This window comes from Silene latifolia, chromosome 5, assembly GCF_048544455.1.
Source record: "Silene latifolia isolate original U9 population chromosome 5, ASM4854445v1, whole genome shotgun sequence".
Classification (NCBI taxonomy): domain Eukaryota; kingdom Viridiplantae; phylum Streptophyta; class Magnoliopsida; order Caryophyllales; family Caryophyllaceae; genus Silene; species Silene latifolia.
Window position 1 is genome coordinate 75,335,154 of NC_133530.1, and position 72,089 is coordinate 75,407,242.

Genomic DNA, 72,089 nt, shown 5'->3' on the forward strand with positions numbered 1-72,089 from the left:
GAAGGGTCAAAACTAGTATCCACGTCCATGGGAGCTCTCCCTGACGTAGAAGCCTCATCACCTGCAAAATTAAAGTGAATTAGGCCGCGTCAAGTGACGGCGGGCCTTAGTTAAGGGATTTTTAAGCTTTCAAAAGCTCCGAAATCGCTCTTTTCTCGCCATTTTTGGCTATTTCTCCCGAAACCCGGCCGCTCATGTGGTAATGTGGGTCAAGTCTAAGTTCAAGCCTAGTCTTGGGTTTGAGTCGAAATTTCGGCAGCATTTCGTTATAACGTCGATTATGCCCTAGAAGAGTGTCCTGAAAAAGCCGTCACAAATCAAAAATTCGAGATGATAGGAATTTTATCCATCACACAAGGATTCCAAATATCAAGTTTCGTCGCAAATGGGCAATCCTAAGGGTATTTTCGAAGCTGTTTACGACTCAGCTGTGAAACCGTCACAATTTCACTCAAATGCTCAATACTCGATGAAAATTCGAAATGAACACATGGTTATGATCCTTATACTACCGATTATCCATTTCTAAAGTCAATTTTACAAGGCAAGATAATTTGGGGAAAAAGCCCCAAATTTTCGACAATTTGGGTCAAAAACCCTAAATTTGTCGGCTCAAATTAAGGCAAATACGGAAATTTAATGCAAAAATAAGACACACTAGTTTTTGAACCCGTGCACTGCATGGGTGGCAATATAGAGTGTTAATCAAGGTATATTTTCAATATTTACTCTTTCCGTTTCGATTATTTGTTTACCTTTTATATTAAGAATATAAATATTTAAGTCAAAGGTAAAAAAATGATTGGGACGGAGGGAGTATCTTTTATATCTTCTAATTTTATTATCGTAGTTTGTGATTTTTTTTTCCTTTTGTTAAATTATGCGATTTTTAAGGAGATTTACTGTTCTAAGGGAGATCAGACTTAGTGTTATTATATTTGTCTTCTCAAATGAATATCTTATTTTATAAATGAGTTTGGCTAAATGTTACACTGATTGCCTCACACCTATATGAACCAATTGTAATTAATGTTTTAGACGATCTCATGTTGTAAGACAATCACATTATATAAAAATCACGCATTTATTAATACCCGGCCCTTCCCCCGACCCTATATGTTATGTTTTCGACGGTCCTTGGGATGCGCATAACCCATCTTTTTCGAGCCTTGGTGGTTTATGTAGTGTTGTTCTTTGACCCGATATGGTGTTCCCCTTCCTCCACCTATTAGGTCCTTGGGATGGGCATATTCCATCTTATTCGAGGAGTTGTGTTTTATATATTGGTTTTGTTATTTGGATCGATTTGGTGTTCCGCTCCCCCTCGCCCCTCCCTCCACTTATCAATGTTAATGGAATTATTGAAGTTTAATGCTTGAGTTCAATATTATACAGATACGATATAATACCCATTCTTGAGCTACCATTCATTACGGAGGTACAATGTTTTAAAGTTTAAAACCCTTCTCCCATTACTCTCGAAAAATCTTTCTTAACTGTATTTAATAACCTATATATTGTTTTCCAATACATCAAAATTCATCTGGCTGCTTGACTAATTAGCTTGTATTTGTCTCAAATCATAAAGACCCGTCTTTATCTCGGCATGTCAAACCCATGTTACAGGATAGAATGATCATCTTTGGGTCAAATGGGTTCATGCTGTTTATATAAAACAGTCTAGATGGCAGGATTATGAACCAGGCGTTGGGAGCAGCTGGGCTTGGAGGAAAATTTGCCAAGTCAAGAATATTTATAGAGATAATTTATTTGGTGCTAATCAGGTAGAGCAATACACTCTTAGGCAGGGCTATCAATGGCTTAAACCAGATGGTGATAAGGTCAGTTGGTATCCTTGGATGCTAAATAGCTGGATCATTCCTAGGCATACATTTTTGTGTTGGCTGGTGGCTCAACATAGACTGCTTACCCAGGATAGACTGATTAGAATGAGTATCATTCAGGAAAATTGTTGCTTCTTATGTGGACTTGAGGAGGAGACCCATGAGCATCTTTTCTTTGGATGCATTTACAGCAAGATGTGTCTGCAGATAGTGACAGATTGGTGCCTGTGCCCGTTGCCTGATACTGACTGTATCTAGTGGTGGACTGAATGGAGACACCCATCTGCTTGCAGGAAGAAAATCGTGGCAGTTATTCTAGCAAGCTTGATGGCTCAGATTTGGTACTGTCGTAACACAAGCAGACTGGATGGACTGATTTGGAGACCTAGTGTTTTATGTAGTAAAGTCAAGCATGATGTAGTAATGAGAATTGGACAATGTGATATTAAAGCTAGAAATAGTAGAGTTCTTGATTGGGTCAGCTACTTAGCTACTTCTTAGAGATGTAGTTAGGTATTTTAGCTGATTAATGATGTATGGTTGTATGGGACATTTTATTAAGTTCTAATGATAAGCTTACATTTTCCCAAAAAAAAAAGAAAAAAAAAACCATGTTACAGATTTGGTATTTTTTTATTAACAATATACATGCTTTATAATTTTATTCATCTGCCAATTTCATGTTATCGCATTAGTTGTATTCCCAATATTTTTTTTATAGTGTGTTAAAATAATAATAACAAATTTTATAAAATGTGAAGAGTTAGACAACTTAGAAAGAAGATTTCTTAAATAGTTGAATGAATTAGACACTTGTATTAATAGTATTGTTTATGCTAGGCCAACTGAATTGTTAGACTACCATATATGTTACACTCAACGTCTCTTTTGTTATAAAAACAATAATCGGGAAGTTGGCATCAATGGCGAAAATGGGTTAATTTATGGTTAAAAATCTTCGAGCAGGTTACTCGTGAAAATGGGTTAATTTGAGGTCGTACGTTTTAGGTTTGGTTGGGATACGTAATTTTCAATCTACAGTTAGGTCGTGTCATGCAATATTTAACATTCATATTACCCCATGTATGTCATAACCCATTACAACAGTATTAAAAATACCTCCATTTGTTCATTGAATAAATAAGACGCGAAGACTAGGTATTAAAATACTTTTTCTATTTCAGTTTTGTTAAACTGATTTCAAATCTTGTAAAAGAAATAAAATAATAATTATCAAGACCTTACAAAATAATAATAATAATAATAATAATAATAATAATAATAATAATAATAATAATAATAATAATAATAATAATAATAATAATAATAATAATAATAATAATAATAATAATAATAATCTTATTTCAAATGAAATAAAATAATAATTTTCTATTTCAGTTTTGTTAAGCTTATTTCAAATCTCATCATCTGAAAGGATGATATAAATTAATTTACGATCAATCTAATTTTTTTACCTTATTAGAAAAAAATAATCTTGAGAAGTAAATGTACAGTGTATACTGTGTGTCGCCAAGATCACATTACCCCGTATTTATCCAGTATAATCATGTCTATTGCAAATAATGCGAATTTCGTGCTGTATAAATCTGGTCGTTCCCATTTGCGGATCACCTTAGCCCGAACATTGACGTACTTGTCCTCGACCTTGATTTCGTTGAACCTCGTGATTAGCATGCTTTGTGCCATGGTGTGGTTGAGAAATAAATTGTTGTAACGTTTAGTTCTAGTTTGGAAAAGGATGAATGAATGGTGGAAAAATGGAATGAATATTGGCATATTTATATAAGTTATACAATTATAAGTTTATTAAAATTTTGTAACAATATTATGTTTTTTTAAATGATATGAGCGAGATTTATGATTAGATTGAGATCATGGTTGTATAATATTTTTGCTTTATTTTAAGCGAAATTCCGTAGGATGATATGAGCGAAATTCTTTAAAATATTTTTGCATGATTTTGTAACAATTTTATTGGTATGATATTTTGGACAGTATTTTTCGGTATATATACATTATGAACATTATTTTGTATTATATTTTTGCTTTGGAATATTTTTGTACAATCAGTTCAACTGTTATGCTAAGAAAGTATAAAATTGATTGAAGGAATATTTCAATAATAATTCGTATAATAGATTTGATTTGGGTGAGATTTTTGGCGAACTGAAATTGGCAAAATTTGTGATAACTTCCTATAATCTTTATAACTAATTAAGGTTACAATCCATAATTAAAAATTCGGTAACAAATAAAATCTTTTTCCTATAATCTTTCTATCAAAGTGATTTACGGTGTATTAGAGTAGAGCGATATTTTTGGAGTTAAATTCGGCATTTTTTTGTGATTATACGGAATCATATATTATCGTTCAATTAGTTTTATACTTTCTAACTAATTAGGGTTACAATACATAATTAAATATTCCCTAAAAGATCTTCTAAGTAGGGCCTCATGTAACAAAAAACACTGAATCATTCATTTAGATATCTGTTATACTTTTTTGCACATTTTTTATTGTCAAATATTATGCGAAAATATCTCCTTAAAAATTGCACAAATATCTCCTAGAAAAATTATACCGAAAATATGTTAGAAAAATGATACTGAAAATATCTCCTAAATATTTTTTAAGTTGACTTGTTGAAATATTCTGCCGAAAATGACTCCTAAAACATGAGAAAAATGATACAGTAAAATTATCTCCTAAATTGTTCAAACATCTCCCAACGTGATTGCAAATCTTTATAATTTTTTAAAAAATAGAAAATGACACGTGGCATTTGAAGGAGTTGTGACACGTGGCGATCAACGGGGCTTGTGGTTGTTGCTTTAATATAATATATGATATGATACCTCGATTAGTCATGGCAAATGCAAGTTTTTGATCAAATTTTGACGGAAAATGGTTGGAATTTGAGAGAGTTTTGAAGAAATTGTGTTTTGTTGTTATGAAATAAAACACGATTCTGTCGAGTTTTTACTCGGACAAAGACAAACCCAGGAAAAGACGCAGCAGGTACTGCGCCTCTTCCAAGGGTCGCAGCTCTTGCTGCGCCTCTTCCTCAGCTTCCCTCCAATTCAATTTTCGGAAATTCGTTACAATTTCGTTATTTGTGGGCCCATCTTTGGTGCGCCTCTTCCTCAACACCATATATCGTATATTTGGTCCATTTGATGTTTGTTCTTCATCCGGACCCGTATTTTCGAGTAGATTGTGAATTGTCGCAGTACTTCGTCAAACTTCGCTTGCCACAACAAGCGAATATTCTATGACAGGTGTTTTGACACACCTCAATAATCCCCCAGCGAGAGTTCATTGTTCTTCTCGACACATGGAGATTCAACCTCAATTATCCCCCAGCGAGAGTTCATGACAGCCGATTGTTCTTCGCGAGACATGGAGATTCAACCTCAAGTTTTGCTGGAGTTCGATTGAGACCGACGCAAGCAGATTTCCCCCAACAGTTTCTACCGACGTCCTGCTGCCCTTCAATATTACGTTTTGTTTCCCCTTGGAGTCCGACAGAATAAGGAGTCTCAAGTATGGCCTCTTCTTATGGCTGGTGAGCTTCCTTACGTAGTCTAATGGACTTTAAACGACCCTCTCCGATAGTCGACAGACTCTAAAATGTTCCCGACGATAGGTCCTTGGCTCAGACCCCTTGAGCCGCCTCGCATCGCCATAGTCGTCAAGTTGTAATCTTCGATTGACCTGATAGCTATACTTTGACTTTCGCCTTGTCCAAGCCTCAGTCAAAGTGGGGGCTCTGTAGATACCTCATTTCTGCACCTCCCGCAAACCACCCGGTGATGATTGGGCCGCGTGTTTGATACACGGAACGATTTATGACAATTTGTAAGTTTATCGTCAAGTGATAACTCAAATACTTGTGTCTACCCCTTGGTTGTCATCTACGCGCCGTTACGGTCGTTTTGAGAGTAATTAGAGTACATTTGGAGTCCGGGTCAAAAACCGTCTTCATTTTCTAATAACCGTTTAAAATGCCGAGTCAGAATATTCTGGAATGTTTCGGATATTTCTATTCCATATTTCAATCTTTTTATGTTTTGGCAAAGTATTTCCCGAAATTATATTTTAAATAATAAGAAAATTAAGATCAACCGCAATTCCATAATAGAAACGCGGAAAATGTTTCTTCCGCAGGAGGAAACCTCTGGGGAAGGGATGCAGCACCTGCTGCGCCTCTTCCAAGAGCCGCAGTGCTTGTGATGGGACAAGAGTTGGTCGTCACACATCCAATCAAACACATTTATAATAGTCAACAAACAACTAGTTAGTGGTAAGTCGAGGTCGATCCATGGGACGGTGTGCTTTGGGTTCTAAGTCTATCTATCTCAATTTATGCTAGGTCACAATTTGTTTGGGTTTGTAGTTGTGTCCTAGACTAATGCAAGCAATAAAGTAAAGCAAAAAATAAATTAAGAAATGTAAACAAATGACTAAAAGCACTAGGATATCATGGGTTCATAGGGGATTCATGGGAGTTGATCATACAAACATGTTTACAAAGTTGCAAGCAATTAATGTTGTAAAGGAACCGAGTTGGTTTATGTCTTACGGTTCATAGGAAGAGTTGGGTCTCGGAGCCGAATCGATTAGATTGTAAAACACCTACAAGTCGACTTAATTTCCTCCTATTCAACTTCTATGCATGGTCTAACAAGACTCGAGTTGGTTTATATCTTACAAGTCCTGTTGAGTAGATAAGACATGGGTAAAAATGCAAGGATTCATAGGCTTAGCATTTCATCAAACATAACATGTGCATAGGTTGACATCACAACAAGCAAGCAATTTAATTATGAAAACATATTAAATTAAGCATGATTAATCCCATGTTGGTTTCCCCTAATTACCCACTAATCCTAGTTAAGAGACTACTCACTTATTATCATGGTAAACATGTCATTAATGGTGTCAATTATCACAATAAGTGTAAACATGATAAGAGAATGAGGAAATAAACAATAAAGAGTAAAGGGTAAAAGAATTATACCAACTTAAGATGATCCAAATAATAAAGAAAAGAATGATAGAAGAAACTTGATTGATTGATGAAGAGTTGTCAATTCTCTAATAATAACCCAATAATCTTCTAATTACCCAATAATAAACTTGAATAATAAACTTGAACAATAATTAAGGAAAGATTAATGTGTAATTTGTGGAAAGATTAAAGAGTAATCTATTCTAATCTACTCCTAAGAGCAATTTATAATGTGGAAACTTGGTGGTTTGATTATTACAAATGGGGTATATATAGTGGTGCATCATTAGGTTAAGCAAGGGTATTTTAGTAAATAGTATTGCTAAGTTTGAGTAGGAAAATGCTCCTCTCGAAAAAAAATGCGAGTCTCCTTTTTGCTAGTCTTTCAAGAAATATGCGCGGATCATGGTTCACGTAGCAAGGAAAAACTTCCTGTCCAGCAATACGCTCGTCCCGAGCTGAAAACGAGCATCCTGAGCTTCAACCCGAGCGGGTTGAATTTGTCCGGAGCGGGTTGAGCTGTATCATGCCTTACTTGAACTCGGATTGTAAAACGGACGTCATTTCCTCATCCGGACTCCTATTGGAGTGATTCAAAAGCCTAGATCACTTGATTTTTCGATGCCGTTTCATATAGCATACTTTCAGAGCCAAAGGAGCAACCCTTAGGTTTGGTTTTCGAGTAATTTCTTCTTGCAATGTCTTCCTTCTCGCCATCCTTGCTTTTTAGCCTAAGATGCCTCTATATACTCTTTATTTCTACTTCCTTGGTCATCATTCTTGCCTCCTCTTCATACTTAGTCCATCAAATATCGTCAACAAGCTTCCAAATATGCACGAAAGACGGGAATTTCCGCCTTATTATCTCCTTTTCTATAAAACATATAAAATGCATTAGGAAAGCAAAATAGAAAGCATTTGATGGATAAAATGGTCATGAAATGTTATAAAAGTATGCAAAATAGGTTCAATTGGGGACTAAATGTGTGCAAATAATGTTCACATCAGCTTGTTGCGCCTCTTCCCCAGCTCCTTTCTGCGTATTTTAAGATCTTTTCGAGATTTACTTCCAAAGTTTTACCGAAACCCTAATTCCTCCGTGTGATTAGTATAAATAGGAACCTTCGTTCCTCATATTTCTCACGCGAGTGTTCTCCCTTCTCTTCTCCATTTGCATTCTAAGACCGTGCTCTTTTCTGATTGGCGTCTACGTGTTTGAACTTTCGACCACGTAAGCTCGGATCCTTCTGAGTACCAGCCTCGTTTTGCATGACCAACCAATTTGACCAACTCCACTCAATCAACTTAATCAATTTAGTTTAAATTCCTCTTACGAGGGCACTTTCGTCGTACATTCGAGTCGAGCAATCACTAATCGTTAACTTAGTTAATCTCGTTGATACGTGCATTTTGTATGATCTTTTTAGCCTATTTTAGCACGTATTTCTATGTACTTTCGTACTGTTTATATTGCATTTTGCCCCCGAATTGGCTACTTTGGTTCGTTTTGTCCTTTTTGTAGAAATGAACATGAAAGTAGTGGAATCGTACCATTTTCGTCCTTTTTGCATGCATTTTGAGGAGATGGGATTTTTCAGAGCGAGATATTGTATTGGGATGCGTGAAGGAACGGTCTACGAGGCAGTCGGTCACGAGTTTGAGCTGATTTGAAGGAAGGTTACTCGATCGAGCTGTTTTATCACTCGATCGAGTGGTTTCTATAGCTGGAGTTGGTCGATCGAGTAGTTTTATATTCGATCAAGAAGTGCTGGAAATTGAGGTTACTCGATCGAGTAACAATTCTACTCGATCGAGTAGATATTTTGGAGGAATGCTCGATCGAGTGGTTTCAAATTACTCGATTGAGTGGTTTTGGCTGGCGTGGGCTTTAATTAGCCCGTGAACTTGTTTTAGTTGTTGGACTTAGTAGTTTTTCTATTTAAACGTACATTAGCTAGGTCACTAGGATATCTTTTATCTATCATACTCTATTATATCTAAGTTTTATCTATCATTCATCTACACAATAAAGACTGCGTTACTTTTCTTCTTCACTGTAACTTTTGCTTTCGGGGTTACTTAGCTCAGATTTGTTTGTTCTTTACGCCGGATTCTTGCGATTGTAATCTCTTTCTCTTTTCTTAATATTAATCTCTCTTTCATTTATTTTAATTGTTTGTTTTGTTCCTTTTAATTTCTGCCCTAATTACTTTTATGCAATTTAATTATCGTTTCATCATGTTTATTGTTAGTTTGTTCATCGTTATTAGTTTTGACAACATTAATAGCATGAGTAGCTAATCTATTTCATGTTAGGATTAGGGGATCTACGGTAGAAATGTGACGATGTAGTAAATAAGTTAGACAAATTAATTGTGAGATTCTGTCACCATAGCAATATAACTGTATTTACCGACTTATTTGAGTGCACGCTTCTGAGTCATCTTTTTAATCTGGTTAAATTTAATCCTGGATCGGAAGATTGGACTAAATAGACCTGCTATGAACAGTAGACTACCCTGACGAGGACGGAAGTTAAGTTAGTGGAAGTTTAGGATAGAAAGTGGACCGGAAGGACCTTTCCATATCCGTCTCGCAGTAAATTATCTAAGTGTTTACAGTGAGTCATTGGACTACCGTAGTGAACCGAAATCCTGACATGTCCCCTCTTTATTGATAGTTTATCACCCTTTTTCTGCCTTTACCGCTCTTTCTTTATTTCTCTTCCTTTAACCCTTTTTAGTTTAGAAATCAAATTATAAACACCCCCCATTTGTGACCAAATAGACAGACTTTTACAGATATCTTGCCTCTCTGAGGAGATCGACCTGACTTCCCTAGCTATATAGTTAGTTTAGTTAGTTATTTTTGATAGGTATACGACAACTCTGTCAAATTTTGGCGCCGTTGCCGGGGAGGCAATTGCCCTATGTGTCTTTGTTTCGTTTATTTTATCCGTCTCAGGGAATTTTTATTCCTTGAGGCAGTTCTTATTTATTTTCTTTCAGTGTTGTGTATGCCCAGGTCAGACAGGTTTGAGTTAGTTTCAGCTGATTCTGAGCCAGAGAGACTGTTCAGGCATAGACTCCGTCTGCAAAGAGAATCACGAAAGGAAGACTTGAGTACTTTCGAACCAGAGCTTCATCATTTCCTTTTTGCAAAAAATCCATCTTTTGAAGAAGATACTTCCAGTTCTGTAAGCCAACCAGTAAAGATGCCGAACATTGCTAGTCACTCGGAGCCTAAAGCATCATCAATTCCAAAGGGTTTCAATCTCCAGACTGAAGATGGGAATACATTTGACATCCGACCTTCCTATATCAATCTGGTGAAGAGAAATCTCTTTAGAGGTGTGGCAGGTGAAGATCCGAGGAAGCATATAGAGGTGTTTACGGACTACTGTTCTACTATCCCCGCCACAAAGGGGGTAACTCAAGACAAGATTAAGGAGGTTCTATTTCCTTTTTCTTTGACTGAATCAGCCAGGGAGTGGCTGACTGATTTGGACCGTACGGCCATGGGGTCGAGACGGGAGACCCTTGCTCTTGCTTTTTATAAGAGATATTTCCCTCCACAGCGCACCAATCAGCTGAGGGCAAAGATCACAAGTTTCAAACAGGCACCTGATGAGACTTTCTATGAAGCATGGTCCCGTTTCAAGAAGTTGGTGAGGTCTCTTCCTCACCATGGTTTTGACCCGTGGTTTCTGTCCAACCAGTTCTACAATGGGCTGTACGATGATCACAGAGCCATGCTTGATACATCATCTAACGGAAGATTCCAAGAGAACACTGACGATGATAAGGGATGGGCCCTTATTGAAGAAATGGCGAACCACTGTGCTGAGTATGGAAACCCGATGGATGGTATTAGAATAGTTCACGCAGTCGATAAGCAAGTTGTGGCTCAGCTAGAAGCCATGAATGCTAGGTTTGATAATTTAGAGTTGCATTCTGCTGGGGAGCCTCAGACAGTCCATTTGCTTACTAGAGGGGAGACTGTCACATGTGAGAGGTGTGGGAGCAACGACGGTCATACTGTTGTTGGCTGTCTTACGGAGAAGGAACAAGTCCTTGCTTTTCAACAATACAGGCAAGGAGGGGGTTCTTACTATAACAACCAAGGGGCAGTCCATCCCAATTTGAGGTGGACGGGTCAAAATGTGCTCAATCCTACCCATCCTCCGCAGCAACAACAACCATATGTCCCTCCACATAAGATTCAACAAGGCTTTCAGAAGCCTCCTTCCTTTCCTACACCTAATCAAGGTGCATCATCTTCTGGTGGAGTAAGTGAGCTAGGTGAGTTGAAGACGATGTTGCAGTCTTTGACAAAGCAGTGGCAGCTGAGTGATCAACAAAAAGATGCATCTATCAAGGCACTTGAAACTCAAGTTGCCCAGTTAGCCGCGAACCAGTCCACAAGGAAACAAGGTCATTTACCGTCACAAGCTGATAAAAATCCACATGAGACGGTGAATTTAATTAATTTGAGGAGCGGTCGTTCATATGAGGGACCGGACATGTTGAAATCAGGCCCGAAGAAGGTAATTACTGCTGATGAACAGTGTTTTGTCGAAGAAAAGGAGCTGATGACAAAGAAAGTACTCGATCGACTGATTACTGGGGGTCGATCGAGTGATTTTGCTGAAGAAAGGACTCGATCGAGTAAAATTCCCACTCGATCGAGTGAACAGGAAAAAGATCTTACTCGATCGAGTGAAATTTCTACTCGATCGAGTGAATTTGCTGAAGAATCTGCTCGATCGAATGGTATTTTTGGTCGAACGAGTAGTGTAGATAAAGAACAACTCGATCGAGTGAAAAATCGCCTGAAAGGCCTCGTTCGAGAGGAAAAAAGCGTTCGAAGGATTTAGAGCTTGATCCGGCTGACACGTTGGAAGAGAGGAACAAGGGACTCGAGATACCCATCACGGTGCCCTTCCCGAGGCGTTTGCAAACTACTAAGGCTAATCAATAATTCGGCAAATTTGCCGAATTCCTGAAAAGCTTGCAAGTCACTGTGCCATTCGCCGAACTGCTGACACAGGTACCCTCTTACCTTAAATTTATGAAAGAAATTTTATCGCGTAAGAGGCACATTAATGATCATGAGACGGTAGCTTTGACCGAGGTAGGGACGACCCTAGTTCAGAATAAGTTACCTCCCAAACAGTCAGGCCCGGGTAGTTTTTCGATTCCGTGTCATAATGGTACCCATTTGATTGATAACGTGTTATGCGATCTTGGCGCTAGCGTGAGTGTCTTAACGCTGTCTCTGGCTAAGAGACTTGGTTTGACCAAGTTTAATTGCACAAACATGACTGTTCAGATGGCCGACCGTAGCATATCACGGCCACTAGGTGTCATAGAAGACATACCTGTTAAGATCGGGAGGTTCTTTATTCCCGTTGACTTCGTTGTACTTGACATCCCCGAAGATGCCCATATCCCTATTATTTTAGGGAGACCATTTTTATTTACTGCCCGTGCAGCAATAGACGTCGGGGGCAAGACATTGACTTTTCAGGTCGGGGACGAGGAATTGATATTCCATCAGTCTAAGTTCCGAAGGGCTCCCATGCAAGCTCAGCCTTGCAATGCCCTTTCTTCTATTGACCCTCCTATTGACACTCCAAACGAGAATTTGGAGTATTGTGCTGCTATTGTGACCCCTCTGCCTCAGGTTGAGAGCAAAAAGGAGGAAAGTTCGTCTGTTTTCCTTGCTGCAGGTACAGATGAAAATAATGCAGGAGCTATCAAATGGTATTGTACAATTAACGTTAGTCAAAGTGGGAGTGACGATGTTAAAGCCGGTGTGAAAGGAGTAAGGATGAGAAAAGTTCGCGCGTACGTGGACGTCAACTATTCTCCTCCTAATGAATCAAATGCAAGCTCGTGGAAATTGAAGAGGACGATTAATGTTGCTGAGATGACGTCCTCCAGTCAGAAGTCCTCCGAGGGGCTATTGAATTGCCTTGAGAAGTGAGCGGGGAAATGCCCCGTGTAACAAATTGTATAAACAATTTTTAAATTTTCCGTTGAATGTTATTTATTGCTTTTAATTAGGACAATTAGAATTTAGACATTTTTAGCATAAGTTAGAGACTATAGAATGTTACTTTTCATTTTTGGTATTTTGGGATTTTTTTTTTTGCGAGTGTTTTTATGCAGGTTTGGGGAATTATACGCAAATTCAAGAGCTTACACGAGGAAAAGAGTTCGATCGAGTACTTTTTGTACTCGATCGAGTGGAATCTATTCGATCGAGTGATTCCATATTACTCGATCGACAAAAGCTGAAAAGGGGAGTTCTCGATCGAGTAACTTTTTACTCGATCGAGTAGATGAATACAAGAAGAACTCGATCGAGCAGTTCTAAACCAGTCGATCGAGTAAAATTGGAAATTACACGCAGGGAGTTTCTTTAACTTCCTTCTTTTTCTCTGTTATTTCATTTTATCCCTAAATTTTTCGATAGCCTTCCTTATTTGCGATCAAATTACCCCCAAAATCCTCCATTTTTCCTGCCCATTTACCAAATCCGCCACCTACATTTTACTCCTTGCTAATTAATCGTCCATTGCCCTCTATTTTCCCCTTGATTATTGCTATTTTACACGGTCTATTAAGGGTATTAGGTTCGCGATTTTTCGATCTTAAAATCGCCTTTGTTGCTTGTTTCTTGCCGATTAATTGCAATTTTTAGGTTCCTAATCATCAAGTAAGTGATTCCTACACTTCTATGCATTTTAATTTCGTTAATTTTGCTTTCTATGAAGTGAATTAGGATTAGGGTTTCGAAATCCCTTATTTGGTCGAGTTTTTTCGACTATAATTGTAATTGTTAGCCCTATTTGTCTTGCTTGATGATCAATTCCCGTACCTCATTGATTTTTGCATGTTTAATTCGATTTTAGCGAGAAATTTGTGATTAGGGGTATTTACAGTCGAAATTTTCGATTGTAAGCTGGGTTTTGCTGCTGCCATATGCTTAATTCGCCTTAATTGTTGCTTCATTTGTTGCCATTGATGCCTGCTACCCTTCCCCTATCGCTGTTTACCTATTACCATTCGAATATTTGAGGAAACTTTGGGGATTTGTGGACTGTAGGTCGAATTTTTCGACTGTTAGGGAATTTTCATGCTGTTTTCATACTGTTTAGCTGCTGTTTTCTTATCAAATCCCCTGCCCAATTTGTTTAGGATGGATTCTAGCTCGATGCCCTCTTCGAGCTTTGCTGCCACTCCGTCCCTGTCTCTGTCTGAGACGGTAGTCCCTGCTGCTACTACCGTCTCCGCACCTGCCAGTACCTCTGTTTTTCTAGTTTCTACTGCCGGTACTGTGTTCACTGCTTCTAGCCCTATTTCAGCTGCCACCTCAGTCACAGCCACCACCATTGCTAGCACTGCTGCTAGTCTTTCTTCTTCAGTGGTGGTCACAGCATCCACAACTTCTACTTCAGCCACGGTGAGCACACCTGTGGCGGACTCACCCGCAGTTGCAGCTGCTTTACGGGCGGCCCTAGTTCCTCGTACCGTCACTGGACGGTCTTCTACCTCAGGTTCTAGAGGCCGGGGCCAAGGTCGTGGTCATGGTCGTGCTACTCCAGCTCCTAGTACTTATGTTACTCCTTCTGGCACGGTCACTGTCCGAGGGGACGACTCCCTCGACTCCCACCCTGAGTACCCGCAGGTAATTTTCGTTAATGGTGTACATCGTAAGAGGTTTTATAACTTAGTTGGCTGCGAGTTTCTCTCTACCCGATTCTTAAACCGTCCGGCACTTGAGAGGCTCGGTTTCTATGAGCCTGTTTGTGAGCTTTTACGGAGCACGGGGATGGCTGGACTCATCACTATGAGTGGCCATACCTTTCTGGAGATGAGCCTTGAGTTCTTCAGCTCCTTCACCTTCTCCTCCGGGGCACACGACGCTGTCCCCACTAGTCTTTCCATGTCTTTCCGGTTGTTCAACCGGACTTTTTCGATGACATTGGAGGAGTTTGGTACCAGACTTGGCCTTTCCTTTACGGGCGACACTGCTGCCCCTAGGAAGGTCATTCGTCAGCTTTGGCGGACCTTCGCCCAGACCACCTTTCCCGAGCTAAAGCTCGCTCAGGTCCACCTTCCCCCTGCCCGTTACTTTCTTAGACTGATGGGGAGTACCATTTTTGGCCGAAGGAAGCCAAACAACATCAACAACAAAAAGCTCTCCATCTTAGGCGGTTACCTGAACATTGACTGCGAGGGTCCTTTTACCCTCAACATCGCCTATTTGACCGCCCAGTACTTCCAGGCCCAGGGGGAGAAGGTCACGAGATCTATTGTCTGCGGTGGCATAGCCACCATTGTTGCACGTTCCCTCTTCTCCGCCTGGCCTCGTGACTTGCCGTACCTAGAGGGAGATAGGTACCTGAGCCTAGCGTCTATGCACTCTCAGACCTGGCTGACTTCTGACTACCGGACTTGGAAGATAGACGGTTCCTTGTCCGTGGACCTTCCTTGTGACACCCTCCCCCGTCTAGCCCCTTTGCCTACTGTTGCACGGGGCGCCCGACTTCCACCTCTACCTGACTATCACCTCCAGGTCCGCCGACCTACTACTTTACCCGCCGCTAAGAAGCGGCGTAGACTTGAGACCGGAGAGAGATCCACACCTTCCACGGGTGGCCAGACTTCCACGGCCACACCTACCCCGATACCTACTCCTACTCCTACTCCCGCACCCGTCGACCAGACACAGACACAGCCGGTCTTACCAGCTAATTTTGTACATCCATCACCCTTTGAGGTGTCCTCGGTCATGGACCAAGGGCGTCGTGACGGTTTGTTAGTTGAGATTGCAGAGAGACAAGCTCATATGGAGCGGGACATAGCTTTAACTTTGTTCCCTCTATACGAGTACCACTTGAGGCGACACCGTCCGATCCTAGAGGGTTGGCCACACCCTTCCTTTTACCGGTACCCAGCTGAGGGGTACCCGGAGTCTGCTAGTGAGGAGGAGGAGGACGAGGACCCGGCGGCGACGGCGGAGAGAGCTCGAGCTGTGCAGAGGAGGAGGAGAGAGCAGGAGGTAGACCCGGACTTCACGGTGACGGTGGAGGACGTGCGTGAGAGTGACGAGGAGGCTGACGAGTAGCTGCTGGTCTACTCACTTCCCTAGTTTTCTGGCTGGTTTGGGGAAGTTCGTGTTTTGTATGTCCATCTCAATCTTTTATTTATTTTGTCTCCTTTTTATTTTATTATTTTTCATTCTTTATTGGTTGTATATTCCCGTTCCCTTGTATATATCTGCTGGTGTATGCTGGAGGACAACGAGGGCGTTGTCCATTTTGATTTGGGGAGGGTATTGCATCCTTTTGAGTCTGCATTTGCATTTGTTTTGAATTCATGTTTATTTATTTCATTAAAAGTCAAAAAAATTCAAAAAACAAATTAGAAAATTTCAAAAAAATTCAAAAAAATTCACGTTTATTTTTGCATATAGGTTGGGTCGGAACGGTTGATTTCCGTGATGATATTGCACTATAACTTGTCATTTTACTTGAACCTTGCACTTCTATTAATAGTTATTAGCTTTGTCGTACGCAGCATAGTCTACGAGTTTTTGTTCAAATATAGCTGACTGTTTAGACTTGACCTATAAATTGACAACCTACTTTACAATTTCTGAGGTTTAGAGCCCATAACTGGTGACATTCATGACCAGTTCATTAGGAATTGAGAGTAGTACTCCTTGCATAGCATGTTCATCATTTTTGCACTTTTATGACATTCGATTTCTTGTCAAATTCCCACATTCGGGTTTGTGTTCGGTGTCACATGCAGGGAGGTGCTTGCAAATTTTTCCCTTTTCCTTATATTTTTCACCCATTTAGCTCCACTTAAGCCAAAACTTGCCTTTTTGACCCATTAGCTACAGCCCAAACTGAGCCTGCCTAGTCAAGCTAGTTTAGTATGTCTATCGTGGTATATTTTTCCGTCTGCAGTTTGGCCCGTGTGTATATGATTGGAGTTGGTGTAAATAGAGGAAGGAGAAAAAGAAAAGAAAAAAAAGAATTGAAAAAAAAAACGTGAAAAGAAAAAAAAAAGAAAAAGAAAAAAAAATGAAAAATTGAAAAAAGAAGTTGAATCACGTTTGTACAGTGATGGAAGCCAGAGAAGGAAATGAAAAATTTTGAGCTGGTTATTCATTTGAGTCCGTCTGTGTTCACTTTCTACCTTGTGACGGTCTCACTCCTCCGTTTTATTCCATATTTTTGAGGAGATTGTTAATGAGATTAGTGAGTTGTATGCCAAATGAAGGGCACTTGTACTCTATTTTTCAGTCAGTTGAGATTCGAATGGTCTTATATGGTCCTGTTCGGAACTAGCTTGACGCTTTTACCTCCACTTTACCATAACTTGTTGTGCCTTTTCTCACCTGAACGTCACTATTCCCATATCATTTGTAAGCCCTCGGTTGTGACGGACATTAATGGTTAGAGTGTGTGCATTAGTACTTGAATCGTCTTTCATTTTTGTTGCATGCATGCTATGTAGGTCGTAGTTAGGTGAGTGACTGTTTCTCCTTCTCTCTTTTACATATATCATTTACCCTTGCTTCATGAGAGAAGAGTGACCACGTGAGAGTCCGATTTTGTTGGTCTTGCAAGGTCGATAGATTGGCTATATTTCTGAACAGCTTATAACTCGTTTGTGTATTGACTGCTTAGCTATAACTGTTAATTTCTGTTGCATTAAATTGGTTCAAGTAGACAAGTTAAGCTAGCTCTGAGTTTTCATTTCCGTTCCATTAGTTGCATTTTAGTTTACTTGAGGACGAGTAAAGGTTCGGTTTGGGGAGATTTGATACGTGCATTTTGTATGGTCTTTTTAGCCTATTTTAGCACGTATTTCTATGTACTTTCGTACTGTTTATATTGCATTTTGCCCCCCGAATTGGCTACTTTGGTTCATTTTGTAGAAATGAACGCGAAAGGAGTGGAATCGTACCATTTTCGTCCTTTTTGCATGCATTTTGAGGAGACGGGATTTTTCAGAGCGAGATATTGCATTGGGATGCGTGAAGGAATGGTCTACGAGGCAGTCGGTCACGAGTTTGAGCTGATTTGAAGGAAGGTTACTCGATCGAGCTGTTTTATCACTCGATCGAGTGGTTTTTATAGCTGGAGTTGGTCGATCGAGTAGTTTTATACTCGATCAAGAAGTGCTGGAAATTGAGGTTACTCGATCGAGTAACAATTCTACTCAGTCGAGTAGATATTTTGGAGGAATGCTCGATCGAGTGGTTTCAAATTACTCGATCGAGTGGTTTTGGCAGGCGTGAGCTTTAATTAGCCCGTAAACTTGTTTTAGTTGTTGGACTTAGTAGTTTTTCTATTTAAATGTACATTAGCTAGGTCATTAGGATATCTTTTATCTATCATATGTAATCAACCTTAAATCCTACTTCGACTCTATTGTATGCTAAATTACATGTTTCATCACCGACTTAGTTAACTCTCACATGTTATGATTAATTTATTGGATGTTGCATTGCATGCATATAATCGACAACATATCAAGTATAGATAATTTTCCATAATCATTAGTAGAGGCCGCTATCGAGGCGGGCGGGATTAGGTGTTCGACCAAAAAAGCTTCCTAATACGTACCCTCACCCCTTACTCCAGATCTCTGTGAACATCCGTGTTCCTTGGCATCCACGAGAGTCATTCTAGACATAGAATGCTAAGGGTAACGAGTTCTTAGTGTTCATGTTACTACTTTGTGTCTTGACATGACACGAGGTATTCGAACGGTTTCAATTTTCCACAATAAATTGGTGGCGACTCCACAAATGCAAACGCTTGTTTTCCCAAGCGACCCCGTGGGCCTGCGTCATATTCCAAAGGGACACATGCAAGATTCATGTAAGAGATATCTCACGTAACATTTTTTTTCTCTTTAGAAGTAAAGACAAGTCAAGCATTTAAGAGAGCTCTTAGACCCCTGCCTCTAGCAAGGCCGCGGTTATACGTCCAGTACTGTATTCACTTAGGAATCGGAGATGGCCCCCTTGGTAACCCTACGAGGCCATGTGTGTTGCCTGTGTATAGACCTGTCGAACGGGTTTAGCGGGTCTTGACCCTAAATCTGCGGGTTATTATTGGATCGGGTCGTCTTCGGGTTAAAAAGTGCTGGTCATTTCCGAGTTATTTTCGGTCGGTTCGGGTCGGGTCATCTTTTGACGTCTCTACCTATTTAGGTACCTCTTGAGGCAGCCGAGTATCAACCCAGCATATATCCGAAAGGAGCGTGTTGACCCGACCCAGACTCGAACAACGCTGACTCGATCGTTTGACCCGAAACAATAATATTAATATATTACTATTGGACCTATTATTATTATTATTATTATTATTATTATTATTATTATTATTATTATTATTATTATTATTATTATTATTATTATTATTATTATTATTATTATTATTATTATTATTATTATTATTATTATTATTATTATTATTATTAATATTATTATTAGTAGTAGTAGTAGTAGTATTATTCATTATATTTATATTTATAGTTATTATTTATAATAATTATATTATTATTATATCAATTATACTTATCATATTTATTTTTTTAGTTATTATTATTATTAATATATTATATTATTATTATTAATGTTATCATTTATATTACTAATATATTATTATTATTATTATTATTATTATTATTATTCTTATTATTATTATTATTATTATTATTATTATTATTATTATTATTATTATTATTATTATTATTATTATTATTATTATTATTATTATTATTATTATTATTATTATACTAAAATGTAAGCTTTTCATTGATAATAGCACAGTTTACATCACATTTTTTTTGAGGAAAACACCCACAAGGGTATCACTATATTAATGAAATATCAAAAACTACAGCATTGTTAACGATCTGTGGTAGATTGTCCGTCCAGACCGTCTTACCGATAATTCTAGGAAAAACATGAGCTAAAGAATGAGCTACACAATTATTAATTCTACTTGTATGCGACCAAATAACCGAATTAAAAGAACTACATAAAGCAAGAATATCATCAATAATTAAGGAAAACTCGCTCCTTCCACTTCGTTTGCCTTCCAACACCTCGACAACCTGCAGACAGTCGCTTTCCAGCACCACATCCCGCCTGCCTCTATCTACAGCTTCTTGGAGACCGTCCAGCACTGCAACCGCTTCTGCTATATGAGAATCCCAGCTCTGTTCATGCATCACCGCCATACCCCAAACCACTTCTCCTCTTCGATTCCTACACACCGCCCCCGTGCTGACCCCTTCTCCCTCCTTCACTCCTGCGTCGACGTTAATCTTGACAAAACCAACCGGCGCAAGCTTCCTTCCATCGCTTCCCCCTCCCCTTTCTCCCTCACGTCTCCCCTTTTCTACTCCTTTACTCACAGCAGCAGCCCTCCATTCCGCATCCTCACAAGCCACATCCCGCACCCTCTTAATGATCTTCTCAGGGTCGACCTCCGCTCCCTCAAATATTACCTTGTTCCGGTGTTCCCAAATCGCCCAACATCCGATCATAAACATACTATAATTCTCCCTCTCCATCTTCTTCCACAACATCTCTATCCACACTCGAACACTATCCGGTACCCCCTCATCCTCTCCAAGCAGTCTCAAACCCTCCCAAACCCAATCTGCAACTCGACACTCACGAAAAAGATGAAGACTCGACTCATGATAAATATGACACAAAGGGCAATAAGAAGACTCACCTCCGATACAAGTAGCAATGTTTGCTTTAGTCGCAAGGGCTTCATTACACAGCTGCTAGAAGAAAAGCTTAACACGGGGCCAAACCGGAACCTGCCACATCCTATTCCATAGCCACCTCTCCCTTTCCCAATACGACACCTCCGCCATATCAATCGCTCCCCCCGCCAGCAATTTATATGCCGATTTCACCGTATACAAGCCATCCTTTTCCAACACCCAATACCACAAATCATTCGAATTATTCGAACTAAGCCGAATATTGACAACTCTTTCCCTCTCAAATGGCAAAAATAAGTTGTTAATTTTTACCATATCCCACCCACCCCCATTCGGTTTCATCAGCTCTGCCACTGTCATAGCTTCATTGCCCACTGCACACGGGGTAATAATCTTACCCGTCTGAGTTTTCGGGATCCACGCATCTCCCCAAATCAACGTATCCTTTTCATTGCCTATCCTTCTCCTCAACCCTTTCTCGAGCACCTCCCTTGCCTCTAAAATGCCTCTCCATGTGTAGCTGGGGTTATGTCCCAAAATAGCATTCATAAAAGTCCCCTGCGAGTAATACCAAGCTTGCATGATTCGAGCCCATAGACCTTCAGGACACGAGACAAGTCTCCATGCTTGTTTCGCTAACAATGCAAGGTTGAATAAACGAAAATCTCGAAAACCCAGTCCTCCTTCCCTCTTCGCCCGTGTCAATTTTCTCCAAGCCACCCACGTCATACCCTTCTTGTCATCACCATGGCCCCACAAAAAACGTGATACCATCGATCTAAGGTCGTCACAAAAGTTCGCCGGAATTTCAAACACACGCATCACATAGGTAGGGAGTGAATTGGCCACAGCCTTTATAAGGACCTCCCTAGACAACAATTTCCCGCGCCATCCTTGTAATCTTTTGCTTAGCTTATCCCGAAGAATATCAGTAATATCCTTTTTTGAGCGACCAATAACATTGGGCAAACCCAGATACCGTGAATGTTCATCCACTTCCACAACCCCCAACCTTTCGACCACAGCCCTTCGTTGAGTCTGCGACACTCCTCTACTAAAAGTAACCGTAGTCTTGTCGAGATTCACGAGTTGTCCTGAAGCCGTCTCATACTCCCTCAGAATGTTATTAACCACCTCCGATTCTCCCATGATTGCCCGGACAAAGAAAATACTGTCATCGACAAATAAGAGATGGGAGATAAGCGGAGCATTAGCAGTAACCCGAATACCATAGAGCGACTGATCCTCGACTGCCCTCCTCAATGAATTGGACAAAACTTCCGCATAGATAATGAATAAATATAGAGAGAGCGGGTCACCTTGTCTTAGCCCTCTAGATGGTCTAAACTCCTCCGAAGGGACCCCATTAATCAGCACTGAGAAGGTCACCATGGATACACACTCCATGACCCTTTGTATCCACCCACCATCAAACCCCATCGTCACAAGAACCTGTAGATACCTCATTTCTGCACCTCCCGCAAACCACCCGGTGATGATTGGGCCGCATGTTTGATACGCGGAACGATTTGTGACAATTCGTAAGATTATCGTCAAGTGATTGCTCAAATATTAATATCTACCTCATGGTTGTCATCTACGTCCCGATACGGTCGTTTTGGCAGTAATTAGAGTACATTCGGAGTCCGGGCCTAAAACCGTCTCCATTTTCTGATAACCGTTAAATCCCGAGTCAGAATGATTCTGGAATGTTCCAGATATTTCTATTCCATATTGCACAAATTTTATCTTTTGGCAAATAAAATCCCGTAATATTCATATAAGATATTAAGGAAATCGAATTATTTCCGTCCTACCATAACTCAAACGCGGAAATCTTTCTTCAGCAGGAGGAAACCTCCTGGGAATAGACGCGGCAGGTGCTGCGCCTCTTCCAAGAGACGCAGTGGCTGCTGCGCCTCTTCCCAGGCCCTTTTCTGCATGTTTCTCGTATCTTTTTCATATCTTTCCGAGATTCACTTCCAAAGAGTCTCCGAAACCCTAATTCCTTCACGTGATTAGTATAAATAGGAGCCTTCGCTCCTCATATTTCTCACGCGAGTGTCCGCCCTTCTCTTCTCCCTTTGCATTCTAGACTTTGTTCTTACTTATTGGCGCCTACGTGCTTGAACTTTCGACCACGTAAGCTCGGATCTTTCCGGGTACCAGCCTCTCCGTTGCATGACCGACCAATTTGACCAACTACACATCAATCAACTTAATTAACTAATCGTTTTCCTCTTACGAGGGCACTTTCTTTGCATTCGCGTCGAGCATCACTAATCGATATCTTAGTCCTTCTCGTTTCGTCAACATGTAAGTCTGAGGGTGTAAATTCCTCTTTTATTTATTGTATTTTACTTTTCGTATCATTATTGTAAGGTTTATGTCGAAAATATCATTAAAACCGATTTCTAAAACCTTTTGTTAAAACCTCTTTTTACGGATTTCCAGTAGATAACCGTCGAGAAAGGACGCAGCAACTGCTGCGCCTCTTCGAAGGAGCGCAGTTCCTGCTGCGCCTCTTCGTGAGGCTGCCGCAATTCCTGCTTCCTTTCTTCTTCGTTTGTCCTCTGTAATTCGTGTTCAAATTCTTTCCTTTGTTTGCTTCGTCTGTTAATTCTTCGTCTTAATATCATAATAATTCACATGTATATTTATAATCACCGTCATTAACATGTTTTAATCATCATAAATCCGACTTAAATCCCTTATAATCCAATATTTGCGGGTTTTCGTCATTAAGTTCATTCCGGGTTGTAGAGATTCAATTTGTTCATATTGAGTTTCTGGAATTCGTCTTTGATACAGTTTCATCTGTCTTTTGTTGTATTCATTGCATATTCGTCATTAATCCATAATATCTAACTTTGTTAACTGATTTAATTCATAGGACTCATTAATATTTTCCACTTCTATCATTATTCCAACATGTAATAATTCGTTTGTACCCATCTCATCCATGTTTTGCTGTTTTCACGACCCATTCATATGTTAAATAACATGCTAATCACTTTCATCCGAGTAAATATCATCAATCGATCATTAAAATCACCAATTAACATTAACGGCTTGCAATTACGGCTTCACAGCCAGAACTGAGCCAAGGAACAGACGCAAATGTCTGCTGCGCTATTCTAAAGGATTTACTCTGCTGCTGTTCCTGGCTGAGTTCTGTCCCTGAACTCCATTTCTGCTTTGACATAGTTTAATTATTTTACGTATTAACTAACTATTATCGTATTATCACCTTCTGATCTGTTCGTTAGTTTATTTGATTCTTTCTTTTATTTCTTTTTCTCAAATCATCCGTTTTAAAGGTATTTTCGACATAAATCACCTATTCCAATGTAATTAATGTAATTTCCATTATTGTAATTTCTTATTATTTTATTCACTATTCCTTGTATCATTTGTATGTTTTCACATGTAAATCAACATTAAATCCTACTTCGACCCAATTGTTTGCTAATTACGTGTCAACCGACTTAGTATTAATTCTCACATGCTAGGATTAAAACTTGAATGTTGCATTGCATGCATATAGCCGACGATATATCAAGTACGAATAACTTCCCTAATCATTAGTAGAGGCCGCTATCGAGGCGGGCGGGATTAGGTGTTCGATCAAAAGAGCTTCCTAATACGTACCCTCACCCCTTACTCCAGATATCTGTGAACACCCGTGTTCATTGGCATCCACGAGAGTCATTCTAGACATAGAATGCTAAGGGTAACGATTGCTTAGTGTTCATGTCACTACTTTGTGTCTTGACATGACACGAGGTATTCGAACGGTTCCAATTTCCCATAAAAATTGGTGGCGACTCCATACAAAAATGCAAACGCTTGTTTCGTTTTCACCAAGCGCCCCCGTGGGCGGCCCGCTGTCCACAGTTTGGCGACTCCGCTGGGGATAATACACTTACGTGTAGCAAGGGTGAAACTTGAACGAGGTTAGGGAATAGTTTGTACAAGACAATTGTCGGTTTTCATAACTCGGTCTTCCTAGATCGTTTATTCGGCCTTCCTAGGCCCAACCCAACCCATTCGACCAGTCGTCCCATTTAAACGGTCCTAATTCTTATTTGGGCCTAAGGATGAATAGCGATTGACGTCATCCATACCATGATGCTTACTCTTGTTTGTATCAAGGACCTTCACTACTTGAGGAAATGGACTAGGAATCGGCCTTACTCTTGTTCGGCACGAGCCTCTCCACAGACTTCGGGTTTGATGGTTCGGTATGGCAACCCACCTTTTAAACCAAATCCCTTTTAAATGCACTCAGCATCCCGTTATAATGCTTGTATAAATATGTATACCTTACGTGATCACCATTTCTAAACAAAACCATGACGATTTTTTCAAAAGATCAAAACCCTCTTTTCAAACAGGAATTTCGAAATAGGCTCTTAATTAGCGCAAAATCCGGTCAAAACTCTGTCCGTTTGTCGCGTCCAAATTCGGGCTACAAGCCTATTTCAAAACCTCACTTCGAGTCCACTCCTACAACTACACTATAGTTGACTAGGACACACATTTTCAAAGACCTTGTCTTTCTTCAAAACTCACTCAACACAAGTGGCACACACCCACTTTACGAGTCAAAGCTTTTAGCAAGTGTGTTAGAATGGTCGATCGTGTTTTGATTCGTCGCCGATCTCTTATCCAGTTTCCAAGATGCCCGGATCAAGTGATGAAACGAATCTCCACCAACTTCAAGACGGTAATGATCGAATCCTCGCCGCGCTAGCCCAAATGAAAATTACCCAAGAACAAACATATGACCGCCTTGAGCTTATCGAGGGCCGTATCTTTTCCGTGGAGGGAAGGTTGCCTCCTCATGAAAGTGAAGTACTACGTAACTCCGATGATGAATCTAGGGACGAAAACCCTCTCATGGGGACAACTGCAGCTGAGAAAAGACTTCAATACCTAGAGGAGCAATTGATGTACCTTAAGGGTGATGACATTTATAGGGAGAACAATCGCAAGTATGAAGCCGTCAATTCCAAATTGCCAACTAACTTTAACATGACGGATTTCCCTAAGTTCAAAGGACACGAGAACCCTTTGAACCACATCCGTGCCTTCAAATATTACATGTCTATCAAAGGCATCAAACCCGAGATTTTCTTAAGGATCTTTCCTTCATCTCTTGACACCATCCCGAAGCAATGGTTCTACACTTTAGATCACAAGAAAGTCGCTACTTGGGAAGACGCCGCAATCGAATTCTCTAAGCAATACGCGGATAATGCCGAGATCCAAGTCAACATGCGTACTCTAGAGGTTCTTACCCAAAATGACAAAGAAGGATTCACCGACTTCCTAAGTAGGTGGAGGAAGACTAGCACTCAACTAGTTGAACGCCCGGATGAGGCTACTCTTGTGGAAAAGTTTGTGGATAATCTCAAACCCATCTATGCCAATCATTTGAGATATCAAAACATCAAGACTTTCAAGGACTTAATCGTATTAGGGACACGAATTGAAGATGACATCCGTAAAGGACTCTTGTCCAAAACGGTAGGTCGAGGATATCAAGGGTCCACAAGTCGTTCATACGGCTCTACTAGCAAGACCGATGAAGTTAACCTTCTCGAGCCATCCAAGAAAACTACCCCACCAAGGAAATTCACAAACCTTGGGGATACTTACTCCAACGCTCTAAAAAGGTTAATGAAGCAAGGTAAACTCCAACCCATTGGACCTACTCCCGAACCCGAAAGGAAGTCCAAGTTCTGGGACGAGAACTCGTACTGTGAATACCATAGGGGCAAGGGGCACGACACAGAAAAATGCTACAAGTTGAAAAACGTGCTTCAAGACATGATTGAAGATGGTCGACTCCCAATACCACCGGGAGGTAAGCCCAACAACACTCAGAATCCTCTTGGAGTTCTAGTGATCACAAGTGATGAATCTACCTTAGATTGCTCACACCTCATTTCTCCCATCGAAAATGAAATTCATGCAATCGAGAAAGAGGGACTCTACTCTACTATCTCCCCTACCATTTCCGACTTCATCACATGGGCAAGGAGTGTAGATAGACAAGTTTGGGAGCTAGAAAACATGGTAACAACTTTACGCAATCCCAACGCAATACCCGAAGAACGTGTACCATTGATCTTCTCTCAAAATGCCACTATGCAAGAAATAATCACCGTGGTTGATAAACTAGTCGATCGAATCATACGACTAGAAAGTGATATCATGAGAATGAGGGAACTAGCTGTAGTCAATGGGGTTTGGGCCGATGACGATGAGGACGAGTATCTCATTGAAAACTCCCTAGTCAAAGAGATAGTCCAAAATAGTGAAGACCAAGATGTGGACCACCTAACTCGTTCGGGTCGCCCATATCAAAGCACTACTCAAAACGGTCCAACCAACGTCATCACACCAAATGACAACGAAGATGACCCCACTGATCATTTGCTCAAGCAATTACAGAAAACAAAGGCTGATCTTTCAGTCTGGCAACTAGTAGCAAGCTCATTCCCACATCGCCAAGCTTTACTGTAAGCTCTGGCCAAGCTAAATGTAGCACATAACTCCACTCCTGAAGATGTAGTCAACTTGGTCTTCCAAGAATCACCAAAGCTAAGTAATCCTATTACTTTCTCGGACGAAGATTTGCCACCTTTTGGCGCTAGTCACAACCTTGCTCTATACATCACTGTCGTTTGTCTAAAGAAGAATGTACCAATGACCTTGGTGGATGATGGCTCCGCAGTCAACGTCATACCCCTCAAAACGGCATACAAGCTAGGCATGAAAGAGTCGGATTGGACCCCTACCAATCAAGGTGTGCGTGCATATGACGGTACACGACGAAAGGTAGTAGGACTTGTTAACCTAACCATAGCCACGGGACCAATCGAACGAAAGGTTAACTTCCAAATAGTGAACATTGAAGCTTCATTCAACATACTTCTAGGAAGGCCTTGGATTCATGCTTCCAAAGCGGTAACATCCACCCTTCACCAAAAGATCAAGATCCCACTAAATGGCAAAGTAGTGACGATCACTTCATCACCCATCAAGGCAATAATCGAAAAACAGTCGAACAACCAAGTCTTTGCGGATCCCGTATACGAACTTGGAGGCTTCCAAAGTGTAAGCGTCATAGAAAGTGAGTTGGCACCATTATACTATAATCCCTACTCTAACTTGGTGGTCAACCACATACTCAAATCCCAGGGATACTTCCCTGGAATGCCTTTGAACCCTATCCGGAAGAATACCTTCGCACCATACAAGGAAGGCAACTCGACAAGGATACCACTTGGACTAGGGTACAAACCTACAAAAGAGGAGGTTCTCGAAATGCTCGCCCAAGTCCAAAACCGCAAGCACGTAGGAGTCCAAATGAGGCCATATCTCCCTACTTTAAATGGGTACTTTGTTCAAGAAGGAAGTTCAGAGCTCTTTCATGGATTTCCCGAACCTTGGCATTATCTCGAGAGGAAGTTAGCCGGAATCGAGATCTTTCACGATTGCTACTTCATCCCTCCGGAAACGGTTCCTACCGTCAAAACCCGTCAAGCACCTTGCTTAGACGAACAAGCTGTTAGCCTATTGTTTGGAGAAGATCGATTCATTAGGGCCGCGCAGGATGAGATCATTACCATGATACTTCAAGACGATCGCTTCAACCCCACCGCGTTGATCACAGAAACCGACGCAAGACAGCAGAAAGGATGGAGAAAATCAATCAAATGGACCAACAATCAAGGAAGACTCTTTAAGCTCACCACTGGAGAAGGAGAGATGTTCAAAGGAGAACCAGAAGACGATGAGTTCGAGTCGGAGTCGGAGTCAGAGTCGGAGTCTAGAGAAGTCATTAGAGAGTCTACTCCTGTCGTCATCCCCACTCCCTTCGTTTCTCCTAGCTTAGCCTCAAGTAGTTACAGTAGTTTGGGAAATGCCCCAACCACTGTCCCTTTGCCACCACTGACCATGGATCAGTTGGCTTCTTTGTTTCAACTTTACTCAAATTTTAATATGAATAAATCAGGTTCTGCTTACTCTTTGTGTTATCTTGAGTGCAATTCTGTTTATGATGATACTGAGGATGACCAAGACCCAGACTCAATCGAAATACCTCCCTACGTAGCCAAAGAAATACTACAGGAAGGGGAAGGGGGACCAGTAATAGAGGACACCGAACCTATCAATGTAGGAACCGAACTAGAACCACAAGAACTTAGGATAGGGACTACCTTGAGCTCTACCGAAAGGGCCGACTTCATAGACCTCCTAAATGAATTCAAAGACGTTTTCGCTTGGTCCTACAAAGACATGCCAGGGATCGACAGGGATATCGCTGAACATAGGATTCCGATTAAGCCAGGTTTCAAACCTGTGAAACAAAAGCTTCGACGAATGAGAACAGAATGGGCTCTAAAGATTAAGGAAGAAGTTGACAAGCAATTTAAAGCCGGGTTCATCAAAGTTTTCGATTATTCTGACTGGGTAGCTAACATAGTACCCGTACCCAAAAAGGATGGAAGAATCCGTGTTTGCGTCGACTTTAGGGATTTGAACAAAGCAAGTCCAAAAGATGACTTTCCTCTACCTCACATTGACATATTAGTGGACAATACTGCCGACCACGCATTACTATCCTTCATGGATGGATATGCGGGTTATAACCAGATCAAGATGGCCATGGAAGATATGCATAAGACCGCATTTGTCACCCAATGGGGAACCTATTGCTATACGGTAATGTCGTTCGGATTGATCAACGCCGGAGCTACGTACCAACGCACCGCAACTACACTCCTACATGACATGATGCACAAAGAAGTTGAGGTATACGTAGATGACATGATCGTCAAATCCAAGGAAAGAGAGGGACATATTGCGAACCTTCGCAAGTTCTTCGCAAGGCTACGAAAGTACAACATGAGGCTCAATCCTCAGAAATGCACATTTGGGGTAACATCTGGCAAACTCCTAGGATACGTTGTTAGCCAACGGGGTATAGAAATAGATCCTTCCAAAATCAAAGCTCTGATCGAAATGCCACAACCTCAAACAGAAAAAGAGGTCAGAGGATTCCTGGGAAAAGTACAGTACATAAGTCGATTCATATTGAAACTTACGATGATTTGTGAGCCTATCTTCAAGAAACTCAAGAAAACAGACCACACCATGTGGGATGACGATTGCCAAAAGGTGTTTGACCAAATCAAAGAAATATTGGCTAAACCACCAGTGCTCATGCCGCCACAACGAGATCAACCTCTTGGTTTATATCTCACAGTAACCGAAACGGCCATGGGTGCCATGCTGGCTCAAACTGTAGGAAGTGAAGAAAGAGCTATCTACTACCTTAGTAAGAAGTTCTTGGAGTACGAGTGCAAATACTCACAGCTCGAAAAGACATGCCTCGCTCTTGTGTGGGCAACGAAGAAGCTACGCCATTACATGCTTAGCTACTCCGTCAAAATATACTCCAAAATGGATCCAGTCAAATATCTCTTCGAGAAACCCGTCCTCAACGGACGCCTAGCAAGATGGACTCTGATGCTCTCAGAATTCGACTTTAAATATGTGCCACTGAAAGTTATAAAAGGTCGCGCCGTCGCCGAATTCTTCGCAGAAAATCCTATCAATGACGCATAAACCATAGATACTTGGTCATTTCCCGACGAGGATATACTTCAAACTGATGTAGACTCCTGGGACCTATACTTTGATGGAGCATCAAACTTAAGAGGATTCGGAATAGGAGTGTTGCTCATTTCTCCTGAAGGTGAGCATACACCAATTGCTGTCAAACTCGACTTCGAGGTGACAAACAATGCTGCAGAATATGAAGCCTGTCTCATTTGGCTACAAGCGGCAGTAAGCTTAGGCATCAAAAACCTCCGAGTACATGGAGATTCATCACTGATAATTAACCAAGTTACAGGATCTTGGAAAATCCGAAGCGAAAGCCTCGCACCCTATCAGGCTAGGATAGACCAAGTCGCTCAATTCTTTGATCACGTAACCTACCTACACCTACCTCGGGAGGAAAATCAATTTGCAGACGCTCTTGCGAAACTTGCATCTTTGATAAATATGCCAGATCACATGATGGAAATGCCTTTGTGCATCGAACGACGGTCAGAGCCGGCTTATGTCCACCAAATAATCGATGAAGAGGAAATCGCACAGGAGCCCTGGTTCCAAGCAATCCTGAATTTTAAGCTTAATGGTACCTATCCACCGGATATGGACAAGAGGGGACAACGTGCCATACGCCTATTAGCTTCCCAATACATTCTCATGCAAGGAGAATTATACAAAAGAACACCTCTTGGTGTAGTCCTACGTTGCCTCGATCATTCACAGGCACGAAGGGTGATGGAAGTAGTCCACGACGGAGAATGCGGTCCTCACATGAGTGGGCCTATGATGGCAAAGAAAATCACACGTCTGGGATATTATTGGACCACAATGGAATCCGATTGCATCAAATACGTAAGACATTGCCATAATTGTCAAATTTTCGGGAACGTGCAACATGTCCATCCTTCATTGCTCTATACAATGACATCTCCTTGGCCATTTTCTGCATGGAGAATTGACATAATCGGGAAGATAACCCCAGCCGGAATAGGAGGTCACTGTTTCATTCTAGTGGCAATCGACTATTTTACCAAATGGGTAGAAGCGGCTTCCTACACTGGTCTTACGGCTAAAAATGTGGCAAAATTCATAGAAAACAACATCATCTGTCGATATGGTTGCCCACATGAGATCATTAGCGATAACGGGTCACATTTCCAAGCCAAAACCGAGCAATTGCTAGCCAAATACAAGATTAAGCATCACCACTCTTCGCCCTATAGACCACAGACTAACGGCGCGGTGGAGGCGGCAAACAAGAATGTTGTCACAATCCTCAAGAAAATGATTGACAACTATAGAGATTGGCCAAGCAAGATACCCTTCGCTTTATGGGGGTATCGTACATCTGTCAGGACGCCCACTGGGGCTACTCCTCTCTATTTGACCTACGGCATGGAAGTCGACATGCAGCCCATCGAGCTAGAAATACCATCCTTGCGTATTTTGCTAGAAAGTCAAATCCCGTGTCGATTGGAAAAGGGATAGATATGAAGAACTCATCCTCCTGGATGAACGTAGGCTACGCGCCTTACATAATGTCCAAACATATCAAGCACGTATCAAACGAGCTTTCAACAAAAGGGTTAGGCCAAGGAACATCAAAGAAGGAGACTTAGTACTCAAATCGGTTAGAGCTCTTTTACCTGTCGACCCAAGGGGAAAATTCAAACCTAATTGGGCCGGACCATTTCTAGTCAAATCCATACTCCCAGGGGGTGCGGTTAGAATCACAGACCTAGATGGAAATGAGTTTTCAAACCCCACAAACCTTGACCAACTGAAACGGTACTATGCCTAGAATAGGAACAAAAGACGCGCCTCGCGTAAACCCACGTGTCGCTCTTGTGGCACTAAATAAACGGCCCCTGGCCCAGCTGAAATAAGCTAATGTCACTGTGCTCTTGCATTTTGACAAGTTTGTCATCTTCATATCATCAAATAAACTAAATTCGCACCTCCAGAGTAAGCAAAAGCTCATGCTTATTTTCTATGTTCATTACAAACTCTTGCTCCGAACAATTATTCTTTTACATTTACTCGAACTACGCGCAAGGGTTTGATTTCGCTTTTTAAGTGAATACGTAGGCAATCCTTCACGGGATTCAACCCATTTTATCTAAAATGTAAATAGAAGGACATTTGCATCGCATTTGAAATTCGACAAGAATAATAAATAGAAAATCACAACGGTTTCATAACCACTTAACCTTTTTATTTCATTCATTTCCTAAATAATAATAGTACGCTACATAGTAAAAATAGAATAGGCTAGGATTCTAAAAATCCCTCCTTTTTATTACAACAATAATAATAATAATAATCAAATAATAAATAAAGACTCGGGCTATTCCTCCATCTTCCCCTTGCCCTTGTCATTTTTGTCATATTTCTTATCACGACCTCGAGCCGGACGCTCTTGCGCCACTTCGGACCTAATTACCAACGGTCTTTCTCGAGGTCTAGCTTTTCCATTCTTGCCAATCACCATCTCTGCGACAGGAATAGTCTTGGATTTCTTCGAAGGATGAACAACTTGAAACCCGGCTTCTTCTTCTCCCTATGTCAGATGCTTCTCCTTCTCTTTCTCTCCCTCGCGCACCTTGTAGTCGATAGGCTCGCGCTTCCTCAATTTCTCGCGCTCTTCCGGAGTTGCAGCCTTTCTCCACCTCAGATAAGAATCCGACACCCATAAAGCATTGGCGGAGAAATTCAAGAACCACATGTTCCTTTGGGCCCATTTGATAGCCCACTCTCTTCGGCTCTCTGTAGTAAGCGCCATAGCAGTCTGCGGGACGGTGTCAAGCCTCGGGATCGTCTGCTTCAGCCCAACTTGCCTCATCAGCCTTTCCGGGAAGATGCACACCATAAACTCCAATCCAGGAATGCGCACCGACCTAGTGGGGTCCAAAGAAGACACTCCAGTGACGGACTTGAGGTACCACCACGGTACAACCCACCTAATCAACGGACCATCATCATTCTTCAGCTTGTTCTTCCAATAATCGCAGACCCGGGTAAAGTCCACCATGTACAACCGCGTCCTCATCGCAATTGAACGAGCATGATAGGAAAGTGCATGAACTGGGGGCTCGATCAATCGGAGCCGTTCCATAAGCCAAACCTACCAAAAGCAGGTATTAGACATCAAAAAAAAAACGAAAAAAAAAAACGAAAAAAAAAAAACGAAAAAAAAAAGATGACTTTTACCTGCAAAATAACGGGACTCCCCAAGAACGGCAGATCGCGGTTGGATTTCCTATTATCCAAACCCAAAATAATCTCTCCTAAGCATAAGCAAGCTGGGCTCCTGCGCAGCTCCATTTGCTCAATAAGGCCCAAAAGACGGGGATCACCTCTCAAGTCTTCATCAATGTGTCCTTGGAAGACATACACATGCAACAAACAAAAGCCAAATGCCCTCCTCCTAGCAACATGAGAAACAGTAGGGTCGGCCCTGTTGATGAATCGGTCCACAAAATCCAACAGTCTCACGCCTTTCGGGGTAACTAGACGATCCACCTCAAGTCTGGTCAGTCCAAGCAAGTCTCTAAATTTGCTCTTATACCCTTGTGAAGTGGAAGGAATGGCAGGTAAATGTTCGGGGTCCCACCCACCAATAGCAGCAATTTCTTCAGGAAATGGGCAAATGTCACCTCCTGGGAACGCGAAAACATGATAATTCGGGTCCCAATAGTCAAGGCAAGCATCCAAGAACGGTTTTACAACCTTGATGAGTTTCAAACTCAACAAAGACCCAAGGTTATAAGCACCCATGTCATGCTTCTCCATATTCGAAAATTCGTTGGTCCATTCCTTCAAGCGGATCTCCAAAGTATTCATAATGAAAATTTTCTTTTGAAGATTTATTTTGAGAGTTTTATGTGAATAGACGAAGAAGAGACGGAAGATTTATGTGAATTAAAGCTCCATCGACGCTTCTATTTATACTAATTACTGTTTCCAAAAATCCACCAGAACGAAGAAGAGACGGAAGATTTATGTGAATTGCTGTTTCCAAAAATCCGCCAGAACGAAGAAGAGATGGAAGATTTTCTATTCCTACAGGGTTTCATTTTGGTAAATACGAGAAGTTTACCATGTTTCAGGTTTCCTAAATTCGCGGGCACGCATTTCGAGGCGACGTCGACACCTTCGCCATTTCATCACACTTAATTCATTTTCTTTTATAGGAAATAATTTTCTTTTATTTTTTAGGAAATAATTTTCATTCATTTTCGTTTTGGGAAATAATTTTCATTTGTTTTCATTTTTAACGAATTTCAGCATTTCACTTCTACATTTTCTAACTTATAGATTTATCTTTTTCTTTTTTTTTTTTAGGGGGTAACCCTCCCTACCGTCCGGTCATTTCCGGCAAAATTTTTGCATTTTTGTGTTCTTTTGAGTCTCATTGTGCGCTAATTAAGGCCATATGTATATAAAAATGTATGTTTTGCATGATTTCTATGTGAATTTCGGCAGCATGACGGCGTAAACCGTTATCTACCAAACCTATTCGGAACTAACCTGCAGATACAAACAACACAACTCAGCAGCAAAGGCACTCAGGCTGTCGTATATACGCCAAACAAAGCAAATGTACAAGCAAACTGGGGGCTTGCGCCCCAAACAAAGTCCAAAACGTTCAAAATCAAATGTCCAAATGTACGAGTCTACAAAACTACACAAAACTACTGCTGGGCGCCCTCCAACTCTGCAACCCTCGCCAAGAGAGCGGCGATCTCGGCATCCCGAACCTCGAGCTCCCTCAACACGCGAGCTGTCTCCTCCCGAGACTGGGTCAACTCTCGCTCCAGCTCACGGTCGCCCTGTAAACAGCAATAAATTGGCTCATGTCAATCGATTCAAGCAAAATTGGAAATCAAAAATCAAAAAAGAAATAGGTGTAAGGTTCATACCTGACGACCTCGACCACCGACGAGTGCCTCGACGGCAGTAGCTCGCAGCCGGTTGGCCACCCTCCATAATGCCACGAACCGGGACGGCACGACCTGCATTTTCAAAAAGAAATTCTCAGCAAATTGAACAAACTCAATCAAATGTGTTCCTACACGAAAGTTATACAAGCTAGAGGCTCACCCTCCGGATCAGATGCTGCAAGTCATCTAGGCCAGCATCCGTCACAGCTACGTCAAAGTCACGCAGCTCGGAGATCGTCGTCCTTCCGGTCGCGTCAGTGTACTCGAGGGTCTCGGGGTACACTGGGGGCTCGATGCCCGCCGCCTCGACCTCCTGCAAAGACAAATAGCTCTCATTAATCGATGATCTTTCGTCGTAATTCTCAAAATCAAATCAAGAAAAAGTAAAAGATACTCACCACTACCGCCGACGCCAACCTCCCGTAGAGGAACGCCGAGTAGTCCTCGCCCAGCGAGAAGAAGGTCGTCGCCGGCGGCACCACTGCCAAAGTCCGCCTCCCTCTCGGCCTCAGAAGGCTCCCTAAACATCATCCTGGGAGGATCGACGGGAACCGTCAACGCGTCCCCGAGCGTGACGAGCCAAACGCTCGCCCAAGTACCACACAGACCCATCGACGTCCTCAACGGCGATCGGCTCGGGCTCCTAGGTCGAAGGACCTCGGCCACGAAAGGAGGCGCTCCAGGCGTACTCGCCCAAGGTCCGGCACCCACTATGACAAAATAAGGCAAAGATCATTCCTATGATCAATTAAAGGCAAAGTATAAGAAGTATAAATGAATACAAATGGGATACTCACGCTGCTCAGCTGAAGAGCGTTCACGTCCCGCCGGTAGACGTTGTGAGAAGAACGCTTGCTCTTCGTCCGGCACATCACCCAATCCCTCACCACAGGATAGGCCCTCTCCAGCGGCTCCGTCCTCTTGGGCGCGAGACTCGGGAAGTAGGAGTACACCCACGCCTGTAAAGCAGAATAATCAATGACGATCTTTCGTGATTTGATAAAGAAAGGAATTTACTTTGGCCTAAAGGAAGGTTCATACCTCCAACAAGAGTCCGTGTCCGACAAAGACACGGAGAAGTCCCCTTCTCCATCAACTCCGGACGAACCATGGCCCTCATGAAGCGGATGAGGACCGCAAAACCAGCAGTGACCCAGTCCCAGCGCCCTAGGGAACTCAGGTCAGAAAGAAAGGGAAGAAGCTTCGTCGACAGCCTCTCGCCCTTGTCTCCGAGGTAAATCGAAGACAGGAACCACCAAAGCCACAGACGAGCCCTATGCTCGGCTGTACAGGGAGGAGGAGCCGTCTCCCTCCCGTCAATCGTCACCAGCGCCGGGGTCTTCCCCGCAAAGTAGTCTCGAACATAAGAACTGGGTACCAAACCCGACAATGCAATAGCCTTCGGCGACAAGTTCCAGCCGATCAATCTCCTCGCCTCGGCCGAATCCACCCTCATGGCAGTCTCCGCCCACACCACCTCCTCGGTCCCGCACGGCATACTGGAAATCATGCCGTAATCCTCCAAGGTGACTCCCACCTCACCGAAAGGCAGGTGAAACGTGGAAGTCGTATCCCAGAATCGGTCCAAGAAAGCACGGACCAGGCTAAGGTTAGCCCGCAACTTCCTCTTCACGATATCCCTCCAGACCTGTACCAAAGGACCGAACGCTCCGCGCTCGATCATGGCCCTCTCCTCCGCCGACAGCCGCTCGTAGTGCTCCATCGCTGTCGTGTAACCCGAGAACGACCTGATGTTCCCGGCCTCCTATTATAATTCGAAACAAAAGCTATCTTTAGTTTTGAATAAAATTTGAAAGAAATTTGGACAAAAGAATGAATAGGAGATGAGTAGTAGTGAATTCCTATTTACCAAACTCTTCACCGTCCTGTAGGACAGGTGACCCTCTGCAGCCCACACAAGGTTCCTACTCTCCCGTGTCTCGGCCACGCAGAGCTCCCCTCAGTGACGACCTCCTCGCCCGACGTTGGCCCGTCTCGGGATCTCCTCCTCCTCGACGGCCTCCTCCTCGTGAAACTCAGCAGCCATCACCGCAGCGGTGAAGGCCTGCTCCAAAGCCTCCTCGACAGTGGCGGCGTCAATCTCCATGGGAGCTCTCCCAGAAGTAGAAGCCTCATCACCTGCAACGTTAAAGCAAATTCAGGCCGCGTCATACGACGACGAGCCTTGGTTAAGGGATTTTCGAGCCTTCAAAGCCCTGAAATCGTCCTTTTCTTGCCATCCTTGGCCATATTCCCATCAACCCGATCACTCATGTGGTAAATTAGGTCAAGTCAAGTCCAATTCGAAGCCTAGTTCCAGGTTCGAGTCGAAATTTTGGCAGCATTTCGCTATAATGGCGATTATGCCCTAGAAAGGTGTCCTGAAAAAGTTGTCACAAACCAAAATTCCGAGATGGTAGAAAGTTTACCCATCACCCAAGGATCCCAAGTATCAAATTTCATCGCAAATGGGCGATCCTAAGGCTATTTTCGAGGCAATTTACGGTTCAGCTGTGAAACCGTCTCACAATTTCACTCAAAGGCTCAAGACTTGATGAAAATTCGAAACAAATACATGGTTATGTTCCTAACATTACCTACTATCCATTTCTAATATCAATTTGACAAGGTAAATCCATTTGGGGGAAAAGCCCCAAATTTTCGATCAAAAGGGTCGAAAACCCTAGATTTTGCGGCTCAAAATTCAACAAATGCAGAAGATTAATGCAAGATTGAGATACATACCTCGATTAGTCATGTTTAAAGCAAGCTTTTGAATCAAACCTTGGCGGAAATGGTGAAGATTTGAGAGAGAAATGAGTGATTTGTGTTTCGAATGAAAATGAATACAAACCTCCTGATTTTCGCGTTTTTACGCAGGAAAGCCAAATTGGGGAATAGACACAGCAGGCGCTGCGCCTCTTCCAAGAGACGCAGCTCTTGCTGCGCCTCTTCCCTTTTGTTCCCTCCATACGGATTTTCAAAAATTCGTTATAAGTTCGTTATTCGTGGGCCCATCTTTGGTGCGCCTCTTCTCCGATGCTATTTTACTCTTTTGGTCCGTTCAACGATTTTCTTTCGTTCCGGCTCGCATTTCCAAGCCAGCAGCAGACTGTTTATTCCTTCCAAGACCCGTTTTTTGCTTGTCGCAACGAGCATTTACTTATTTACAAGAATTCGACACACCTTCATTATGTCTCAAGCGAGAGTAAGCGGATATACTTTCCCTCTCATGACAAGAAGAATAATTCCCCATGATGTCTCCAGCGAGAGTAAGCGGACGTACTGTCTCTCTCAAGACGTGAGGATTAACATCTACCCAAGCAGATCTTTCCTCCAACAGTTCCCAGCCGTGTCCTGCTACTTGCAATATTTTCCCGAAGATTATCCAAACAGTTTTCCTCCAGCAGTTCCCAGCCGTGTCCTGCCATTCGCAATGTTTCGTGTTTCCCGCGGAGTTCGACGAAGGTGTCGTTCTCCAGAAGTATCCAAACCTTAGCTATCCTTAAGTTGAACTTACTATTTGACCTCCTTCCCATCAATGCTTTCCTTTAGGGCCCCATACCCTAGCGCAATCCTTATGTATCCTTTAGGTCTTACCCTTAGCTCCCATGCTCAACCTTAGCTCCTACGCAACTCCGAAAGCATCTCTAGAAGAAGTCTCAGGTATGGTCTCTTCTTATGGCTGGTGAGCCTCCTTACGTAGTCTAATGGACTTTAAACGACCCTCCCCGATAGTCGACAGACTCTAAAATGTTCTCGACGACAGGTCCTTGGTTCAGACCCCTTGAACCGCCTCGCGTCGCCATAGTCGTCAGGTTGTAATCTTCGATTGACCTGATGGCTATACTTTGACTTTCGCCTTGTCCAAGCCTCAGTCAAAGTGGGGGCTCTGTAGATACCTCATTTCTGCACCTCCCGCAAACCACCCGGTGATGATTGGGCCGCATGTTTGATACGTGGAACGATTTGTGACAATTCGTAAGATTATCATCAAGTGATTGCTCAAATATTAATATCTACCTCATGGTTGTCATCTACGTCCCGATACGGTCGTTTTGGCAGTAATTAGAGTACATTCGGGAGTCTGGGCCTAAAACCGTCTCCATTTTCTGATAACCGTTAAATCCCGAGTCAGAATGATTCTGGAATGTTTCAGATATTTCTATTCCATATTGCAAAAATTTTATCTTTTGGCAAATAAAATCCCGTAATATTCATATAAGATATTAAGGAAATCGAATTATTTCCGTCCTACCATAACTCAAACGCGGAAATCTTTCTTCAGCAGGAGGAAACCTCCTGGGAATAGACGCGGCAGGTGCTGCGCCTCTTCCAAGAGACGCAGTGGCTGCTGCGCCTCTTCCCAGGCCCTTTTCTGCATGTTTCTCGTATCTTTTTCATATCTTTCCGAGATTCACTTCCAAAGAGTCTCCGAAACCCTAATTCCTTCACGTGATTAGTATAAATAGGAGCCTTCGCTCCTCATATTTCTCACGCGAGTGTCCGCCCTTCTCTTCTCCCTTTGCATTCTAGGCTTTGTTCTTACTTATTGGCGCCTACGTGCTTGAACTTTCGACCACGTAAGCTCGGATCTTTCCGGGTACCAGCCTCTCCGTTGCATGACCGACCAATTTGACCAACTACACATCAATCAACTTAATTAACTAATCGTTTTCCTCTTACGAGGGCACTTTCTTTGCATTCGTGTCGAGCATCACTAATCGATATCTTAGTCCTTCTCGTTTCGTCAACATGTAAGTCTGAGGGTGTAAATTCCTCTTTTATTTATTGTATTTTACTTTTCGTATCATTATTGTAAGGTTTATGTCGAAAATATCATTAAAACCGATTTCTAAAACCTTTTGTTAAAACCTCTTTTTATGGATTTACAGTAGATAACCGTCGAGAAAGGACGCAGCAACTGCTGCGCCTCTTCGAAGGAGCGCAGTTCCTGCTGCGCCTCTTCGTGAGGCTGCCGCAGTTCCTGCTTCCTTTCTTCTTCGTTTGTCCTCTGTAATTCGTGTTCAAATTCTTTCCTTTGTTTGCTTCGTCTGTTAATTCTTCGTCTTAATATCATAATAATTCACATGTATATTTATAATCACCGTCATTAACATGTTTTAATCATCATAAATCCGACTTAAATCCCTTATAATCCAATATTTGTGGGTTTTCGTCATTAAGTTCATTCCGGGTTGTAGAGATTCAATTTGTTCATATTGAGTTTCTGGAATTCGTCTTTGATACAGTTTCATCTGTCTTTTGTTGTATTCATTGCATATTCGTCATTAATCCATAATATCTGACTTTGTTAACTGATTTAATTCATAGGACTCATTAATATTTTCCACTTCTATCATTATTCCAATATGTAATAATTCGTTTGTACCCATCTCATCCATGTTTTGCTGTTTTCACGACCCATTCATATGTTAAATAACATGCTAATCACTTTCATCCGAGTAAATATCATCAATCGATCATTAAAATCACCAATTAACATTAACGGCTTGCAATTACGGCTTCACAGCCAGACGAGCCAAAGGAATGCGCAGCGTCTCTGCTGCGCCTATTCAAAGGACGCAGCTCACTGCGCTGTTCTGCCGAGTTCTGTCACGAACTCCGTTTCTGCTTTGACATAGTTTAATTATTTTACGTATTAACTAACTATTATCGTATTATCACCTTCTGATCTGTTCGTTAGTTTATTTGATTCTTTCTTTTATTTCTTTTTCTCAAATCATCCGTTTTAAAGGTATTTTCGACATAAATCACCTATTCCAATGTAATTAATGTAATTTCCATTATTGTAATTTCTTATTATTTTATTCACTATTCCTTGTATCATTTGTATGTTTTCACATGTAAATCAACATTAAATCCTACTTCGACCCAACTGTTTGCTAATTACGTGTCAACCGACTTAGTATTAATTCTCACATGCTAGGATTAAAACTTGAATGTTGCATTGCATGCATATAGCCGACGATATATCAAGTACGAATAACTTCCCTAATCATTAGTAGAGGCCGCTATCGAGGCGGGCGGGATTAGGTGTTCGATCAAAAGAGCTTCCTAATATGTACCCTCACCCCTTACTCCAGATATCTGTGAACACCCGTGTTCATTGGCATCCACGAGAGTCATTCTAGACATAGAATGCTAAGGGTAACGATTGCTTAGTGTTCATGTCACTACTTTGTGTCTTGACATGACACGAGGTATTCGAACGGTTCCAATTTCCCATAAAAATTGGTGGCGACTCCATACAAAAATGCAAACGCTTGTTTCGTTTTCACCAAGCGCCCCCGTGGGCGGCCCGCTGTCCACAGAACCCTCCTCAGAAAATTCCACTCTACCCTATCACGGCCCTTTGCCATGTCCAGCTTAATCGCCATATACCCCTCCGAGCTACGGTGGTTCTTCATATGATGAAACATCTCAAAGGCGACCAAGATATTATCAGAGATAGCTCTCCCCGGCGTAAAAGCACTTTGATTCTCTGAGACGATTTCACTCAAAAACAGCTTGAGTCGGTTAGCTAGAATTTTAGAGACGAGCTTATACACCACATTGCAGAGACTAATCGGCCTAAAATCCCGAATCTTATCCGGCGCTTTCTTCTTCGGTATTAAGACGATATTTGTCTTATTTAAGGTCTCCGGCGATGAATTCCCCCTCAAAATTTGAAGCACAGTGTTCACCACTTCCGGTCCAATTACCTGCCAGTATGTTTGGTAGAATAACCCGTTCATCCCGTCCGGTCACGGTGCCTTAAGAGGATACATTTGGTTTAGGGCATCCACCACATCCTCCTTACGGTACTCGACCCTTAGAATTAGGTTCTGTTGGAAAATGTGTCCTCAACAATAGTGCGATCACATGATTTAGTATCATAATTAAATCTCATATCAAGAATACGAAAGGGATGATTCTTAATATAGTCAACTGATCATCATTAATCGGTAATGATTGGCTAACTAGAGTTTGACATTACTGTCGTATGACGGTGGTGGTCAGTTGATCCCTTTAGGTCACACCTATAGGATGAGACCCAAATAGATATTTAATTAATTGTATGCGATACAGATTAATTAATTCCTTAATTATGGGAGTGTGATTTTGCGTCTTATTGTAATGTGATTAAATAAGATTTAATTTAGTATTTAAGTGTTAAATTGCTAAATTAGTTAAGGTTTTATATAAGTTTTAAGGTAGAGGTAATTGGTTATTTAAAGTTACAAGAAGTTGTAATTTTAACTAACTAGCAATTATAGGACCCATTATATATTGATATAATGGTAGTATACTACTCAAAAGTGGAGTGTATATTATATTATTGATTGTAATATTTAATTGTTAAATGATTACATTAATAATTAATTATGTAAGATTATTGAACATATGACTTATAAGCATTTGTGAGACAAATGATAAAAGGCAAAAATGGACCTAAGAGGACTCCATGTACCCGGCCACATAGAGCAAAAGATGCTCAATTTTGTCTTGTTCATTTTTGTGTTGGAATAAAGTATGATAGTGACACTTCTATGACACATCTTACTTAATTGTTTCCTACACTCTACCTATGCAATACAAGCAAGTAAAACAAGAGGAAAAAATTCCCCTATGTAAGAGCACCACCGGTTTTATGCTCTTATATAGGAGCACTTGTTGCTCATTTTTTTCCTCTCTAGTTTTTAGCTTGTTTTCATGCTCACTTTTCCTCACATGCAAAATCCTTCTACAACTCTCTAACACTAATACTCTCCAACTATTACTAGAAGTAGTAATACTAGAAATATTAGTAATATTAAGGAAGCATTTCTACTACATATCTAGTTAATATTAGTAGGAATTTTTGGGTTGAATCCTGGGTGCAACTAATTGGAGTGTCTTCTATACTTGGAGTCTTTGGAGGATCATCCTAATACTCATAATAGCTCAAGAACAAGTGAAGGTAGGAGACCTTACTTGTGCTCACAAAACCGAAATTAACAATGTAAGGGACATTTTTTTCTTATAAATCTCTTATTTTGTTATGCATGCACTAGATCTAAAGAACTAGAAATTAAAATGTTAATTTGTTCACTATTAGAAGTGTCTAATAATAGGTATATGAACCTAACAGGTTCATGCGCTCCGTAACTCGCCCTTCCATTCCTTGTAACACTCCATCAAAATTCCCCGGATTGGATGAAGTAAATAAATCCTGAAAATAGTCATTCGCTACCTTAGCTATCTCATCATCCCCCATTCGCACCATCCCATTATCATCGATAAGGCTTCCAATATAATTCTTCCGTTTCCGCTCCCCTGCTCTCATATGGAAGAACTTGGTGTTACGATCCCCTTCCCGTAGCCAAAGTGCCCTAGACCGTGTTCTCCAGTATTGCTCCTCTTGCCGACTAAGACTCGCAATCTCAGCAACAAGTTTACGGCGCCGTTGGACATTCTCGGTCGTCCTATCCTCTTCATTTAGCCGAGCTAGTTGTCGTCTTTTCCTATTCATGTTCCACCCTATTTTGCCAATGTGAATCTTTTTTCATGCTTGTAATTCGGAAGCACACGCCTTCAAAGAATTCACCAGCTCCCCTCTCCCTTTTTCAAAACCACGAACCACGGCCTCCTCGCATCCCTCCTCACCTACCCAGACTTGCTCAAAACAAAACCGGCTCCGCATCACTCGTCCTTTCTCCCTTTTGTCGAACAACAATTTAATCAGGGCGTGGTCGGACCACTCCCGATCAAGATGAATCAACTTGGCATAAGGAAACATTTCTGTCCAAGCAGCTATACACATGGCCCGATCGATCATACTCTGCCTATCAGCTTCTCCACATTGCCCATTATCGAAAGTAAATTGATACCCCTCCCAAGCGACATCCCTTAGCCCGCAATCATCCACCGCTCTCTGAAAATTTGTCATTTGCCACTGAGGTCGACTACCCCCTTTCATCTCGGTAGAAAAAAGGACTTCATTAAAATCACCAATGCATAGCCACGGTAATGTCGACTGTCTACTCATCAAGTGCAGCAGTTCCCATGATAAATGTCGTTCAGCAACGTTCGACCACCCATAAAAACCGGTAACTCTCCACTCCCTGTTCTCCTCCTTAATTATAAAATACATGTAGTGAACTGAGGCCGAAACAAAAGAACAATCTATCTCTTTTTTCCATAATAAAGCAAGACCCCCCCCCCCCCCCGACCTCCCCATACTATCCACTTCCAACCCATGATACCCGTCCAAACTTTCTCTAACCCTCCGCATTTCACGACCACACAACTTCGTCTCGCATAAAAAGAGCATGGTCGGGGCTTCCCTTCGAACCAGAGCACGAAGGTATCTAACCATGTCGGGGTTTCCCAAGCCTCGACAGTTGATGCTTAAGAGATTCATTTGGCCTGGAGGGGTTGAGCAACCTCAACCACCGCCTCAGGTATTAAGATGCCCCCGTCTGTATGTAGCTTCGACCTCTTCTCCTTCCCAAATTCATCCTCCCCTGCTCGACCGCGCTTCCCTAGGCCAGGGAGCTCAGCCGTCATCCCTGTCTGCTGATGAGTGTCCCTTCCTATACGTGTCCACGACCTATCCCCCTCCTTCTTTCCCTTCCCCTTCTCTTGCAAGTCCACAGCACACATGCTCCTCTCCCTCTCGCCAGTCCACTCCTCGTCCTCCATTTCCCTCTCTTGCCCCAATTTTCTTGTCATCTCCACGGTCCTCTCCTCCTCATCCCCTCCACCTTACTCCCCAACTAACTCCCCACCCTCCCCCATAGCCTCCCCCTGTTTGCACACAACCATCTCACAACCTCCCCTCAGCAATTAACACATCACTTCCCTCCCCTTGCCTCTGACTTCCCTCTATTTTGTCTCCTTTTCTACTCTTCAGTTCCAGAGCCACGAATTGGAGCTTTTCAATCATTTTTGCAATATCGAATTCGGTTTCATCTTTTTTGCTTTATCGAACTCACTATTCAAATCCCTGCGAGCCTTACCCGATCCTTCATTAGAAGTCTTCGTCACCTTCCACGGAGAAGCCCTAAGCCACTCCCCAAATTGTAGTTCCTCCTCTTCATAAGGTCCCTGTTCACAATCCTTCTCGCCATGGCCAATAACCCCGCATGCATAACAGAAAATAGGGAGCCGCTCATACTTCACGTTAAAGTCAATTGTCTGACCTCCCCGAAGTTTGATGGGAATCGAAGCCTTCAATGGTTCCCGAACATCATGGAGAACACGAATTCGTACCGCCCTATCCAACTCATTGTTTGGTCCCATCTCCACCTCAATAAACGACCCTAAACTCATACGAACCCGCCTAAGGTTTGCTATATTCGAACGGCCAGCTATCGGAAGATCATAAACACGCGCCCAAATTGGAAAGTGGAATAGAGGAACATCCGTAAGTTTACCTGATATATTTGGTTCATTGAAGCACCACATAAGTTTGTCGAAATGCCATGGTTGTCCCTCCAAAACCCTTGCTTTGTCCTTATCTGACCTGAATTTAAAGATAAATGTTTTTTTCTTTGGCATCGACCACATTCCCTAACGTTGGCTTCGATGGATTCCATAATCGAATCATCGTTTTAATTGCGGCTTTCATATTAATCGCCCTCGACGACCATATCTTCCCCACGAGCATTGGAGAACCCTTCTGTACACCATCATCAGCCTCCTCCTCCCACTCAACTGCCCCACCATCACTATTAGACCCGCCACCCATTGGTTCCTTTCCGTTCCGTGGTTGACCCCGTGTCTCGTTCATCTTCAGGCCCTGCATAAAGAAAACAAAGAAACAAAAACAAGCAAAGCAAACCCCACTCACGATCTAAATCGCGAGAGAAGCCTCGATCGAAAGGAAAAACTAAGAGGAAATTAGACAGGAAACCCTAGGAGCCCTAGACTGTGCCTCGACCTCGTCAATTTTTGAATACTCCCTTCTAAGTTATATTTTTTCCGTTTTCCAGTTTACATCACATTTTAAACAACCACCATACTAATATGAGTGAAAATGCTAAATTAGACGCACCTTAGACAACCATTGTGAATCTTTATACGATAGACCACATGGTTTACACTGAATAAAACGATTTCTAATGACCCTCTGAATCTGTTGCACAAGCATTACAGCTCTTAGTACACACTGTTGCAGCCTAGCATCATTCCTCTACATCCAAATGAAATACCAACTCGGCCGAACTGTAGTAGTTGAAACAACTTTTCTAAGCTTGCTCAATTTTCTATTAGCAAGGGACAAGAGACTGCCCACTTTACTAACATCAGTACCTAACCAGTCCCCAATTCTCTGTAATACTTCATGATTGTACGGATAGTTAACAAACAAGTGCAGATGAGTTTCAGAGTGCAGCTGACAGATGCAGCACAGATCATCTGTACGAACCTGAAACCTGAACAATTTTTCCTTAAGCATAAGAAATTTATGAACAATAAGCTATGTAATAAAACTGTGTTTTGGGACTACAAAAGGGTACCAGATAGCCCTTTGCTAGTCCACCTGATCTCTCTTCAATCTTAACCATTCATAGCACTCCTTCAGTGTATACACCCCAGAACTAAGACTCCAGTGACCATCAACAAACCCCTCAATCACAGCATCCCTGACACTGCATATTTTTCTCCAATACCAGCTACAATCAAAGGAAGGAGTATAATCAGACCATATAGAGCCTTTTAAATATACATGATTCACCCATTGAACCCAGAGCCTATCTGGTTACACAGCTATCCACGAAACAACTTACCTACTGTTGTGCCCAGAATTATCCTGCCTGACCGGACAACAATCATGCAATAAACCAAGACAAGCCTGAACATAAGACATCTAATACAAGGCATATACAACACTTGAGTAGGCACCAGCCAGGGGGGATAGACAGCTCAAGCCATCTATCAGGCCAGGCTTGAAGATATATCTTACCAAGCCACATGCTAAGCACTACCAGAACACGTCAGGCAACAACTAATGTCCAGAAATATAGTTCCTACTTACACGGGAGACTTATTCAACAAAACACACAACAAGTATGAAGTAGTCAACCTAGCAGAGATAAAGGCGGCCAGTCTTAGGAGTCAAATACCTACCTCCGGGTAAATAGGGCACGAGGCCTATTACCTAAGAACATCCTAAACAAATATGGAAGAGCCGTTACAAAGAGAAGGAAGACACTATAAATAGCAAGGAGAAGAAAGAAGGGGGGGATCACTTATTCACTCGCACTTACTCTCATTTTTTTTAATCATAAACTACCATAGCATTATTATTAAACGTTCATCACCTACCGATAACATGTAAGTCTAATCAGAATACTACTCATCACCTACCGATAACATGTAAGTCTAATCAATAATCAGGTTTTCGATCGTAGGCTATGGATTCCAATACTCAATTAATAAGTTGTGTGATTTAACATATCAATTGATAAGTGATAACATGTAATTTAGGCAAAGCATAAATCATCGATCTAATTAATCACATAAATAAGTCCTAATTAACCCGTAGATTCCCCTCCATCCTAGCAAAAAAATTAGCTACTCATAATTGGATTTGAAACAATAACGATAGTGAAAGATGAATTCATAATTAAAGATATGAAATTAAAACAAAGCCTGAACGAAGAAAAGAATAACGATAAAGAATTAAAATGCAATAGATATAATCTAGAAAGATTAATTACCAACTAATTAATGAAACTTACAAAGATCTTAATTGTAATCCGATAATAATGCTTGATAATGTTTGACTAAAATTCACATCCTTTTTATATAAAACACGGGCCTAGAACAATAGCCCAGACGGAATAAGGTGGAACGGATCGGTTCTGCACACATAACCGGCCTGCTCTCACCGTAACAACCCCGTTCAAGTGTAACAGCCCTGTTCAGGTCATAACCGACCTGCTTGGGACGCTTAACAACCTTGTTATAGGCACCCTCATGCGGTTCTCCATCTTGAACGGTGCCCAAAACAATTCCTCGAATCTCTAAGGCCTCCTAGCTTGCCTCCTTTTGACTCTAAACGGTCTTCCGGTAGTCTATTCCATGCAAAAGCTCTAACGCGCTCCCCGTATTCATAATGTACCAAGAAAATGCACCAAAAACGATAATTCCTACAAAATGGTAAACAACATATCCAAAGTAGCAAAGTAGGGAGAACGTAGTTAAATAGCTAATAAAAGATCATAAAATAGCTCAAATAGTAGAGGGAAAACATGTAAAATGATGGTACAAAATGGACACATCAATGGATTTTTCAGAAAAGGAGAGAATGGAATAAAAAATGGACTGACTTTGATGATATGCTTGGTGCTGAGTTACAACATATATTTAATGGCAATGATGAAAATGGCTATGAACAATGACATGATAAATATTTGGAGTTTAATAAGGCGGCTACTCTTTTTTGGAGACAACGTGCAAAATTACATTGGCTAAAAAATGGTGACGCTTGCACAAAATATTTCTTCGATTTTGTACAAGAACGACATAAGAAGAATTTTATTGTTTGAATACGACAAGAAGATGGCTTATGGAGCTTTGAAAATAAAGATATTTACTTATCCTTTGAAAAATATTTTCAGGATATTTATGAGACTACGGTGGAACATGAGCCTTTGGATGTTTTTCTCGACAATTTTAAGGCTGTATTTACTAATTTACATTTTAAATTAGACAATTATCAGCATGATTTGTTAGCAAAGCCTTTTACTCGAAAGGAAGTACGTAAGGCGGTCTTCCAAATGGTTCCCACAAAATCACCAGGACCGGATGGTATCCCTGGTATCTTCTTTCAAAAATAATGGTTTCATATTAAAGAGGGCGTTACTGCTGCGGTTTTATCTATGCTAAATACGGGACATATTCTTAAGGCTTTTAACCGTACATGTATTGCACTCATTCCGAAGACTAATTGTCCTGAGAAGGTGGAATATTATAGAACAATAAGTCTGTGTAATGTCATTATGCGAATTGTCTCAAAATGTATTTAGTGGAAGTTGTTAACCATTAGAATACTTTATGAAATCATAAAATATATGATATAGTATGAGAAGAGTACGAAATATTGTGCCTATTATATACTATCATTTAGTCAGATAAGAGTAGATATAAATCATATAATACTATTTCTGTCATAATATAGATTTTGAAAATACTCTTAGATATAAGTCCTTACTCCTTATGAACCAAGAAAAGAAATTATATAATAGAATTACAAAATTAATTAGTTATTAATAATAGGAAAACAACTTGAGAACATAAGTCGTCATTTATTTAACATTGTGTCGGGGAGCGGTTGATTGAAAAATTTGAGTTTGAATATATAATAGTCTTTGCGACTTTATTTACTTTACAAAACATGTTTGTTAGTTGGTTTCTTATGAAATTTTATAAATATTACTCCGTATATACTATTATTAATTAAATAAATATTATTTTATTTTGAATACAGCGAAATAGGTTTGTTTCGTAAAAACTCGAAAATTCATTTGTATACGGTTGTTGCTTAAGCGCTAGATAAACATGAAATAGTTTGTATCTATATACGACATTACCCGGGCAACGCCCGAGCTTGAAATCTAGTAAAATAATATAGAAGAAATATGTTGTAGTACACTGAGTAGAGCATTGCAGATATAGAATATCCTGCAACTGAACTACACACTTACAATTTTGACAAACACCAACAATGGAGCCGAGCTCAACCTTGAAGATGGTGTAAAGTTATTTGAGATAATTGTAGAGAGATTGTAGAGAAAGAATTAGAAATGTAAAACTGCAAAGTATATTGATTGAAATGAATGAGTTTATTATAGCTTTAATGTGTTTATATAACAAACTTTGCCAGCTAATGACAACTAACAGACTGCCAGCTCATTAACAGCTAACAACCTCTAACAAACTTTTAACTAATTCAACAAACTATGATGTACTACATCATACTGTCCCCCATCAAAAATGACTTGTCCTCAAGTCAATTATTAAGTCCTGGAATGGCAAAAGCATGATATTTCTCCTCAAATGCAAGGGCAGGCTCCCAAGTGGCTTCATAATCTGCAAAGCCCTGCAATTGAACCAAGTATTGCACCTGAGCTCCATTCTGAAACTTAACAGTCCTCCTTTCCAAAATGGCTGCTGGTTGCAAGGTAGTCTTTGTTGACTGTCCGTGAAGCCAAGTGGGGATATGTATAGCAACTGGCAGTATACCCACAAATTTCTTCAATTGTGAGACATGAAAAACATCATGTATCTGAGCAGTATCAGGTAACTTGAGCTTGTAAGCAACCTTCCCAATCCTAGCTTCCACTTGAAAGGGCCCTGAGTATTTATGAGCTAATTTTTTGTTAGCCCTTTGCTAGACAGAGACCTGTCTATATGGTTATAGTTTGAGCCAAACCCAATTTCCCGGCCACTGAGAACTCTTTGTCAGTCCTATGGCCATATGCTAGCTGTTTCATTCGAGCCTGTGCTTTCACTAAATGTTGCTTAAGTAGTGAAATCATTTCCTCTCTTTTCTGTAGTGATCTGTCAACTACCTCAACTTCTGATTCACCATGTAAATATGGTAGATATAAAGGTGGGGCTGATTGTATACAACCTCATACGGAGTATAACCAGTAGCAGTGCAGTAGTGAGTATTGAACCACCATTCAGCTAATGGTAACCATAGACTCCATTCTTTAGGTTTATCTCTACATACACATCTCAGGTAAGCCTCCAAACATCTGTTCACTACTTCTGTTTGCCCATCTGTTTAGGGGTGATAAGCTGAAGAAAGCCTAAACTCAGTGCCATGCAAGGAAAATAACCCTTGCCAGAATTGACTAAGGAACACTGAATCCCTGTCACTCACAATACTTCTAGGTCAGCCATGTAGCTTAAAAATGTTATCCAAGTATGCTTGGGCCACTTGAACAGCAATAAAAGGATGAGCTAATGCCACAAAATGAGTACTCTTACTTAGCCTATCAATAACCACAAATATGACCTCCTTTCCATTAGATTTAGGAAGCCCAGTTATGAAGTCCATGGATATGTCCACCCACACTTCCTCTGGTATTGGAAGAGGTTGTAACAAGCTTGGATAAGCTGCACAGTCAGCTTTAGCAGCCTGACAAATTATACATTTCCTTACAAATCTAGCTACATCCTTTGATATACCCTTCCAATGAAATAAAGCTTTCACTCGTTTAAGAGTGACGTCCCTCCCAGAATGTCCTGCTTCTTCTAAAGCATGAAGCCACTGCAATATCTGTTCTCTCAATTGCACCTTATCTCCAACTATAAATTTCCCTTTCCTTCTAAGGAAACCATCTTGAAGAGAATAATGGGACACAGCTTGTTGCTGATTTATTTTTTGAAGAATGGTTGAGAGGTGTACGTCAGTTGAGTAGCTATTAATAATGAGCTGCTTAAGATCAGATGACACCATTGATATGGCCATCAATAATATTTCTGACCCTTGAACCCTGGATAAGGCATCTGCAGCCAAATTCTCTTTGCCACTTCTATATTGAATCTCATAATCAAAGCCCATTAATTTGGATAACCAAAATTGCTGAAAAGGAGTAGAAATTTTCTATTGAAGTAACTATTATTTAGGACTTTTTTGGTCAGTCCTAATAAGAAAGTGTTGTCTAGACAAATATTGTTCCCATTTCTGAACTGCAAACACAATTGCTAGCAACTCTTTCTCATACACTGATAACTTCCGCCACTTTGGACCCAAGGGCCTGCTAATATAGGCTAGAGGATGGTCTCCTTGCATGAGAACTGCTCCTATTCCATCATTTGAGGCATCTGTTTCCACAGTAAATTGCTTTGAAAAATTAGGTAAGGCCAGTACTCGTGCAGTAGTCAAGGCTACTTTCAATTTGTTAAAAGCTTCATTAGCTTCTTGATTCCAAGTAAATGCTCCTTTCTTCAAAAGAGTTGTGAGTGGCTTGCTTATTACAGCATAAGATTTAACAAATTTCCTATAATACCCAGCCAAACCTAAGAAGCTCTTCATGTCTTTGACTGATTTAGGAACATGCCATTTTGCAACTGCCTCAATCTTCTTTGGGTCAGTCGCAACTCCATTCCCTGATATAAAATGACCCAAATACTCAAGTTTCTTCATAGCAAAAGAACATTTTGATGCTTTGGCTGACATGTTATGGTACTGCATCAATTGGAAAACTTCTTCCAAATGTTTCCAATTCTCTTCTGGCGAACTACTATAGACCAATATATCATCAAAAAAGACTAGTACACACTTTCTTAACAGTTTTTTAAAAACTGAATTCATCCACTCTTGAAAGAAGCAGGTGCATTTGTCAATCCAAAGGGCATTACCAGAAATTCATAGTGACTCTCACGAGTTTTAAAAGCTGTTTTATATACATCCTCCTTGTTCATTCTAAGTTGATGATACCCAGCTCTTAAATCCAATTTGCTGAAGATACTTTCTCCAGATAACTCATCAATGAGCTCATCAATTACTGGAATTGGAAATTTGTCTTTAATGGTCCTTTTGTTGAGCTGCCTGTAATCAATGCATAGCCTCCAAGTGCCATCTTTTTTACCCACCAAGACCACAGGTGATGCAAATGGACTACTAGTATTCTGAATAATACAATTTTCCAACATTTATGCTACCAATTTTTCAATGATATCCCTTTGTTTCAAAGGATATCTATATGGTCTAATGCTCACTGGGCTTGCTCCTGTTCTAATGGAATTTTATGGTCAAATACTTCTCTAGATGGTGGATACTTCTCTAGATGGTGGAAGACATTTAGGTTCCTCAAAAACTTCATTATACTTAGATAAAAGAGGTCGAAGTTCAGGGTAGGTATTTGAGTCTGATTCTGTGGACATGGACAGATGATTAAACTCCATATCCATGCTGCTATTTGGAGAAACCAACTGTAGAAAGCACAATTGAGATGCCTGGGATACCAGTTTTTGTGAAATCTCTCCCTTATGAACCTTAAATTGATTTTGCAGGCACCCCTTGCAGTTTAACTGACTTACCTTTCCACTGAAACTCAATAACCAACCTCTTAAAGTCCCACTACACAGGTCCTAGAGTACTCAACCATTGCACACCTAAGACTATGTCACAGCTCCCCTGTTATAACAATCTGACCCGCCACCATCGTAACACAACCCAATTAGATGAGATGTGTACCTTTAGGCCCATTATTTGTCCTCACTTAAGCCCAAAAGTACAAGGCCTTGTTACTAGAGTGGTGGGTAGAACCTCGTATAAAGATATCATAAACTCCATATTTTCCCGAGGTGGGACAAATTTCCTCTCAATCACTTGGGTGTCACAAAATCCCCCACTTAAAGAACACAACATCCTTGTTGTGCCTCGAACTTGACCGCAGCCAAGCCCCAGAATCTCCCCCGCTGGGTGGGTGACCCGGGTACTCCTGACCACAGGCTCACCACACGGTCGCATGATTGTTTTGATACCATTTATAACAACCCGACCCGCCACCGTCGTAACACAACCCAATAAGATGATATGTGTACCTTTGGGCCCATTATTTGTCCTCACTTAAGCCCAAAAGTACAAGGCCTTGTTACTAGAGTGGTGGGTAGAACTTCTTATAAAGATATCATAAACTCCATATTTTCCCGATGTAGGACAGATTTTCTCTCAATCACTTGGGGTGTCACACCTGTGGAATCAACAGAACATCAGTGGTAAAGCTTTGCCCATGTAGATTCCAAAAAAAATTCTTGCAAATAAATTGATAGGCTAAGTGATTCCCATCAGCCACAGTTACAGTTTGGGGTGGAATCTTTTCCAACTGGCAACCCAAGTCTTTAGCTAAGGATAGGTCCATGAAATTATGTGTACTACTAGAATCTATGAGGATGTGTAGAGGTTTCCTACCATGGGAAAGTACAAAGCCAAGATAGATTGTCATCAAAAGAAAGTTTCTCTGAGAGGTCCTAAGGGGATTAGTGTGTCTTATCGTGGGTTTGTTGTCAAACCCAAAGTTAAGTTGATTGCAGCAGTGACCTTGAAATCCTATCTGAAAAAAGGGTGCCTGTTGATCTTGTGCCATGTGAGGGATCACAGAGTGGAGATTCCGACAGTTGAGCAGATACCAGTGGTGGGAGAGTTTCTAGATGTTTTTCCAGAGGAGATTCCGGGGTTGCCACCGAAGAGGGAGATAGATTTCAGTGTTGAGCTGAAACCGGGGACGGGGCCAATCTCTAAGGCACCATACCGGATGAGTCCTAAGGAGTTGGAGGAGCTAAGGAAGCAGTTAGATGATCTGATTGATAGGGGATACATTAGACCTGGTGTATCACCGTGGGGAGCACCAGTTTTGTTTGTGAAAAAGAAAGATGGGAGCCTGAGGTTGTGCATAGACTACAGGGAGCTTAATAGAGTGACAGTGAAGAACAAGTATCCTTTGCCAAGGATAGATAACTTGTTTGATCAGTTAAGTGGTGCAACAGTCTTTTCTAAGATTGATTTGAGGTCGGGTTACCATCAGGTGAATATTAGAGAGGAGGACATACCAAAGACAGCTTCCACGTCGAGGTATGGTCATTATGAGTATGTGGTGATGCCTTTTGGGTTATCTAATGCACCAGCTGTGTTTATGGATTTGATAAACCGGGTCTTCAGTCAGTTCTTGGACAAGTTTATGGTGGTTTTCATAGATGACATCTTAGTCTTTTCTAAGACTAAGGAGAAGCATGAGGAGCATATGAGGATTGTGTTGCAGACCTTGAGGGAACATGAGTTGTATGCCAAGTTGTCCAAGTGTGAGTTCTGGTTGGAGGAAGTTGCTTTTCTGGGGCATGTGATTTCAAAGAAAGGGTTAGCTGTGGATCCTGTGAAGATTGAAGCAGTTACCAAGTGGGAAGCACCAAAGAATGTGGCTGAGATCAGGAGTTTCATGGGTTTAGCAGGATATTATCTACGGTTCGTGAAAGATTTCTCCAAGATTGCTAGACCCATGACAGCTTTGATGAGGAAAGAGAACAGGTTTCGCTGGGATGAAAGTTGTGAGATGACGTTCCAAACATTAAAGGAGCATTTGACCACAGCTCCAATCTTAGAATTGCCTGAAGGGAGTGAGAATTTTGAAGTGTATACAGATGCTTCAAAGAATGGGTTGGGATGTGTGTTGATGCAGAATGGGTTGGGATGTGTGTTGATGCAGAATGGGAAAGTGATTGTCTATGCCTCTAGGCAATTGAAGCCCTATGAGGAGAACTACCCTACTCATGATCTAGAGTTGGGTGCAGTTGTGTTTGATCTTAAGATTTGGAGACATTACCTATATGGGGCGACCTTTAAGGTATTTTCAGATCACAAGAATCTCAAGTACATCTTCACTCAAAAGAAGTTGAACATGAGACGGAGGAGGTGGATGGAGTTGATTGGCGATTATGACATGGATATTATCTACCATGAAGGGAAAGCCAATGTGTTTGCAGATGCTTTGAGCAGGAAGAGTGTGCATTATTTGTGCACAGCTATATCTTTGATGAGATTGAGAGATGAGGTGGAGAAGTTCGGGATATATATGATCCAGAAAGGGGATGCTATGGGAGATTTGATAGTGCAGCCTGATCTTTATGATGATATTCACAGTAAACAGGAGTTAGATCCTAGATAGTGGAGTGGAGAGTTGGAGTAGAGAAAGGGACATTATCTAGATTCTCTATTCATACAGATGGTAGTCTGAGGTTCTATGGGAGGTGGTGTGTTCCTAATAATGAGGAGCTGAAAAAGATGATCATGACAGAGGCTCATTGCACACCCTACTCGGTACATCCAGGCGGTGATAAGCTATACAAGGATTTGAAAAAGACTTTCGGGTGGCCTGGGATAAAGAAAGAAACGGCTGAGTTCGTGGCTCGTTGTTTGACATGTCAGAGAGTGAAAGGGGAACAGCGACGACCACAAGGTAAGATTCAGTCTCTTGAGGTACCTGAGTGGAAGTGGGAGTCCATTTCTATGGATTTCATTGTGGGTTTACCGAAGGGTCAACAGGGCAACAACATGATATGGGTTATAGTGGATCGACTGACCAAGTCAGCTCATTTTGTGCCAATAAAAGATACATGGACTAAGGCACAGTTAGCTATGGCTTATCGGAAGAATGTGGTGAGATTGCATGGGGTGCCTAAAGATATAGTGTCTGATAGAGATTCGAGATTTATCTCACGGTTTTGGAAAGAGTTACAGGAGTCTTTCGGAACTACCTTAAAGATGAGTACAACATTTCATCCCGCGACAGATGGCCAGACTGAGAGGACCATCAAGACTCTAGAGGATATGTTACGAGCTTGTGTTATGGATTTTGGTGGTAGCTGGGAACAGAGGTTAGATTTGATTAAGTTTTCTTACAACAAAAGCTATCACACCAGTATTGGCATGACGCCATTTGAGGCTTTATATGGGAGGAGATGTAGGAGTCCGATTTGTTGGGACGATAGTGCTGAGGTAGTGGTTTTAGGACCAGAAATGGTTCATGAGATGGTGGAGCAGATTAAGCTGATCAGACATAGGATGAGAGCGGCCCAGGATCGACAAAAGAGTTATGTTGATCTACATCGACGGGATATAGAGTTTCAGGTTGGGGACAAGGTTCTTTTGAAAGTGTCTCCTATGCGTGGGGTCATGAGATTTGGTAAGAAAGGGAAACTGAGCCAGAAGTTCATCGGACCGTATGAGATCTTAAACCGTGTGGGTGAGGTTGCTTATCGGTTGGCTTTACCGTCTGCTTTGGATAGGGTACATAATGTGTTTCATGTGTCTCAGCTGCGGAAGTATGTTAGTGATCCGTCACATGTGTTAGAGGTAGAGAACATAGAGCTGGATGAGTCCTTGTCTTATCTTGAGGTGCCTAAACAGATTCTTGACCGAAAGGTTAAGAAAACTAGACATGGTGAGATAGTGTTGCTTAAGGTTCTTTGGTCTAATCATGAGGTCGAGTAGGCTACATAGGAGGGGGAAGAGGCTATGAGGGAGCGGTACCTGTCTCTTTTTTATCAGGTATGTGTGGTTACAGGGATGTAACCTTGTTTCTTTTAGGGGGGTAGGAGATGGTCGCGAAGAGGTTTTACATGTTTTATGTTGATTTTGATATAGTTAGTAGTTGTTTGAGTCGGGTTGAGTTTGGTTTGGTAAGTATGTTTTGGAGTTTTATGTTGAGTTTTGTTTTTGTTGTTGTGTCGGGAGAGTGTTAGTGTGTTTTTGTTTTGTTGTGGTTTGAACTTCGGGGACGAAGTTCTTTTTAAGGAGGGAAGACTGTAATACTACGGTTTTATGAGTCTTTGGGTACTCTATCTAGTGAGGCTTACTCTGTCGAGTAAGTATGTTTAGTATACGAATCAGTAGTCTGCCTGTAGGGTACTCGATCGAGTAGCTTTGGCACTCGATCGAGTAAGTGGCACTCGATCGAGTACGTGACTTACTCGATCGAGTAAGTGGGTTATCGGGTGATTTGCGACGGGTTTGTTAATAATGCGGATTAATATATAATACTCCGTCATCTTTTTCCTAAACACTTTTACAAACCTAAAAACACAAAAAGGAGAGATTGCAAGTTACGTTGTTCGATTCATTCGCATTATTGGCAAATCCCGGAGCTAGAGGTGTCGGTTTCCTTTGTTTTTTATACCGTTGTGATCCTTGTGTCAAGGGTAAGTTCTACATATCATTTTTATAGCATTTGGTTAATGTTGGTTAAACCCTAATATGGGGACTTGGGGGTTTTTATGATTATGTGGTTAAGGTAGTAATTGTATGAATGTATGTATAGGAGGAGGATTCGTAGAGGAGAGATTTTGAGACAGCTGCTAGATCGTCTGATTCTGTGATTTCATTCCAGGTAGGGTTTCCCTACTCGGTATTAATTTCATGATGTGTGTGGTGGTTGTATTGTTATTGTTGATTTATCATACTACTGGAGGTTGTGACCGTTGTTGATTAATATTGTTGATTGTTGTTGTATATGTCTGTGATCTTCAGGGTGCGTCCCTGGTTGAGTGGAGTAACTTGCGGGAGTGGCTTCACGCCCTTGATTCGCCTTCTGTGGAACCCGCCACAGAATGGATGTGCACATTAATGAACATGGGTTTTGTAACACCCCCATACTCCGAGTGCCATACCAGGACCACTCAGGTATGAAGACATCACCATCTCGGTTGCCCGAGGTATGATAATCAAATAGACAAAACAGAAACAACATTTATTATAAGTAATTTAATGAATAAGTACAATCCTCGAAACCAAACTGAAAGTACAATACATTATGCCAAACTATCTTTCTCAAACTGAAATGTAAATAAATACTAAACTACAAATGGAAGACTCTATCGTCATGTCGTGGCCATCCCAAATATCCCAGTATCATCTCTATACTGTTCAATATCTGCTCACCATCCCCGAATGGATCACCGCAGTTTTACAAAACAACACCGGTCGATCTAATCACACAATCAATATAGATAACAATAATAAGACAAACAGACAGTGAACTCATCACACACACACATACACCACCAACTCCCATCATCTCAATCTTGACTGTCCACCGGACCACCTCGCCGATGGGGGACCGCAGCCGTTCCCACCTAAGCCCCGCTCATCGTACGAGCGATAACCCTGTCCATTAATGTGCACATCCCCTTTCGTGGCGGGTTCCACGAAGGGCGAAACTAGGGCGTGAGATCACTCCCGCAAGTGACCCCACTCAGCCGAGAACGCATCTCGAGAGCCATAGAAACCAATCACAATCACAATCACAATCACAATCACAATCATCATATCAAACAACTAATTACAGCACATCACCAATATCCCATTATGGGACTAATACTGAGTAGGAAATCCTACCTGGAAAGCACAACACGCAGACGGTATCTACAGCTGTCTCAAAACGCCTCTTCTACGAATTCTCCTCCTAACATATAACGCATAAAGACTACCAATTACTTACTATTCATAAAACCCCCAAATCCCAAATTAGGGTTTGACCAAACCTAGCAAAACATTATATAAATTATATTAAAAGCTTACCCTCGACGCAAGGAATCCAACGACACGAACTACGATACGAACTGACCGTCTGAACTCCGGGAATTGTTAAGGATGCGATTAGGAAGATGACTGACTGCTTTCTCTCTTAAACAGGTTTTAGGTTTTGGTAAAAGTGAATTAAAACAACGACGATTATGTTTAAATACCCTAATCGCATAATTAACAAAACCCGCGAAAAACTCCTCAGAAACCTGGACACTCGATCGAGTACCCAAGGTACTCGATCGAGTACCCCCCCTACTCGATCGAGTGCCCCAGCTACTCGATCGAGTGCCCAACAGGTCAGAAACTATTTTGCTTCGCCACTTACCCTTACTCGACAGAGTAAGGCCTACTCGATAGAGTACCCCCAAGACTATAAATACGGAGTATTACAGTCTTCCCTCCTTAAAAGGAACTTCGTCCCCGAAGTTCAAACCACCACTAAACAAAGGTACTCCCATAAGCCTCCCGACTCGAAGGTCAAACAAAACACGACGTAAAACATGATACTAACCCCAACCTATCCCGACAATCATACCGACACAACATATAAAAGGTGTATATAGAACTCTTAAAAACTCTCGCGATCATCTCCTACTCCCCTAAAAGAAACAAGGTTACGTCCCCGTAACCATACATACCTGATCAAAAAGGAAAGGGTAACGCTCTTTCATGATATCCTCTGCCTCCCATGTAGCTTCCTCGGACTCGTGGTTAGACCAAAGGATCTTAAGCGAACTTGTCTCACCACTCCTGGTCTTTCTAACCTTTCGGTCTAGGATCTGCTTAGGCACCTCCGGATATGATAAAGACTCATCCAGCTCTAAGCTCTCTGCCTCCAACACATGTGACGGGTCACTCACATACTTCCGCAATGCGATACATGAAACACATTATGCACTCTCTCCAATGCGGTAGGTAAAGCCAAACGATAAGCAACTTCCCCAACTCGCTCTAAGATCTCATAAGGCCCTATAAACTTCCGACTTAGCTTGCCTTTCTTCCCAAATCTCATAACCCCACGCATAGGAGACACTTTCGGAAGAACCTTGTCCCCAACCTGAAACTCTATGTCCCGACGATGTAGATCTGCATAACTCTTCCACGATCCTGGGTCGCTCTCATCCGTTCTCTGATCATCTTAATCTGTTCCACCATCTCATGTACCATCTCTGGTCCTAAAACCACTTTGCCTCAAAGACTATCGTCCCAACAGATCGGACTCCTACATCTCCTCCCATACAAAGCCTCAAACGGTGCCATACCAATACTAGTGTGATAGGTGTTGTTGTAAGAAAACTCTATCAAGTCCAACCTCTGCTCCCAACTACCACCAAAATCCATCACACAAGCTCGCAACATATCCTCAAGAGTCTTGATTGTTCTCTCGATCTGCCCGTCGTCGCGAGGATGAAATCTTTGTACTCATCTTCAAAGGCTGTTCCCAACGATTCCTGCAACTCCTTCCAAAACCTTGATATAAACCTCGCATCTCTGTCGGACACTATGTCCTTAGGGACTCCATGTAACTTAAGCACGTTCTTTCGATAGGCCATAGCCAATTGTGCCTTAGTCCATGTATCTTTCATTGGAACAAAGTGAGCCGACTTGGTCAGACGATCCACTATCACCCAAATCATATTGTTACCTTGTTGACTCTTGGCAAAAACCCACAATGAAATCCATGGAAATGGATTCCCACTTCCACTCAAGCACCTCCAAAGACTGAACCTTACCTTGTGGTCTTCTCTGTTCCCCTTTAACTCTCGGCATGTCAAACAACGGGACACAAACTCAAATTATCTCTTTCTTCATCCCAAGCCACCAAAACGTTTTCTTCAAATCTTTGTAAAGCTTGTCTCCACCGGATGCACTTTGAATATGGTGTGCAATGCGCTTTGTCATGATTGTCTTTTTCAACTCCTCGTCATTAGGAACACACCACCTACCATCAAACCTCAAGCTACCATATGTATGAATGGAAAACCGGACACTTTGTCCCTTTCTCTACTCCAGCTCTCCACTCCACTATCTTAGGATCCAAAGCCTTTTTACCTCGAATGTCATCATAAAACTCCATGTGTCTTCATATCACCCATAGCATCTCCTTTCTGCATCATATGAATCCCAAAGCTCGCTACCTCATCCCTCGGCCTCATCAAAGATAGAGTTGTACACAAAGAATGTACACTCTTTCTACTCAAAGCATCAAAGAACAACATTGACCTTCCCTTCATGGTAGATGATTTCCATGTCGTAATCACCAATCAGCTCCATCCACCTCCTCTGTCTCATGTTCAACTCCTTCTGCGTGAAGATGTACTTGAGACTCTTGTGATCAAAAAATACCTTAAAGATTGCTCCATAAAGGTAATGCCTCCAAATCTTGAGAGCAAACACCACCGCACCCAACTCCGGTCATGAGTAGGGTACTTCTCCTCATAGGGCTTCAACCGCACGGAAGCATAGGCAATCACTTTACCATTCTCGCATCAACACACACACCCCAACCCATTCTTCGAGGCATCTGTATAGACCTCGAAATTCTCGCTCCCTTCAGTAATGCCAAGACAGAGCTGTGGTCAAACGCTCCTTTAAGGTTTGGAACGCCGTCTCACAACTCTCATCCCAACGAAACCTGTTCTCTTTCCTCATCAACGCTGTCATCGGTCTAGCTATCTTGGAGAAATCCTTCACGAACCGTCTCAGTATCCAGCTAAACCCAAGAAACTCCTCACCTCGGAACATTCTTTGGTGCTTCCCACTTTATCCTTTGCCTCAATCTTCGCCGGATCCACAACTACCCCATCTTTAGAGATTACATGCCCCAGAAAGGCAACTTTCTCCAACCAGAACTCACACTTGGACAGCTTAGCATACAACTCATGATCCCTCAAAGTCTGCAACACGATCCTCAGATGCTCCTCATGCTCCTCCTTAGTCTTAGAGTAGACCAAGATGTCATCAATAAACACTACTACAAACCGATCCAAGAACGTCTCAAGATCCTATTCATCAAATCCATAAACACAGCCGGCGCATTAGACAACCCAAATGGCATCACCACATACTCATAATGGCCATACCTTGACGTGAAAGTTGTCTTCGGTATGTCCACCTCTCTAATCTTCACCTGATGGTACCCCGACCTCAAATCAATCTTAGAAAAGACTGTTGCACCACTCAACTGATCAAACAGGTCATCTATCCTTGGCAAAGGATACTTGTTCTTTATCGTCACACGGTTCAGCTCCCCGTAATCTATGCACACCTCAAACTCCCATCTTTCTTCTTCACGAACAGAATCGGTGCTCCCAAGGCGATACACTTGGTCTAATGTACCCCTTTTCTATCAAATCATCCAACTGTCTCCTAAGTTCCTCCATCTCCTTAGGACCCATACGGTACGGTGCCTTAGAGATTGGCCCCGTCCCTGGCTTCAACTCAACGGTGAAATCTATCTCCCTCTTCGGTGGCAACCCCGGAATCTCCTCTGGAAAGACATCTCGCAAACTCTCCCACCACCGGTATCTCATCAATCTGCCGGCTCTCTATCCGGTCATCTCTCACATGGCACAAAATCGGAGGACATCCCTTCCTCGGATACGACTTCAAGGTGACAAACAGCAATCAACTTAACCTTGGGTTTGACTAGAAACCCACGATAAGACACACTTACACCCTTAGGACCTCTAAGGACACTCTCTTTTGGTGACATCTATCTTAGCCTTATACTTTCCTAACCAATCCATCCCAACTATCATCTCAAAACCATTAAAAGGAAACTCTAGCAAGTCTACAGGGAAATCGACTTGTCCAACTATCAAAGATACATCTCTAAACAACCTCCCACACGATACGGACTCACCCGAAGGTATGAAAACTTGCTCCCTAACCGACTCATACACCCTCAAACCCAATCGTTTTACATGACTCGAAGACACAAACGACCGAGAAGCCCCCGAATCAAACAAAACAAACGTAGGAATACCATTAACAAGGAATGTTCGGTGATAACGTGCGCATCTTCCTCACCGCCTTCTTGTCCATCATGAACAACTTGCACATCGGTCTTACGCCCACCTCCTGGGCGGATTTCGGCCGATGCGGTTGGCTTAGCACCCGACCCTTGATTGTTGTTGTTGTTCATCGGTGTCTTCCGATAAGAATTACCGCCGTTGCGGTTGCCTCCACTCTGGTAGCTCGACCTCCCGGTTTGGCCATGATCCACCGGGTGCATTGCTCGGCAAAGCTCATGCGAGTCTCGAAAGGATCTGGTGCACTCGTGCACTCATGTCTCTTGTGGCCTACGCCACCACAACCAAAGCAGTCACTCCCGGCTATTGCTCACACTCCCACGACCTCGCCCAAAGGAAGTTCCAAAGACTAAACCCGGACCCGAGAAGAAAATCCCTTAGATTGATTGTGGTTGCCTTTCTTGAAATTAGATTGGCCACCACCCTCGCTCTCGGACTTCCTCTTCTCTCCACCCGACCTCTCCCGAGCCATCTCCACTAGTCTCTCGGCTCTCCCAGGCCCTCTCATACGCTTCCTTCACATCGCAAGGACTCCCACGGGTAACTTATCCATAATTTTCGTGGTTAGCCCTCTCTCAAACCTCAAAGCCGATTCTCCTCACTCAAACCCATATCCTCGATATCTAGATTTCTCATTGAACTGCTGTAGTACTCACCCACGACATCTCGGCGATCATCTTAAACTTGTCGAACTCCTCTCTCAACTTACTCCTCACATGTTCTCGGTACGAACTCCTTCCTCACAAATGACCCTACGAAACTCCTCCCAAGGTATAGCGGGTAACCCCTGGTTGGTATATATCTCCTTGGCACTCACTTTCACCGAATCCCACCATTTGCCAGTGCCTCCCTCGGATAGAATGCGGCTGATCCACTCTCATCTCATCAGGACAGCGAACTAAATCTAGTATGTTCTCCATCTCCCTCGGCCAACTATCAAGATGGTTAGGCTCCTCAACTCCCTTGTACTCCTTCGGGTTAAACCTCGCAATATAGAGGCTGACTTTAGCATGGTCAACCTTCTTCTCCTTACTCTTATCCTTGTCCTCATTCACTCTCTTCGGGTCTCGATAAGAGCGTCCCGGTGTTCCAACATCTTAACGATGTCATCCGTAGTCATAAGCTCCGCTCTCGCGTACAAAGCATTTCTCTTGGGCGGCATCTTGAAGCTATATAAGAAAGGGATAAACATAAACACGCGTACTAAACCTCAAAACACGAAAACGCTTGCGCCCGAGAACCTACTCGATCGAGTATCCAAACCCACTCGATCGAGTAACGGGCTACTCGATCGAGTGCCCCCATGTACTCGATCGAGTACCCAAACTCCAGAACTAAACAGACCTTCTGATCTCTAACCCACTCGATCGAGTATCTAGGCTACTCGATCGAGTGACTTTACTCGATCGAGTACCCCTAGTTACTCGATCGAGTGCCCCAAAACTCGATTACGACTCAAAATCGCTAAAAACCTACCCGATCGAGTCAGCCTCACTCGATCAAGTACCACCAATACGTAAGAGCTACCCGCATATTACGTCGTATACTAACATGCTACTTTATAAATCACATTATATCATAACAATCATGCTATTAATTGCCACGTTGTAAAAACATTCCATCATGCTATCATTTCATCAACAATGTCTATATATATATAACATTACTTTTCTTTCATCTCATCAACTTCCAATTCGATCATCCAACCATCAACACATTCCATCACATTGTTACGCAAGTTACTAAGCACACACATGACTCAACACACATTTCCCCCATGTGGCCGGTTCAAAGTTGTAGGGCGACCCCCGCGACTTTAGGACGTCTCCCAAGCCTTTGCACTAGCTCCTACAACTCTTACCCCGGGTTCATTTTAATTGACTCCCTATGTTCATTAAGTTCATTGGTTACGGGTTTCAGGGATCGTCGCTCGATACCATTTGTAACACCCCCATACTCCGAGTGCCTTACCAGGACCACTCGGTATGAAGACATCACCATCTCGGTTGCCCGAGGTATGATAATCAAATAGACAAAACAGAAACAACATTTATTATAAGTAATTTAATGAATAAGTACAATCCTCGAAACCAAACCGAAAGTACAATACATTATGCCAAACTATCTTTCTCAACCGAAATGTAAATAAATACTAAACTACGAAAAAGACTCTATCGTCATGTCGTGGTCATCCCGCTATCCCGAGTATCATCTCTATACTGTTCAATATCTCGCTCACCATCCCCGAATGGATCACCGCAGGTTTACAAAACAACACCGGGGTCGGTACTAATCACACAATCAATATAGATAACAATAATAAGACAAACAGACAAATTTGACCGAATCACACACACACATACACCACCAACTCCCATCATCTCAATCTTGACCGTCCACCGGACCCGGCCCGCCGGGGGGACCGCAGGCTGTTCCCACCTAAGCCCCGCTCATCATACGAGCGATAACCCTGTCCATTATGTGCACATCCCCTTTCGTGGCGGGTTCCACGAAGGGCGAAACTAGGGCGTGAGATCACTCCCGCAAGTGACCCCACTCAGCCGAGAACGCATCTCGAGAGCCATAGAAACCAATCACAATCACAATCACAATCACAATCACAATCATCATATCAAACAACTAATTACAAAGACATCACCAATATCCCATTATGGGACTAATACGAGTAGAAATCCTACCGGAAAGCACAACACGCAGACGGTATCTACAGCTGTCTCAAAACGCCTCTTCTACGAATTCTCCTCCTAACATATAACGCATAAAGACTACCAATTACTTACTATTCATAAAACCCCCAAATCCCAAATTAGGGTTTGACCAAACCTAGCAAAACATTATATAAATTATATTAAAAGCTTACCCTCGACGCAAGGAATCCAACGACACGAACTACGATACGAACCGACCGCCTTGAACTCCGGAATTGTTAAGGATGCGATTAGGAAGATGATGATCGCTTTCTCTCTTAAACAGGTTTTAGGTTTTGGTAAAAGTGAATTAAAACAACGACGATTATGTTTAAATACCCTAATCGCATAATTAACAAAACCCGCGAAAAACTCCTCAGAAACCGGACACTCGATCGAGTGCCCAAGGTACTCGATCGAGTACCCCCCTACTCGATCGAGTGCCCCAGCTACTCGATCGAGTGCCCAACAGGTCAGAAACTATTTTGCTTCGCCACTTACCCTTACTCGACAGAGTAAGGCCTACTCGATAGAGTACCCCCAAGACTATAAATACGGAGTATTACAGGTTTATCACTCGATGGAGATGAACGAGGCTTAGATGGGAACGGCTGCGGTCCCCCACTGGCGGTGTGGAGTATCTGTTGCGATGGGTACTCTGTCAGAGCTACACACTTTAGTGTGTAGTCAGTTGTGTGAATATTGGTGATGGAGACCGGGTTTTTGATGTGTTGATTGAGTTGTTTGGCGTTTGTTTCATATTGGCTTGTATTGTGTAATTAGTACTGACCCCGTTGTTTGTTTTGTAAAATTGTGGTGATCCATTCGGGGATGGTGAGCAGTTGTTGAGCAGGTTTGATATGATGCATATGGGCTAGCTGGGATGAGTCATCACTTGGCAATAGAAGAGTCTTCCGTTGTGTTAGACGATGTCTTTAGTTCTTCAGTTTTGCTAGTAAACAGTTTTGGATTTGGTCGTATTTCATTTAACAGTTTTGGTTTGAGACATGTAATCACTTAAACTATATTTACTTTTAAAGTACGTTTCTTTATTGTCTTTTGATTATCATTGCCTCGGGTAACCGAGATGGTGACGTTCCTATACCTGAGTGATCCTGGTAAGGCACTTGGAGTGTGGGGGTGTCACACAATCCTCCCCAAGAATCTCTACTGTAAACAACTGAGTTTTCTTAAACTGACAATTATGGTTCTTATCATAAGGTTTGTTACAGTAGTAGCATTCTTCTTTAGCACGTTTTTCAGCTCTAATAAAGGCGGGAATATATTGGATTATACTTGGTACCCTCAGTAGAAATTAGGTGCTTTTAAGGGAATATTTGAGACAAAAGAGGTTGCAACACTTGTTTTGGGGTAATGTGGTAAACGTTTAATAGTTGCAGCAAGGTTTTTCTCCTGCAACCTAGCATACTCAATGGCTTCAGCCATGGTTATGGGTTTAAAGGCTTTTACAAAAGGTTTCAAAGATGGTTTAAGCCCTCCAACAGAACAGTCCAAGAAATATTCAGCAGTTAAATATGAATTTCTTTGCATCATTAAACCTTTCAATGCCTCAAATTCATCAATATAGGTGTCAATTGATCCCAATTGGTGCAATTTGTTAAATTTCTCAACTATATTATGGGAGGATTCATCTCCAAATCTTGCCAGTAAATCAACCACAAATTCATCTCATAAAACCCCCTTATGAACAACAAGATAACTAGTGACTCATATCTCAGCTTTAGCAATCATATTCAAAGAAGCTAAAATCAACTTTCTGTTCATCAAGAATTCGACATAAAGAGAAATACCTAACACATTTCTTAACCCACATAGATTAATTAGAACCATCAAAAACTGGAAATTCAAGCTTAGGAGTATACCCTAAAAGCCTGGGAGGGTGCGCATCTGAATTGGGGTGTCGCTCTGTAGAAGGAGATGACCTGTCACCCAAAGAAGCTTGAATACCATGCATTAATGTTATCATCTGAGAAATTTGAGTCTCCAATTTCTGTGTATGCTGCGATTGTGCTGCCAATTGAGCTTGTAAACCCTTAATCTGATCGTCCATAGCTGTCTTCTTGGTTCGTGTTTTTGGCGCCAGGATGTTCCCAAACTGATACCAATGTTGCACTACACTAAGTAGAGCACTGCAAATACAGAATAGCCTACAACTGAACTACACACTTACAACTTTGACAAACACCAACAATGGAGCCGAGCTCAACCTTGAAGATGGTGTAAAGTTATTTGAGAGAATTGTAGAGAAATTGCAGAGAGAGAATTAGAAATGTAAAACTGAAAAGTATATTGATTAAAATGAATGAGTTTGTTACAGCTTTAATGTGTGTATATAACAACCTTTGCCACCTAATGACAACTAACAGACTGCCAGCTCATTAACAGCTAACAACCTCTAACAAACTTTTAACTAATTCAACAAACTATGATGTACTACATCAAAATATGACCTCGTTTAACTACTTTAATCTGATCCAAATCTTTCAAAATTGACTATAATCCAATTTTTACTTTTTTTTTTTTTTTGATTTCTCATTTAAAACTATATGCTATAGCCTTTCTCATTTGTACCCTCCGCTTTCCAAAATCTCGCCTTATACTCTGTTCCGTTAATTTCATTTTACCCCACTTTTCAAAACCCCACCCTATACTCTGTTTCGTTAATTTCACTTTGTTCAGTGATGATAATATGACAAATAATTAGTTGCTAATTAACATTAATAAATCCTACTTTTCAAACAAAAAAACATTAATAAATCCTAAACGTTATAAAATTAAATATTTTTTATTTCTAGAGTTATATTCCGTCAAAGCTGCTCAAGGCTACTACATACATCACCAGTTCACCACTACACCACTACAAGACTACAACTCTCACTTGCCGTTATTAAGTATGTGACTTAACTTCTTGTTATTTGGTCTATTTTACTTGGAGTATAAGGGTTGAGCAAGTTCAAGTCCAGAACGAACTATTTGGTCCGGATCGAACGCAAACTGAATTCTTTTAGACCCGATCTTCGGTCCCTATGAAGTTTCGATTTTCGGTTCGGTCCAATCGAAGACTGAACCCAGACTGAATTCATTTAAGTTTGGATTTAGAGAAACTGAGATTGAAAGAAAAGAAGAGCAGCAATCGCGATTTGCAAATCCCTCCATTGTTAAGCTCTGACTATAATGGTGAGAATCATAGCTAATCTTGTTACAAATGGTAACCTTCTTAGCTACTTCTCATTTTGTTCTCTTCCTTCTTTTCAGTTTCAATTTCATCGTCATTTTGCAATTGCCACTCCCCGTTCTTTTAATGATCGCCAATTATTTCTGGATTCTGTTAGAGAACAATGTCGATTAGGGTTTTCTAGAATTGATGTTCCGGTTTCGATATTTCATCAATTGTACTCTCTCCGTCCTCGCCCTTCTATTGTCGTCTTTACTCATCTGTTATCTGCAATGTCTCAGATTCAACCCCATCCCCCTTTCGCCACTGTTATTACTCTCTTTAATCGCCTTCATTTGTCCGGTCGTCGCCCCAATATGCATTCTGTTAGTATTCTCGCCAAGTGCTATTGCGGTTTAGGCCGTGTTGATTTTGCATTCTCTCTTCTGGGTATCAACCTTAAGCTCGGATATCCACCTGATATTGTTATTATTACTACCTTACTCAATGGCCTTATTGGTTCCGATAAATTTGTCCAAGCTGTAAAATTGTTGGATAAAATTGTCAAGCTTGGGATACAGCCCACCCTTGTCACGTATGGTTCTATGTTCAAAGGACTTTGTCGTGCAGGTGACAATGCTGCTGCTCTACGCTTGCTGAGAAATATGGAGTCTAACTCTCCCTTTAAGCCCAATGTTGTTATTTATAACACCATCATTGATAGTTATTGTAAAGCTCGATTGTTACCTCAAGCCCTTTGCCTTTTCAAGGAGATGAAAGCCAAGAGCATTTTCCCCAATGTTATAACCTATAATACTTTAGTTCAAGGACTCTGTAGTTTAGGGCGTTGGAACGATGCAAAAGAATTGTGGACTGAGATGATGGACAACAACATTGCTCCGAGCATTGTTACCTACAACACCTTTGTTGACCGTTACTGTAAAGAAGGAAATGTTGAACAAGCAAGGGATATTTTTGAATTTATGACTAAAGGAGGTGTGCACACTGATATTATTACTTACAATGCTTTGCTGGATGGATACTCTTTGCGCGGGGAGATGGAAGAGGCGGAAAAGCTCCTGGATATTATGGTTAAAGATGGTGTCACGCCTGATGTTGTGACTTTCACCAGTCTAATCAAAGGATATTGCAAGTCTAAAAAGGTTGACAAAGCTTTGGAGATGTTCCACGATATGCATCTTAAAGGAACCCATATAACCCCAAATGTTGTCATCTATAACACTATTATAGATGCCTTGTGCAAGGATAACAGACTCCAGCTTGCAGTCCGGCTTTTAAAAGATATGCAAGATCGAGGGGTAGAACCGGACGTGGTCACTTACAATGCATTGATTGACGGCCTTTTAAAGGATACACAAATTGACACGGCGATCTCCCTACGTGAAGAGATGGAGAATAATGGAGTGGCCCCTGATATTTTTACATATAATACCATAATTAATGGCCTTTGTGAAGCTGGGCGACTAGGTGAAGCAGTAGAGGTGTTCTCTATTCTTGTAGCAAAGCAGTTACAGCCAGATGTAATTACGTATACTATAATGATTAAAGTGCTATTTAGGCAAGGGCGGTTAGGTGATGCAACAAAACTATTGAAAGAGATGGCAAATAATGAATGGTGTCCAAATGAATGCACCCACAGTACAATTATTAGAGGATTTCTCAATTGTAATGATATTGCCAAGGCTTTGGATCATATTCACAATATGTGGAGCCAAGGATATGCGGTTGATGCTGACATTGTTTCTTTATTGCTCAACCTGCTCACTGCTCGTAAAGTTGATGTTAGCAATCCAGATAAAGCTTTGCTTCAAAATTATTTTCTGCAGGATCATGGTATGTGGCTCTTATTTATCTTGACAATGTATTTGGAATGCGTTAATGGAGGCTATCGTATATGTTCAACTCCAATTTGCTTAGTTTGTTAAGTGGCTAATACTTGTCATTATAATGTTAAAGCTATCATATTTCTTTTAGGTCTAAGCTTTATAATTTATTTTCTAATCATTTGTGCATATTTGATGCATTTCTTCATGCAATTTTCTGATCTGCCATCTAGATAGCATAGGATAGGGGTACGGTTGTTTACATCCGATCACCCTTAACCCATTATTTCCAGGAGCCTTTTTGGGGGGTAATGTTACTGTTGTTGTTGTTCTTATATTTGCTGTGTATATTGTAGTTCCTTTGAGAAGCGTACATACTGAAGTTCTATTTTTTACAAGTCTACATATTTAAGCTCTGATCATTGGTGAAATTTTACTAATCATTACGCGTTTACTGATCTTCAGGGGAAGAGAAAAGAATGGACGGAGCAGATTGTGATTTGAAATTTGGTAAAAGCGTGATTGCCAAACAAACACGTGTAGCCAAGTAAGATAAAAGCTACTGTGTTGGAAATTGATGGCCGTATTTCACGCATCGTATAAAGGAGAGAAACGGAATTGATCCTAACAATCTCATAAATGATGTGGTCTTTGCGAATTCTGTATGACAACTCTGTTTGGCACCCAAGGTATTGCTGCTGTGAATTGATACCTAATTACCTACTATATACCGTAATGATCGGAAACCAAGTAGGCAAGGGTGGTTTAGTGGAGCTATTTATTGCTGTTATGCGTTCTTAACTTATTTTAGATGGTCTTAGTGCTATAGAGCCCTTGGTTTTGCTGATGTTACCTGACTCGAGAAGGGAAATGGTCACCTTAGTCAGGTTCATGGGAAAGTCTGACTTGCAATTTGGAAGGTTGTTGTGTAAGCATCTGAAGGAATGTTAGGACTAGACTGGAAGCCATGGGCATTCGTGCCGAGTCGGTATAAGGCAATGCTTCT

At 41.6% G+C, this 72,089-nt stretch overlaps 4 protein-coding genes and 1 non-coding gene across 8 annotated transcripts in view; 1 reads left to right on the forward strand and 4 right to left on the reverse strand.

Annotated features, from left to right (window-relative positions):
- Positions 1–10,464: 10,464 nt before the first annotated feature.
- On the reverse strand, positions 10,465–10,570 carry LOC141658220 (small nucleolar RNA R71). The gene has a single exon (XR_012549118.1). It is a non-coding gene; the product is annotated as a small nucleolar RNA R71 (small nucleolar RNA).
- A 9,221-nt stretch (positions 10,571–19,791) lies between these two features.
- On the reverse strand, positions 19,792–20,511 carry LOC141655553 (uncharacterized). The gene has a single exon (XM_074462628.1). The coding sequence runs from the start codon at positions 20,509–20,511 to the stop codon at positions 19,792–19,794; it is 720 nt and encodes a 239-aa protein (XP_074318729.1).
- A 20,020-nt stretch (positions 20,512–40,531) lies between these two features.
- On the reverse strand, positions 40,532–43,755 carry LOC141655554 (uncharacterized). The gene is made up of 3 exons (XM_074462629.1): positions 43,477–43,755; positions 41,579–41,965; positions 40,532–40,651 (listed from the first exon to the last, which is right to left on the reverse strand). Exons 1-3 carry the CDS (start codon positions 43,753–43,755, stop codon positions 40,532–40,534), a joined length of 786 nt encoding a protein of 261 aa, XP_074318730.1.
- A 1,412-nt stretch (positions 43,756–45,167) lies between these two features.
- LOC141655555 (uncharacterized) lies at positions 45,168–45,692 on the reverse strand. The gene has a single exon (XM_074462630.1). It carries the CDS (start codon positions 45,690–45,692, stop codon positions 45,168–45,170), a length of 525 nt encoding a protein of 174 aa, XP_074318731.1.
- Positions 45,693–69,134: 23,442 nt separating this feature from the next.
- The window catches only part of LOC141657574 (uncharacterized), a 5,671-nt gene continuing 2,716 nt past the window's right edge, over positions 69,135–72,089 (forward strand). For 3 of the 4 annotated variants that reach the window (XM_074464850.1, XM_074464851.1, XM_074464852.1), the window contains exons 1-2: positions 69,135–71,093; positions 71,549–72,089. The exon at positions 71,549–72,089 is cut by the window's right edge and continues 122 nt beyond it. In XM_074464850.1, coding sequence (XP_074320951.1) covers positions 69,260–71,093; positions 71,549–71,634 — 1,920 coding nt within the window. In that variant the 5' untranslated portion in view covers positions 69,135–69,259 and the 3' untranslated portion in view covers positions 71,635–72,089. The remainder of the gene's footprint in view (positions 71,094–71,548) is intronic. The other variant, XM_074464853.1, reaches the window with a different exon arrangement.

Bases quoted from the DNA above. Each gene is read 5' to 3' on its own strand.
- LOC141655553 (XM_074462628.1), bottom strand. From the start codon at position 20,511: ATGTTGTGGAAGAAGATGGAGAGGGAGAATTATAGTATGTTTATGATC.
- LOC141655554 (XM_074462629.1), bottom strand. From the start codon at position 43,755: ATGAATAGGAAAAGACGACAACTAGCTCGGCTAAATGAAGAGGATAGG. The intron at 41,966-43,476 runs GTAGCGAATGAC...ACATACTGGCAG, and splicing joins GGGATGATGAGATAGCTAAG to GTAATTGGACCGGAAGTGGT. The intron at 40,652-41,578 runs GTTCTGTGGACA...TCGTGAAAACAG, and splicing joins AGTGGAATTTTCTGAGGAGG to CAAAACATGGATGAGATGGG.
- LOC141655555 (XM_074462630.1), bottom strand. From the start codon at position 45,692: ATGTGGTGCTTCAATGAACCAAATATATCAGGTAAACTTACGGATGTT.